The sequence below is a fragment of the Nomascus leucogenys genome, chromosome 12 (genome assembly GCF_006542625.1).
Source record: "Nomascus leucogenys isolate Asia chromosome 12, Asia_NLE_v1, whole genome shotgun sequence".
NCBI classification, from domain to species: Eukaryota; Metazoa; Chordata; class Mammalia; order Primates; family Hylobatidae; genus Nomascus; species Nomascus leucogenys.
In genome coordinates this window covers 1236728-1288387 of record NC_044392.1, presented here as the reverse complement: position 1 = coordinate 1288387, position 51660 = coordinate 1236728, and the positions used below count along the sequence as shown (strand labels likewise).

Here is a 51660-nt window from a genome sequence, read left to right as displayed (position 1 = left end):
CCATGAAGTCTGATAGTACAGACCATGAAGTCTTTTTCTAACCATAGGCAAATTTGTTATCCTCCTTGAGTCTCAGTTTTTCTCATTTTCCTGGTACATACTAAGAAATCCGTAAATTATTAGCTGTTATTTACAGTAATCAACAATGAAGACAGAAACAGGCTCAGAGATTAAACAGCTTGCCCAGTGTAAATCAACTGACTTTAAGGAACCCCTTTCCATGATACTTCTGTTCCTGCTAAGGATGAATCCAAGCTCACTAGAATGCCCCAGGCACAGTTAAAATGCAGATAAGCTCTATTATCTCCCTAAACTCAGTCCTTCCCCTTGTTCCTTTGTTAGGATAAATAACCAGAAGGCATTAGGGAAGAGTACACTATCAGAGGTCCCTAGCCTCTCAGGAAGCTGAGAATAAATCAACCTAGAAATAGGCCAGAGGAAACCAGAAGCCTATCAAAGGCTGACTTTCCAATCCTTCAAGAGAAAATGGCAGAACAAATAGCTGGCCTAGTATAGCTGGAAGGAAAGTGAGAGCTAGACAGGGGGGCTTTGGCTCTCTCCCAAAGCTGATAGAAGCTACCAGAGTGGGACCATTCATCACTTGACCAAACCTTTATTGAGCTCCTCAGGGGCAGATACTTGTTGGAGAGAAATATAGTACAGAAGTGGAACAGAAAAAGCCCTACCGTTTATGACCTTTTTGGACAAGGTAAGTAATAAACAATGAAGAGAAAGAACAGGTTCAGATGTTAAATAACTTGCCCAAATTAATTGAATCTTCTCACTTGGCTTTCCTCAGCCTTTTATGGAGGGGTGGTGATCACCCTCCCTTGGGAGCCCTCTGGAAGGCTTCAAGGACTCACAGCCTGACACCCGTAACACAGGTGTGGTAGTGGGGAAACAGAAAACGGTGGTAGGGTGTTTCAGCCAATTCTACGGGAGGCTAAAGGGAAGCACACAGACTGGGAATGGCACAGTAGGAGTTGCCAGTTCATTCCCATCTAGGAGGCCACGCTAGGGATACCCATTAGTCTCCTTCAACTCTTTAAAGTCTTGAACAGTTTAACTGTTAGCACCACAGTCCCCTGCAGCCCTGAGGACTCCATTCTGGGCCTAAAGACTCTTAAGGGATCCTGACTGGCTTTCTGTGGGTAAATCTGACAGATCAAGTAGAGGGAAAGAAAACTGCTGATCTCCTCTCCTGGGTTTCTCTGTGTTCAGCAAATGCCCTCAGGCCAGCCTTTATACAGCAGGTAGCTCTCCAGGTTTCAGGAGTCCTCTGATAGCTGCAAAGACACAAGGTAGAAAATTAAGAAAGCTCCCCTATTAGGGGGCTTCCCAGCCTCCCACCTGACCAGGCTGCTTCCCTCACAATTGCCCCATCCCACAGCACAACTCTACTTGTTTCATTCAGTACACAAGTTTCTTGGGTACACAGATGGGTAGAAAACAGAAGTCCACAGCCTATGAATTCTCTTTTTACTGCCTGTCAGGCAATGAAAATGAAGTCTCAACACTCAATATCTCCTGTCCTTGGCCATACCTCAGCTGAGTGATCCAGGGAAGAATCAACAAAACCTTTGGGGGGCCTATCCAAGCTTTGAAGCCTCTATAAACAAAGGGAAAAATGCTTTCTGCTGTCCTAGAAATGCGAAAAAGATGAACAAAAATCTTTAAAGTCTTTTGAAGAATGGAAATCAGAAAATAGGCATCTTATTATCACTGTTATTGGTAACTCAATGTTAGGCTCAAGGGGCGATGGATGTTATGAAGGATTCGATTCATCCCAGCACCAAATACTCAGGGTGGACTAGAGGAGACACATCTTAAATCAGCGGCACAGGGAAGGGGCTTGATCTCAGGCTAAAACCTATAGCAATGCTCCTTTTTCTTTTTCTTCTTTTTTTTTTTTTTTTAAAGAAAGGGTCTTGCTTTGTCACTCAGACTGGAGTACAGTGGCAACATCATGGCTCACTTCAGCCTTGATCTCCTGGGCTAAAGTGATCCTCCAACCTCAGCCTCCAAATACGATCACAGACACACGCCAACATCCCTGGCTAATTTTTACATTTTTGTCTCCGTATGTTGCTCAGACTGGTCTCAAACTCCTGGGATCCTCTTAATGGCTTGCCAAAGTGCTGGGATTATAGGTGTGAGCCACCATGCCTGGCCAGTGCTTCCCATCTTTTAAATGGCACTACCATCTCCCTAGTTGTTCCAGTCAGTAACCTGGAGCCTTAATATGTTCATTCTATCGCCTAAAAGTTTGTTTTTTGTTTGTTTTTTTTTTTGAGACAGAGTCTCACTCTGTCGCTCAGGCTGGAGTGCAGGGGCGCGATCTTAGCTCCAGTACTGCAGCCTCCGCCTTCTGGGTTCCAGTGATTCTCTTCCCTCAGGCTCCCAAGTAGCTGGGATTACAGGCACATGCCACCATGCCTAGCTAATTTTTGTATTTTTAGTAGAGACGGAGTTTCACCATGGTGGCTAGGCTGGTCTCAAACTCCCGACCTCAGGTGATCCGCCCACCTCGGTCTCCCAAAGTGCTAGGATTATTACAGGCATGAGCCACTGTGCCTGGCAAAAGTTCTTGAATTCATTGACTTCTCTCTGTTTGCAATATTACTCTACTATAGACCTTTTTTGTTGTTGTTGAGACAGTCTCACTCTGTCACTCAGGCTGCAGTGCAGTGGCATGATCTCAATTCACTGCAACCTCTGCTTCCTCTGCTTCCTGGGCTCAAGCGATCCTCCTGCCTCCACCTCCCGAGTAGCTGGGATTACAGGCACGTGCTACCATGCTCGGCTAGACCTTTCCTATTTCTTGCCTAGACTAGCAAGTTTCTTAACAGGTCCCCATAACCATTCTCCACTCATCAGCAAGTTTAAAAATCAGACACGGAATAATTTCATTTTCCACACCCCCCTCCTCCCATTCAAGTTGTCTTCAGTAGGATGTTAGGACTGCTATGTGTTAAGGGACTCTCCTCATATCCTATTCCTTTCACCTACCCTGTGAATTGGAAACCAAAACTCTATGATAAACTTTGCTTTTTTAAGGTCAGCCAGGTGCAGTGGCTCACACCTGTAATCGTAGCACTTTGGGATGCTGAGGTGGGAGGATTGCTTGAGGCCAGAAGTTCAAGACCAGCCTGGGCAACATAGTAATACCTTGTCTCTACAAAAAATTAAAAAATAAGCTGGGCGCAGTGGCCCATGCCTACAGTCCCAGCTACTCTGGAGGCTGAGGTGAGAGGATGGCTTGAGCCCAGGAGGTAGAAGCTGCAGTGAGCTATGATCACTGCAGTGAGATCCCATCTGTTGTTTCTTTTTTTTTTTTTTTGAGACAGTTTCACTCTTATTGCCTAGTCTGGAGTACAGTGGTGCGATCTCGGCTCACTGCTACCTCCGCCTCCCGGGTTCAAGCAATTCTCCTGCCTCAGCCTCCTAAGTAGCTGAGATTACAGGCGCCCGCCACCACACTCAGATAATTTTTTGTATTTTTAGTAGACGCGGGGTTTCACCATGTTGGCCAGGCTGGTCTTGAACCCCTGACCTCAGGTGATCCGCCCGCCTCGGCCTCCCAAAGTGCTGGGATTACAGGTGTGAGCCACCGCACCCGGCCCCTGAGACCCCATCTCTCTCTCTTTTTTTTTCTGAGACGGAGTCTCACTCTGTTGCCCAGGCTGGAGTGCAGTGGCGTGATCTCAGGTCACTGCAAGCTCCGCCTCCTGGGTTCACGCCATTCTCCTGCCTCAGGCTCCCGAGTAGCTGGGACTACAGGCGCCCACCACCACGCCCAGCTAATTTTTTGTATTTTTAGTAAAGACGGGGTTTCACTGTGTTAGCCAGGATGGTCTCGAACTCCTGACCTCGTGATCTGCCCGCCTCAGCCTCCCAAAGTGCTGGGATTACAGGCGTTAAGACACCATGCCCGGCCGACCTCATCTCTTAAAAAAAAAAAAAAAAAAAAAAAAAAGAATAAGGTCCAGCTAGGTGTGGTGGCTAACACCTGTAAATCCCAACACTTTGGGAGGTTAACACAAGAAGACCAATTTTGCCCAGGAGTTCGAAACCAGCCTGGGCAACAGATTGAGATCTTGTCTCTACAAAAAATAGAAAAAATTAGCCACCTGCCTATCTATAGTCCCAGTTACTTGGGAGGCTGAGGTGGAGGATCACTTGAGCCTGGAAAGTCGAGGGTGTAATGAGCCATCACACTGATATGTGCTCCAGCCTGGATGACAGAACAAGACTCTGTCTCAAAAATAAAAATAAAAAAGGTCCAGATTCTTACCTTGGCTTCAACTTGCTTCAGTCCTATCCTCTGCCTATAATGTGCTGCTCTATGCCCTTTCCCCAAGCCCTCTGCCTAGCTAAGTCTTCCTTTAGATGTTGGCTTAAACATCATTTCCTCAAGGAAAACCACAGTATTAGGTTGTATACCCTCACTGCACCCTGTTCTTTTCTTTGTAGAACTTTACACCATTGAAATTATTTATGTGATTTATGAGATTATCTGTTTAGTGTCTGTTTCCACAAATAGACTATAAGCTCCATGAAGCCAGGGATCATTTTATATTGTTCACCAGCCACTGGATCCCCAGTGTCTAGCACGTAGGTGTTCTAATGTATAATAGTGAATGTATTTTTAAAAAGAATGAAAGGAGACATTTGTACTGATTTCTAGAGAGAAGCTTAAAAAGAATCACATCAGAGCATAAGATATTTCTCTTTCTCAAAGGCAGATGCAGAATTTGTTTGCTACATTCCAACCCCAGAGAGCCTGAGACCTGAGGAGCAACCATCTTATACCTAAAGCTAGGCCATGAATAGGAACCATGAAAACTGCTGGAGTGAGAAGACCCCTGGGAATAATGAGCCCTGTATCTGAACCCAAACTCTTCTATCTCAAGTTTTCACACACATCACAGTGCCTAGAAGAAAAAGACTGGCTACCCTGAGGTGGGCACCAGAGGTTGACAAGGGAACAGCCAATTCAGGCATCTTAATGCAATATTAGAAAGATCAGAAATAGTACCCAAATTTCTGGCAAGGTGCCCTATTTAGCTGATTAATCTGGGCTGATTAGACTGGCTGTGCCTCACACTCTATCTGGAAACATCTCAACTAAGCTGTCTTTTTTAAGGAGTCCCTGGACAATACCGCCCCCCCCACCCCCAATTTGCCCTGAAAGTGACAAGGCCTCCTTGAAGCAAGAAGCTCCCCAAGGTCTAAGGATGGGGTTAGCTTGTGTACATGAGAACTCCTACCGGCCCATTCCCTGCCTGAGACGCAAAGACAATCACCACAGTACAGGCTAGGAATGAGAAGTACAGTCACTGGTGAGAGGCTAGTGAATCTGTGATCAAGGAATGCCAAGAAGCTAAACCTTAGCAGCATGGCTATGAAATTCACATCCCTTTCAGATACACGTCTCTCTCCTTTTAGAAGAGAGAGCTGTATACGAAAGCAGAAAGTACATTCAAAACAAACAAACAAACAAAAAAACAGAGAGCGCTGCAGTTTGCAGAACACTAGATGAGACTGCATCCTCAGCTTCAGAGCCAGAATACACAATAGGGTAGAAGACCTCCAGCCCTGGGACTGGAAAACGGACTCTAGAGGTCCGTGAACATTCTTCCCCATTACCTCGCAAAAAAGGTTGAGTCTCCTGCTTGAATGCAGCCTCCTTAGGAGCCAAGAGCAGCAATCAGGCTACAATAGGACTAGGGTGCAGTGCCCCCATAGGCTTGTGCTCCTAAGGGGCCCTGAAGAGCCAGACCTATTTTCTAGGCCAGGAAACAAAAGAACGGGTAGTTAAGGCAGTGTTGTGCACTTCCTCCCCTCCCCCTAAGCAGCTGCTGTCTCAGACAGCTGTTTCCAGCCTGTCTGCTCGATGCTATTAAATATTCATCAGATGCTTGCTAGCTTTAAACATGCAATGACTATTAATCTGGGGAGCAGGAGGTACATGTGGGTCTGAAGAGAAGAGGGGAGGGCTCGTAAGGGTCCAACTCTTCTTTCTTTGGAGACGGAGTCCTATTCTTGTCGCCCAGGCTGGAGTGCAATGGTGCGATCGTGGCTCACTGCAACCTCCACCTCTCAGGTTCAAGCAATTCCCCTGCCTCAGCCTCCCAAGTAGCTGGGATTACAGATGCACGCCACCACGTCCGGCTAATTTTTATATTTTTAGTAGAGGCGGGGTTTCACCATGTTGGCCAGGCTGGTCTCAAACTCCTGACCTCATGATCCGCCCGCCTTGGCTTCCCAAAGTGCTGGGATTACAGGCGTGAGCCACCGCACCCGGCCCAGGATCCAAGTTTTTAAACTTCAGGAATCTGCAAACCAAGCCAGGGGTACCAGTCCTATACATCAAAGCCAGGAACTGCTTCAGTGTAAGCTGATCATGTGGCCACCCTAGGTACAGAGGAGACCAGCAGGCAGCTAAGGAGGAGCATAAAGACTTCAGTCTAAACGCCATCTCTTAGACTCTGTGGTTATCCTAACTTTTAGACATACATTTCTCAGTCTGTATACCATGGATGATCATTGCTTCACAGGGTTGTGAGAATTTATTTTATTTTATTTTATTTATTTATTTATTTATTTATTTATTTATTTAGAGACGGAGTCTTTCTCTGTCCCCCAGGCTGGAGTGCAGTGGCGCGGTCTCGGCTCACTGCAAGCTCCGCCTCCCGGGTTCACGCCATTCTCCTGCCTCAGCCTCCCGAGTAGCTGGGACTACAGGCGCCCGGCCAACACGCCCGGCTAATTTTTGTTGTATTTTTAGTAGAGACGGGGTTTCACCGTGTTAGCCAGGATGGTCTCGATCTCCTGACCTCGAGATCCGCCCTCCTCGGCCTCCCAAAGTGCTGGGATTACAGGCTTGAGCCACGGCGCCCGGCTGTTTGTGAGAATTAAATGAGATACTGTATAATTCTAGGGTGTCCCATCTTTTGGCTTCCCTAGGCCACATTGGAATAACTGTCTTGGGGCACACATAACATACACGAACGACAGCCGATGAGCTTAAAAAAAAAAAACCACAGAAAAATCTCATAATCTTTTAAGAAAGTTTATGAATTTGTGTTAGGCCACATTCAAAGCCGTCCTGGGCCATAGGCTGGACAAGCTTGCTGTATATGATACTCTCAGCACAGAGTTAGAACATAATTAAGAGCTTAAAATGGAGGCAGGGACCTCATCCATTGAGGACTTCTAGTGGTGAGCAAAGCCTTGCTTAACAATCCGTTAAGAGCAAAGTTTCTATTAGTGGACACTCAGAGAGTTTTGGTTTCCATTTCGCAGGGTGGGTGAAAGGAATACGACATGAGGAGATTCCCATAACATAAGGCAGTCCAGACATCTCATCCTCAAACAACCCAAGTACCGGACAGGAGAGATGAGTCTCCTTTCTGAAAAAGGCAGGAATTAAAAGGCCTTCAGGCAGGAGGGAAGGTGGGAGGACAACAAGGGGAGAACATCCCCTTCACTTTCCCACAAAGGAGTAGCACCACTTTATAGAAGGCTTCCTTCCCTTCTTTTCTTTTTCTTTTTTTTTTTTTTTGAGACGGAGTCTCGCTCTGTCGCCCAGGCTGGAGTGCAGTGGCGCAATCTCGGCTCACTGCAAGCTCCGCCTCCCGGGTTCACGCCATTCTCCTGCCTCAGCCTCTCCGAGTAGCTGGGACTACAGGCGCCCGCCACCATGCCCGGCTAATTTTTTGTATTTTTTAGTAGAGACGGGGTTTCACCGTGGTCTCGATCTCCTGACCTTGTGATCCGCCCGCCTCGGCCTCCCAAAGTGCTGGGATTACAAGTGTGAGCCACCGCGCCCGGCCTCCTTCCCTTATTTTCCCTACCTTGCCGGTACACTGGTAAACAGATGTGATGTAAGTCACTCTCAGGCTTAAGGCATTAAATAGCTCAAACTTTAGAATAAAGTCCAAACCCCTTGACTAATATGTAGCTTCCAAAATCAGCACTAACGTATTCTTCCAATCTCTATTTATAGCTAATATTTTGAGTGCTTACTGTGTGTCATGTTAAATGTTTTCTTTGAGATGGAGTTTTGCTTTTGTTGTGTGCAATGGTGCGATCTTGGCTCACTGCAACCTCCGCCTCCTGGGTACAAGCGATTCTCCTGCCTCAGCCTCCCGAGTAGCTGGGATTACAGGCATGCGCCACCACGCCCGGCTAATTTTTTGTATTTTTAGTAGAGACGGAGTTTCTCCATGTTGGTCAGGCTGGTCTCGAACTCCTGACTTCAAGTGATCCGCCCACCTCAGCCTCCCAAAGTGCTAGGATTACATGTGTGAGCCACTGCGCCCAGCCTGTTGAATGTTTTATATGCGTTAGCTCACTCGATCTTCCCAACAGTGTCGCAAAGTAAATGATGTTATCCCCGTTTTACAAATGATGAAATTGAGACTTGAAACTGAGGCAGAATTTGAAAGTAGTCTGCTTACGCGGGGTATGGTGGCTCATACCTGTAATCCTTACCACTCTGGGAAGGTGCTTGAGGCCAGGAATTTGAGTCCAGCTTGGGCAACATAGAGACCTGTTTCTATAAAAAAAAGAAAAGTCAAGTGGGCATGGTGGCCCATGCCTGTAGCCCTAGCTACTTCGGAGGCTGAGGCAGGACAGCTTGAGCCCAGGAGTTCAAGGCTGCAGCGAGCTATGATCATACCACCGCACTCCAGCCTGGGTGGCAAAGCAAGACCCCACCTGTAATTAATTAATTAATTAAATTAGTCTGCTTAAAGCTATAATAAGTGTTATTATGCTAAGCTATCCATCTGTCCACCTGGCAAATTTTGGTTATCCTTTAAGATGTAACTTAAATGCTATCACCTTTCTCTGGCACTCCCTAAGCCTTTCTTAGGCAGCTCCTCCAGGCTCCCGGGTATTCAGTTCTGCAAGAGAACATGATGATACACTATTGCAACTATTTTTTAATTTATTATTTTATAGATATATTACTATTTTTTGAGACAAGAGTCTCACTGTCACCCAGGCTGGAGGATAGTGTCATGATCATGACTCACTGCAGCCTTGACCTCCTGGGCTCAAGAGATCTTCCTGACTCAGCCTTTCAAGTAGCTGGGACTACAGGCGTGCACCACCACATCTAGCTTTTTTTTTTTTTTTTTTTTTTTTTTTTGTAGAGATGGGAGTCTCACTATGTTGCCCAGGCTAGTCCCGAACTCCTGGACTCAAGTGATACTCCTGCCTTAGGGTTACGGGGTGAGCCACCAAGCCTGGCCTGTTTAAAATTTTCTGGTCTCAGTTTCATCATGTGTAAAAATGGGATAATAACATCTACCTCACTGGTGGAGAAAACTACATGGCACAGAGTAAATAGTCAATACATGTCTGAATTCACAAAACGCAGTAATAACATGACTTTTTTTTCAGGATGAATCTTGTATTTGACGTGAAAAGAAACCACTCGGCTGGGCGCGGTCGCTCACGCCTGTAATCCCAGCACTTTGGGAGGCCGAGGTGGGCGGATCACGAGGTCAGGAGATTGAGACCATCCTGGCTAACACAGTGAAACCCCATCTCTACTAAAAATACAAAAAATTAGCTGGACGTGGTGGCAGGCGCCTGTAGTCCCAGCTACTCCAGGAGGCTGAGGCAGGAGAATGGCGTGAACCCGAGAGGTGGAGCTTGCAGTGAGCTGAGATCGCCCCACTGCACTCCAGCCTGGGCAACGGAACGAGACTCTGTCTCAAAAAAAAAAAAAAGAAACCACTATGTCAGCAATTATTAATTGGCAGCTTTTTTTTTTTCCTCTTCTTTCTTTTCTTTTCTTTCTCTTTCTTTTTCTTTCTTTCTCTCTCTCTCTTCTCTTCTCTCTCTCCTCTCTCTCCCTCTCTTTCTTTTTCTTTCTTTCTTTCCAGCACTTAAAGACACAACTTACAATAAGCAGTCTCTTAGGGTCAATGAAATTTGGAATTACAGAAGCAGCAAGCTTTCAGCACAGAGAATGGACTTTGCTGTACAAAAATGTTGATATGCACCCTGTCCTAATGTGCTATGCAACCATGGTAAAATACCTCACCTCTTCCAGTATCAGTTGCCTAATCTATAAAAATAGGGACACACAGTAGGCATTCAAATTGAGCTCTTCTCCTTTAGCCAAGCAAAGCTGCCTATTTTCCCTATCTCACTTTCTTCTTTTAAATGTGGTCAAGATCAGTGCATGGCATACACTGAGAATGAAATGAGGGAAAAAAATGAACATGACTACTTACTAGTAGTACTGCCAGTAAAGAGCAGCCTCTGTAGGGTCATACAAAGTACAGGAAAGTATCAAGAAGACAGCGAGCCCATGTGTTGCCTAACACACTCTAATCCACATCTTTGGTGGCCATAAAGTCCTGGCAGGTGTTAATGCATCTCTAACTTCATTCTTAGCCTGGGACAGGAGGTGGGCTTTGGTGGAAGAGAGTATAAAGGTGGGACAAACCCTAAGCCTGTATCCGTAGGTAAGAAAAGGTCAGAATATTCCCCCAATAGTAACTGTCTCTGCCAAGTGTCCACCCTGCAGACTCTATGGAAACTGTGGTGGGGGAAGAGAGGGCTAGGAAGGGAGGAAGTTGATGGTGGGAGATGGGCATGCTGGAGCGCAGCCTCTGAACCTCTGGAAAACCACCTGTGACCAGGCATGGCAGCTAGACCAGCCTCATTTCCACTTTAGCAGCCTGCAGTATAATACAGACATAAAGGCATGCTTTGTAGTCACTCATACTTGGGATCAAATCCTAGCTCTATCACTTACAAACTCTCAGTGATGTAAAAATAATCTGATCAGCTATTATGTATTATTGAACAGCTACTGCCAGAAATTGTACTAATAACTTTAGGTAATAACTACTTCAAAAGGCAGTAGACCTACATACATCTGTGGTTAACTGATTTTTGATAAGGGCGACAAGACCATTCAATGAAGAAAGAATAGTCTTTTCAACAAATGGTGCCGGGACAATGGGATATCCACATGTAAAAGAATGAATTTGGGCTGAGCGCGGTGGCTCACGCCTGTAATCCCAGCACTTTGGGAGGCCGAGGTGGGCGGATCACCTGAGGTCAGGAGTTCTACACCAGCCTAGCCAACATGGCAAAACCCCGTCTCTACTAAAAATACAAAAATTAGCTGGGCATGGTGGTGGGTGCCTGTAATCCCAGCTACTTGGGAGGCTGAGGCAGGGAGAATTGCTTGAACCTGGGAGTCAGAGGTTGCAATGAGCCGAGATTGAGCCACTGCACTTCAGCCTGGGTGACAGAGTGAGACTCTGTCTCAAAAAAAAAAAAAAAAAAAATAATAATAATTTGAACCCCCACCCCAGACCACACACACAAAAGTTAACATAAAATGAATCATAGACTTAAATGCAAGAATTAAAGCTGGGTGTGGTGGCTCACACTTATAATCGTAGCACTTTGGGAGGCCGAGGTGGGTGGACTGCCTGAGCTCAGGGGTTCAAGACCAGCCTGGCCTGGCCAACATGGTGAAACCTTGCCTCTACTAAAAAATACAAAAAATTATCCAGGCATGGTGGCACGCACCTGTAGTACCAGCTACTTGGGAGGGTGAAGCATGAGAACTGCTTGACCCCGGGAACTGGAGGTTGCAGTGAACTGAGATCATACCACTGTACTCCAGCCTGGGGGACAGAGTCAGACTCTGTCTCCAAAAAACAAACAAACAAACAAACAAAAAGAACTAAAACTAAAAAACTGAGAAAGAAACAAACAGGTACAATCCTGACCTTGAATGAGACACTAGTTTATTACCTATGACAAAAAAGAAAAAAAAACAGATAAATTGGACTTCATCAAAATGTAAAATTTTGTTGATTTAAAGAAAGCAAAAAGACGGCCCACTGAATGGGAGAAAATATTTGCAAATCATACATCTGACAAGGGTTTGGCGTCCAGAATATATAAAGAACTTACAACTCACTAATAGAAAGACAAATTATCCCATTTAAAAGTGGGCAAAGTATTTACATAGACATTTTTCCACAGAAGATATATAACTGGCTAACAAGCACATGAAAATATGCTCAATGACATTAGTCATTAGGGAAATGCAAATCAAAACCACAGTGAGGTACCACTTCACACCCACTAATGACAGCTATAATAAAGGAAATGTTGGTGAGGATATGGAGCATTTGGAACCCTCATACATTGCTGTTAGGAATGGTACAGGCTCTGCAGAAAACAATTTGGCAGTTCCTAAAAAAATTCAACAGGCTCATGCCTGTAATCCTAGCACTTTGGGAGGCTGAGGCAGGTGGATCATGAGGTCAGGAGATCGAGACCATCCTGGCTAACACGGTGAAACCCCGTCTCTACTAAAAACACAAAAAATTAGCCGAGTGTGGTGGCACGTGCCTATATTCCCAGCTGCTTGGGAGGCTGAGGCAGGAGAATCACTTGAACCCGGGAGGCAGAGGTCGCAGTGAGCTGAGATCGCGCCACTGCACTCCAGCCTGGGCAACAGAGTGAGACTCTATCTCAAACAAACAAACAAACAAACAAACAAAAATTAGAGTCACCGTATGACCCAGAACCCAGAAATTTTTCTAGGTATATACCCAAGAAACTGAAAACATGTCCACACAAAATTTTATACACAAATGTTCAAAGCAGTATTATTCATAATAGCCAAAAAGTAGAAACAATCCAAATGCCTGTCAATGGATCAATGAATAAATGAAATGTAGTATATGCATATAGTGAAATCGCATTTAACAGTAAAAAAAAAAAGAACAAAGTACTGATACATGCTACAACATGGATGAACCTTGAAAACATCCTAAGTGAAAGGAGGCCAGTCGGCTGAGCGTGATGGCTCACGTCTGTAATCCCAAACATTGGGAGGCCAAGGTAGGCGGATCACCTGAAGTCACCAGTTCGAGACCAGCCTGGCCGACACGGCGAAACCCCACCTCTACCAAAAATACAAAAATTAGCCGGGCATGGAGGCGTGTACCTATAATCCCTACTCAGGAAGGCAGGAGAATCGCTTGAACCTGGGAGGCGGAGGTTGCAGTTGCAGTGAGCTGAGATCACACCACGGCACTCCAGCCTGAGAGACAGAGCAAGACTCTGTCTCAAAAAAAAAAGGAAGCCAGTCACGGAAGACCACTTTCTGTACAGTAAGTGGTCTTCCGTGACTGGCTAAACCCTTGGACTTAGCCTTCTGGAGGCTAAACTTTTGTCATCTTTAGTGCATGTCCACGATAGGCAAGTCTATAGAGACAGAAAGCAGAGTGGTAGCCTATGGCTGGAGGGGACAAATAGATTGGTGGAAGACAGATAAAAGGCATGGGGTTTCTTTTTGGGATGATAAAGACATTTCAAATCGGCCCTAGTGATGACTGAACAACTCTGTGTATATACTAAAAACCACTGAATTGTACACTTTAAGTGAGAGAACAGTATGGTATGTGAATTATATCTCAATAAAGTTGTTGTTTTAAAATTCTGCCAAAACTCTAGACTTCTTTGCCAGTTGTGTCTGTCCAAAAAGAATCACTTAAAAATGCTAACATGACCTTTAATTTATACTAACAGAAGCTAACCACAGGCTGCAAACTGGTAGGCTAAAGGCCACATCTGGCATGCAGCAAATGTATTTTATTGGGACCAATCGTATTTTAAAAACTTTCTACCCGGGCTGGAGTACAGTGTTGTGATCATAGCATACTGTAAGCTCGAACTCCTCGACTCAAGTGATCCTCCTGCCCCTGCCTCCTGAGTAGCTAGGATAAGAGATGCAAGCCATCATGCCCAGCTAATGCCCAGCTAACTTCTTGTAGAGACAGAGTCTGCTATGTTGTCCAGGCTCGTCTTGAACTCTTGGCCTCAAGTGATCGTCCCAACTCAGCCTCCCCAGGCATTGGGATTACAGGCATGAGCTGCTGTGCGCAGCCAAGAAAATTTTGAGAGATGGGAAAGGCACAGTAATGAAAATGATCTTCAAATACCTGAAAGGATATTGCTTCAGGGGTCCAAAGCAGATTCAGTTTAAATTACTGAGGTACAGGTCTCATTCAAAGTGAGAGAGAAAATACTTAGAGCCGTCTCTAATGAAATGGGCTGCTTTTCTAAGTAATGTTTCCTATGACTAGTATGAAGTACTATGTTACATGCTATAACCTGGATGAACCAAACACTATGTAAAGTCAAAGAAGCCAATTCCAAAAAGCATATATTATATGATTCCATTTATATGGAATGTTCAGAATAAGCAAACCCACAGAAAGAGTAGTGGCTGCCAACAGCTGGGGAGAGAGGGGAGTTGGGAGTGACTATTAGCAGATATAAGATTTCTTTTTAGAGTGATGGGAATATTCTGGAATTAAATAGTGGAAATGGTTGCACAGTATAAATATACTAAAAACTACTGCACTGTACACTTTAAAATTGTAAATCTTATGCTATGTGAATTTTTCCTCAAAACAGAAACAAAGGTAGAAAGAGACCAAATGAGATACTCATTACCTCTGTTAGGATACTATGATGCACAGTGATAAATGTCAGGTATTATCATCAACTTCATTTGATGATAAATGAGGCACTGAAAGGGTTTTGTTTCTGACTAAGGTGACAAAGGCTCACATGAAGCAGAGCCAGGACAGATACCCCCAATCTTGTCTGTCTCTAAAGCTTACAGAATGGTAATAAAAGTTCACAGGTTGGCCGGGCGCAGTGGCTCACGCCTGTGATCCTAGCACTTTTGGAGGCTGAGGTGGGCGGATCACTTGAAGTCAGGAGTTCAAGACTAGCCTGGCCAACATGGTGAAACCACATCTCTACTAAAAATACATAAATTATCCAGGCGTGGCAGTGTGCGCCTATAATCCCAGCTACTCGGGAGGCTGAGGCAGGGGAATCACTTGAACCCGGGAGGCGGAGGTTGCAGTGAGCTGAAATCACACCACTGCACTGCAGCCTGGGCAACAGAGTGAGACTCCACCTTAAAATAAATAAATAAAGTTCACAGGTAGTGAGTGATAGAATTTTTTTTTTTTTTTTTTCTGGCTAACTATGTCAGATTTTTTTTTTTAATTAATTTTTTTTTGCACACAAAACAATAAACATTTTCTAAAAATACATACAAACAAAAAGATGCGTATCAAACATATTAGGAAGGTTACACATGGGAAGTCGGGGAATAGAAATGGGGGGTGGGAGTTAAAATAAATGAGAGAGGGACTTTATATGGATCAGTGATAATAACTCAATCCTCTATTTGACAAAGAAGAGGGAGTAGGAAGAGGAAGAAAAAGAAAGTGGGATAAAGGATCAGAAAGGGAGGAAAATAGAAAAAATTAGAGTATGACTCCAGGGTAGACCTGTTTTGTTGTCACTGAGTTGGTTGGTTGGTTTGTCTGTTGTATTTTTCATGTTTCGCGAAGTTGGCCAGACTGGTCTCGAACTCCTAGCCCAAAGTGATCAACCCGCCTCGTCCCCCAGAGTGCCGGGACCACAGGCGTGAGCCACCATGTCCAGCCCCCACATTGCTTCTGGCCTCCGTGGTAGACCTCCCAGACGGAGTGGCCAGGCAGAGGAGCTCCTCACTTCTTCCCAGACACGGGGCGGCCGGGCAGAGGCGCTCCTCACTTCCCAGACGGGGCGGCCAGGCAGAGACGCTCCTCACTTCTTCCCAGACGATAAGTGGTCGGGCAGAGGCGCCCCTCACTTCCCAGACGATGGGTGGCCGGGCAGAGGCGCTCCTCACTTCCCAGACGATGGGAGGCCGGGCAGAGGCGCTCCTCACTTCCCAGACGGGGCGGCCGGGCAGAGGCGCTCCTCACTTCCCAGACGGGGCGGCCGGGCAGAGGCGCTCCTCACTTCCCAGATGGTGGGTGGCCGGGCAGAGGCGCTCCTCACTTCCCAGACGGGGCGGCTGGGCAGAGACGCTCCTCACTTCCCAGACGGTGGGTGGCCGGGCAGAGGCGCTCCTCACTTCCCAGACGGGGCGGCCGGGCAGAGGCGCTCCTCACTTCGCAGACGGTGGGTGGCCGGGCAGAGGCGCTCCTCACTTCGCAGACGGTGGGTGGCCGGGCAGAGGCGCTCCTCACTTCGCAGATGGTGGGTGGCCGGGCAGAGGTGCTCCTCACTTCCCAGACGGGGCGGCCGGGCAGAGGCGCTCCTCACTTCCCAGATGGGGCGGCCGGGCAGAGGCGCTCCTCACTTCCTAGATGGTGGGTGGCCGGGCAGAGGCGCTCCTCACTTCCCAGACGGGGCGCCCGGGCAGAGGCGCTCCTCACTTCCCAGACGATGGGTGGCCGGCAGAGGCGCTCCTCACTTCCCAGACGGGGCGGCCGGACAGAGGGGCTCCTCACTTCTTCCCGGACAGGGCGGCAGGGCAGAGGCGCTCCTCACTTCTTCCCGGATGGGGCGGCCGGGCAGAGGCGCTCCTCACTTCTTCCCAGACGGGGCGGCCGGGCAGAGGCGCTCCTCACTTCCCAGACGGGGTGGCCGGGCAGAGGCGCTCCTCACTTCCCAGACGATGGGTGGCCGGGCAGAAGCGCTCCTCACCTCCCAGACGATGGGTGGCCAGGCAGAGGCGCTCCTCACCTCCCAGACGATGGGCGGCCGGGCAGAGACGCTCCCCACCTCCCAGACGGGGCAGTGGCCGGGCAGGGGCTGCAATCCCAGCACCCTGGTAGGCCAAGGCAGGCGGCTGGGAGGCGGAGGCTGCCGCGAGCCCAGACCACGCCACGCCGGGCAGAGGCGCTCCTCACTTCCTCCCGGACGGGGCGGCTGGGCAGAGGCGCTCCTCACTTCCCAGACGATGGGTGGCCGGGCAGAGGCGCTCCTCACTTCCCAGACGGGGCGGCCGGGCAGAGGCGCTCCTCACTTCCCAGACGGTGGGTGGCCGGGCAGAGGCGCTCCTCACACCCCAGACAGGGCGGCCGGGCAGAGGCGCTCCTCACTTCCTCCCGGACGGGGCGGCTGGGCAGAGGCGCTCCTCACTTCCCAGACGGTGGGTGGCCGGGCAGAGACGCTCCTCACACCCCAGACAGGGCGGCCGGGCAGAGGCGCTCCTCACTTCCCAGACAGGGCGGCCGGGCAGAGGTGCTCCTCACTTCCCAGACGGTGGGTGGCCGGGGAGAGGCTCTCCTCATTTCCCAGACGGGGCGGCCGGGCAGAGGTGCTCCTCACTTCCCAGACGGGCAACACCGAGCACCGGGTGAGCAAGACTCCGTCTGCAGTCCCAGTACCTCGGGAGGCTGAGGCGGGCAGAGCACTCGGCGTCAGGAGCTGGCGACCAGCGTGGGCAACATGGCGGACGCGCGCCTGCAGGCAAAGGAGAAAAAGCCGGCAGCGGTGGCGCGCGGCGGCAGTCCCAGGTAGTCCGTGGCGCGGGCAGCAGTGAGCCGAGTAGATTGCAGCCTGGGCCACAGAGGGGAAAAAGAAGAAGAAGAGAAGAAGAAAGAAGAAAAAGAAGAAAGAAGAAGAAGAAGGAGAAGGAGAAGGGGAAGGGGAAGGGGAAGAGGAAGAGGAAGAGGAAGAAGAAGAGGAGGAAGAGGAGGAGGAGGAGGAGGAGGAGGAAGAGTGTGAGTGATAGAATTTTACAGAAAATACTTGGATCAATGGGCGAAGCTACATGTCCAGAACAGGCAGAACACCAGCAGGCCTGGGTCCACAAACAGAACCTGCCTTTCCAGGCACAGTTCACAGTCCAAATGAAAGGTATCCCCAAACTTGTAATCCATTTTTCTTCTTCAGACTACCCTAGGAAGAGTTGAGACTAAATTCTCTGTGTTCAGGGATTCCCCCCGCTCAATTTCCTAGCCATTCATGTGACCAACAGCAAACTTAGGTCTTGCCAGGTGCTCAGGATCTTGTTCAGTACATATGCCCTTCCTTAAAGCTTCCAGATCTCTCAGAGACTGAGAGGCAGGCTTAGAAGAAAAAGAAATTCCAAGAAGCCAAATTTCACTGTGAAAGGATCTATGTGCCTCGGGCTTACCTAGTTAGGCCTTTCTCCTCAACGTCATCCTAATCCTGACGCCTCAGAGCAGAGAAAAAATCAGCCAGTTAGTTGCTTCATGGCTTCAATTAACAGGAAAGCTCACTGTTGTCACAGCCCCCAACTACACAAACCAGGGAGTCAAACTCCACGTCCTTTCTTCTATACCACAATTATCCCTATGAAGGATCTCCTAAGTATGAGAAATACCCTTTCCCTAGATGAAGGACAGTATAATATAGGGTTAGGATGACAGGTTTTGGCAACACAAATCTTGAGCTTGAGTACTAGCCATACTAATTATGGAACCCTGGGAAGTTACTTAACTTCATTAGGTCTAAGTTACTTCTGTAAAATATGGATATTACTGGACAATTGTTTCCGGGCTGCCCAGCATCCATTTCCCTTTCCTAATAACTCCCCAACAGCCTTTTGAGGAGTTGGTTGTTTCTTACACATGTGACTCAGCTAATCCAGTCTCGTATTCCCTCTCTAAAACCTGAATCTTGAGTAGAGGCAGAAAGAGACCCGATAGTTTGAGTTGTGCCCAAGGAGCCAGTCCTTGTTTCAAGATAGTTCCTGTGGTCTACCACTGTTGTCCCAGTTCCCTGCAGCCACTACAGTTCCCACACCAGATTTTTTAGCCTTCACACTGAACGTCGAGCCCCTAACACCTTTCTAATAAAGTCTTTTTTATTTACATTAGCCACTTTGTTGCTTGCAACCAATGAACTCCAAGTGGACCACCACCTCATCAGGTTATTAACAGGATAAACAGAGTGGGATTCGACAGATCTCAGTTGATATTGTCTGGCCTTATCAACCATTAGATGTAATTCAGTATGGACATGTAAGTGTGGTCATGTCACAAATAAGGTACAAATGACCACAAAAAAGATTAACCCATTGACCACCTTATAGGCCACCTCCTAGCATAACTGTTTTACAGTTATGATAAAAGGCCCCTGTTCCTAATAGAAAGCCACCTTAACATACCTGATATGGGTCTTCACTACCCATTCTAGTCCAGGAAATGCCTCAGGAGTTTTCAGTCACCTGAAAATGGAGAAATAACAGATCAGTCTTTTGAAGAGGAAGTTTTAAAGACATACAAAATAAAAGATAAAGAGATCCTGCATGCAGTTTACACATTACAGGAGAAACATGCAACTTTTAAGAAATTTTAAGTAAAGTTTCATTGTGAATATCAATATGGGGACCTACAGGGACTCATCCTTACACAGTTTTAAACAGCTGAGCAGAAAGCTTTTGGGGTGCAGCAGGAGGTCTAATCTACAGTCATTGAAATTTTACAACGTGTCATTTAAGATGTCAGACTTTGTGCCCAGGTTACGTTACAGTTCACTTGTGATGGGCAGGATTATTAAGAGTTATGGCTAATTTATGCGGCAACATATGGTTTTTCTTTTTACAGCTATTTTTATTAAACAAGTTTTGCAAAGTTTTAACATTAAAATTAACAGCTAAAGAATTGTTTATGCAAGTTGCTGTCACAGTTTATGTAAAAGAGAAATATGTGCTATTAAAATCAGACATTTAGGTTACCTTTGGTTTTTTGCGATGCATGTTAGCTTTACACATCCTGATTCTCTTGCGATAATTTTCCTTTAAAAAGGGGGGTATAGAGTGATCTCTTTTCATCAAAACAAGACATAATGCCCTGAAAGCTGACTTCAAACCATGGTTGAAAATTCAGTTATTTACATTTTATCACAATCTACAAATACATTTTTTTGTTGGTGTGTTTTAAAAAGAAAAAAAAAAAATGTCCATCATGCACTGCCGCAGGCAGCTTGGCGCTTCAATACAGAGGATTTTTCACCCCCGAGCAGTTCAGGTGGCTCTTAGGGAAGCCATGAGAACCCTGAGAATCAGCACGGAGTAGAAATGGGACCAACCAATTCCATCACTTCCTCTCTTGGTCTCTTAGGAAGGGATTCAGAGCCGGCCTATCACGCCAAATCCTGCCCCAGCCCAGCTGAGTTATCAGCATTTCTGGGATTGAAAGAGAAACCCTCAAGGGCACCCAGAGTTGGCTGAACTGTCATGCCTAAAGGCAGATGCTGTCCCCTTCTGAGCTCACGGAAATTATTTGGTGTCACACTTTAGAGCCACCTAGGGGTTCTACAGAAGGTGCAAACCAGGCTGGCTTGCACTTTTAAATACTGAGACCTATGTATGGAAACCAATCCAAGTTTCAGCTCAGTTGAGTTGAAAACTCTCCATAAATTAGAATTTTTGATGGGATTGGATACAACAGCTTCCAACAACTTCCAGGGGGTGAAAAAGCTTTGGTTATTTTTAAACTAAAACTTAACAACTCCATCAACTTTTTTTTGGTAAACTTAAAATAAAATCCCCCCCACCACTTTTAAGAATGTTTCCAACTTTTAACAAGCCCATTAACTTTAGAGTTAATTTAAGTTTATTTGAAAGAGAAAACTATTTTATGGTCCACCCAAAAAAATGACAATTCATCACATTTACTTTGATTAAAAAAGGACTAAACTTTATTGACAAACTGCTGCAGACATTTTGACATAAGTTTAAGCTACCTATTTAGGCAGACTTACACATGTAGCATTTAATCTTCCGAGAACAAAATGGGAGGACGGTACAAATCCAATTAGGACTTTAACTTATGTACAAAGTGGATTTTGATTCCTTTTTCATTCAGCTGCAGTGTCCCTTTTTATATCATGCTAGTGTTGAGACATACTTGACTAACTTGGGAACAGTCGATATATTGACAATCGTCAACTTAAGAAAATCATCAGCTTTTGGCCCCAGCGTCCAAGTGAGCTTTTCATGGAGTGCAGAATCTCAAATGGACAAAATACTTTGTCTTTTTAAATACTGAAAAACTTAATTATTAGTACTATGACTGAAAGATTCTTCATGGCTAAAAAGCTCTGCATCAAACTCAATTCAGGAGGCCTTCCCCCCCACCCCCCACCACCATCAACCTCTTCAAAACCTACTCCCTCCCCCCTAAGTATCTCTCAACACAGTATGTCTGGGGCTAGATTTCAAAACCCACGTAATGAAAAAGTCAGTTTTACAAGCCTAATTTTGTTGTTGTTGTTGTTGTTTTATATCAATTAACGTTAAAAATTGCATCAACTATTTAATTCATGAGGATCTTTCATATTAAAATTTAACCTTAAGATTCAACCGCCATGTGCTTTTATAAAGGAAACATTTTTTAGAGACGTCTGAGCTCACTTTTACATGGTGGTGCCTACTGCCGTTAATGTTTGTGATTTTAAATCTTAAACAGCCCTGAATTTTGAAATGTAGCCTAGTTTGGGATTCTGCAACTACAACTTTACGGGATGCCTCAAATCAAAACTAAGAGAAACTTAACAAGCCTTTACTTCAGAACCTTTAAGCAAGCAATGTCATTTTTGAAACTAACAGGTTTGTGTGTTTTTTTTTTTACTCAACTTCTTTTTTTTATTATAAAAGGTACACTTCTGTTTATATTTAAACAACAAAGAAAAAAGCATCTACACACTTAAAAAATTAATTCCATATTCCTAAATCTATTTTAACTCATTTTAAAATACTACATACAGAAGCCAGAATGCAGAGTTAAGAATGGAATAAGGTGGGGAGAAGAAGGGGACCACGAAGAAAAACACTTAGACAATTACTTGTCTGTTGTGGGTAAAGCAACAGGAATCCTGGGAGATACAAGAAATCAGTAACAACTTTGCTCATAACTGATATTTTCCCCTCATGTTTGTTTTAATAACGTCCATATGGGTGCTCTCTGTATGCTCCCTTCACTGGCCTAGCAGGAGGGGCCTTCAGCGACGGCCTGGTCCCATTCCAGTCGTCCTGGCCTGTGGGGAAAACAAAGACAGTTTATAAACCATGTGGCCACGGCACTTAGGGATAAGCAGGGATAGGTCACATAGTAAAGATCACCAAAAACACTGCGTTTCTTCTAATGCCTTGACACTTCCCCTGGTGTTCCTTGCTCTCTACTTGGCTTGGCCCTCTTGGGCAGCCTGGGCAGTTTTTCAGTTTTGAGTGGAAAGACAGAAGGGAACAAATCCAAAAAAGCTGCCATTGACTCTGGAGTAATCTCCCACGACGAGGTTCTTCATAGACAAATGTGATCTGTACTGCAGTCCCCAAACCTGGAGATACCCAACACCTTGCTTGAGATAGTGAGGAAGTCATTAATCTTAGCGAGTCTGCAATGGCCTTTCCTGTTCCCGAAACAATTTGGCAGGTAGCCTCAGGTAAGGTGGGAAGACTTCTGGAAGTCTTTGATTGGAAGCAGGCAGCCAGCCCCACTTCCATGCAACAGCAAGTCATGTTTCCTTATGGAGAAGTGTCCTCTAGCTCTCTGGGAAAAGCAAGCAAGGGCCACTTTCCATGGGGCCCTCCACCAGCAGAGCTGATACTGCTCTCTCTGATAGAGGGATGTGCAATCAAATGTTGCACTGACAGCACTGTTTAAGATAATTCCAAGGCTGGGTGCGGTGGCTCACGCCTGTAATCCCAGCACTTTGGGAGGCCAAGGCGGGCAGATCACAAGGTCAGGAGTTCGAGACCAGCCTGACCAACAGGGTGAAACCCCATCTCTACTAAAAATACAAAAATTAGCCAGGCGTGGTGGCGCCTGCCTGTAATCCCAGCTACTTGGGAGGCTGAGGCAGGAGAATTGCTTGAACCTGGGAGGCAGAGGTTGCAGTGAGCTGAGATTGCGCCACTGCACTCCAACCTGGACAACAGAGCCAGACTCCATCTCAAAAAAAAAAAGACAATTCCTTATCTCCTTTCTTAAGTCGACAGGTGAGAGAAGCCAGACAATGTGGTTCGCATCCTCAAATGGTTCTCCTTTGTGACAGGGAAAAGCCTGAGGAATATGATCACATATTTCTAGAGGTGACCTCTTATGAAAATAAATTGCGTTTAAGCTTATTCTTCCCACACTTTACACACACTAGTTCATCCCTGAAGTATTTTTCCAGCTGCCTGTATTCACAAGTATCTGCCTCCATCTCTATGGAGACTCAAACTCCTATACAGATCGAAAGTCACACAGAACCCTAATTATACCCCCAGTATAACACACGTGTCCATCACTTTCCAAGTGGCTTCTGGGTATCAACAAGACAGTTTCTTTTTCTTTTTTTCCTGATGTATACAGATCATCCTGGACAGTTTATTTTTCTAATTCTGTTAATCAAAGCAGAGATCAGAGCAGATTAACTGTGGCAACACCATATCAGGAGCACAAAGAGAAGCCTGCTTCTTTCAGTTTGGTCTTTTCTCCAGCAAAACAGAAATGCAATTTAGTCAAACACATACAGAGGCCCCAGTGTACTGCCTCACTGATGGAGGGAAATTCTTGGGTGCAATCACACGGCCCTTCTAAATAGTGGTATATGAGCAGAGCAAAGCAGTGTTAGTGACTGGCAACTGTCCAGTGCTATTTCGCTAAAATTGGTAAGAACAGTTTCCTTGGGCAAGCAGCTGATTGGCTACTTCATACTGTGCTGAGTTGGGCTCAGCTTGTCTGTCTCTGGGATGCCCTAAGGGGCTCCTCTTTTTCAGCTAGGGATAAGGGGAGACTGTCAACCAGTATCTTAGCATGAATTGTCAATTGCTGAGCCCCTGCCAAGGACTCTCTGCAAATCCCTCAGGTATGCTGAAAATACCTTATACTGAAAAGGTAGCTCTAGCTGCATCCACTGCCACATGGTATTCCCACTGAGGCCTATTAACACGGGGCCATAACTGGCTCTTGAGGACACACTTGAGCGATGTGTTTTTAACCAAACCTCAGGGAAGGCAGCCTTGTCCTGCTGCTGTTGCAGCCTCCATAGCTCTCTTGGGATCAAGGACTGTGTTGATGTCTTCAGGCCAACAAGGAGCCTGGTGCCAGTACTGTCCTGAATTATCAGCTCTAGCCCCTACAGCCTCTAATCTGATTCTAATAGGCACTATCTTTTTTTTTTTTTGAGACGGAGTTTTGTTCTTGTTGCCCAGGTTGGACTGCAATGGCATGGTCTCAGCTCACTGCAACCTCCACCTCCCAGGTTCAAGTGATTCTCATGCCTCAGCCTCCCAAGTAGCTGAGATTAAAGGCGCCCACCACCATGCCCGGCTAGTTTTTTGTATTTTTAGTAGAGATGGGGTTTCACCATGTTGGCCAGGCTGGTCTCAAACTCCTGACCACAGGTGATCCGCCTGCCTTGGCCTCCCACAGTGCTGGGATTACAGGCGTGAGCCACCACGCCCGGCCCTAATAGACACTGTTCTTGCCCCCAACCTGGTCTGGCTGCTTGCCATCTAGGGCCCTTTCAGCTGACATCTCCTTTACAATGACATTCTTTTCAATGAGATCTAAATTTATTTTTTTCATGAAATGGGGTAGATGAGTACAGTTGTGTATGATTAAGTTCTTGTTATCTACCAAAGTGGCCTAGATATCGGCAGCAAAGGCCCAGAAATACAACCCAGGTCTAGCTATTTCCTTGCCTAAAGTAGAAAAAAATCAACATTAGCTTATAAGTCTGCTGCTCCACAGGGCCAAGCTGGTCTTGAGCCCTTGTTTAAGACACACACTACCCTTCCAAGAGTAGCAATACCCCACCTCACTCTAGCAGACCCTCTTTCTACCATGTACTGCAAAATTTAAGTAAGAGCAGAACTCTCACTGTCACATCTAGCAAAATCTTGGCCTTCTAAAGGTTTATCCGTAGGTATGTTTGTCTGACTCTCAATACTTTAGTCACCAGCATCCTCCCGGGCACTTACTTGTACATTCTGCCCCACCACAGAGATAAAGACATACCATAAGCTTCATAAGAATCTTGAACCTCCCCATGTCCATAGTCATAATATTCTGAGTCCCTGAAAGCCAAAGGCAGAGTGTTAGGAAGCTACAGAGTAACTATGTTTTAGTTTCACCTTTCTCTCAAATACTTCCATATGTCAGTCATTTTACTATGTGTATTAATACAGGAAAATACTCATTCTGCCCCATCCCTAAACTGTAAAGTATTTCCAAAATATGTATAGACTATGTACTTATAATTACAACTATTGCAAAGAAAAATGGATACCCCAGAATATAAAGTGAAAAAGCACAATCCTAAATTGACCCTCTTAATACAGCATACATATACATGTATTCATAGGGCTCACCAGAAGGGAAAAAGAACTGTTTTATCACTGCTGTAGAATTCTGGGACTCTTTTTCAATCAATTCACAGGTAAGCTATATATATGGACACACAAGGAAATGGTCTTAAAGAGAAATGCAGAAAAGAACCTAAGTTATGGTAGTGCAATTCAAGTTTCTTGTAAAATTTTATGCAGCTTTAATGTGGTTTTGATATTTTAAAATAATAAATCAAAATAACATAAAGGCATTTCTCCTTGTTTCCATGTAGTCACAGCTTGGAAATTTTTCATTTGTTACTCTCAGGTTCTAAATTATAATTTAAGGCTCACAGTTATCCAAATTTACAAATCCAAGTGTGCGCTTCACAGATGTCAAACACGAGGAAAGCACTGCATGGTGGCACGCACCTGTAACCCCAGCTACTAGAGAGGGCTGAAGTGGGAGGACTGCTTGAGCTTAAGAGTTCAAGACCAGTCAGTACTGCGGGGTGCAGAGGAGACGCACTCCAAAGGCGAGCATTCTGCTTCTTAGGGTTGTGCTGTCTGAATCTCTCTGTTCCTCCAACTCCCTCCATCCATCCTCAGGACAAACAACAGTGCTTACACTGCCTGACTCACCCTTGACTCTGGCTGTAATAGCCTTCGTAGCCTTCGTAACTTTGTTCTGCATATGTATCATCATATCCCTAGAACAACAACAACAAAAAAATGAAATAAAAGATCAAAATCAGAGAGAGTAGGAAAGGTAATTACATCCCACGGGAGTAGGTAGGCTTCTGAATTAAAAGGACATGACATTTCCCTCTAAAATGTTAATGCCTACTGTAGAATCGTCACAAGAGAAAGGGTTACTAAACAAAGAAAACCCAAACAAATATGATATGCCACAGAACAAGTGTGAGCAGGAAGTAAAGTACAAAATCGAGCTTTAGTATTATCAGTACTAGTAAGACATTCATTATAAAACACTACATTAAAGTACATTTTATTTGTTGTTTAATCTACAGGTGCATAGTAAAACCCTGCCTCAAATGGAAAAATCTTCTAATAGTTCAACATTCACTGCAAGAGAAGAGGGCAGACTGCAAATCTTACAGGCAGCCCATGACACCTACATAAAGGACCGAGGCCCTGTCATTCAACTTCCTTTAGCAGCCTTCTAGGTATTGGGAAACGGCACATTGTTCAAATTTCTTACATATTCTTCGTATGTTTCTGGTGCAGGAGGTGGAGGCAAAGGTATCCTCTGGATGCCTGCTGTCCGTGCTCTTGGTGCTGGAGCGCCCCTCACAGTAGGTGGGGGTGGCACGCCTCGAGTCACAGTGGCACCTCTGGTGATGGCTCCCCTTACTGGTGTACCACGTACCAAAGCCCCCCGAGGTGGTCCAACACCACGGCCCCTACAAAATGAAAGTTTATCTTAAATGGAGCTTTTTATAAACAGTCCACTTTTATGTTCTGATCTGTTTACAAATTCTGGAATTAGGCAGATTTTATGAAGCCTTAACTAGGCTACTATTAAAGCACAGAGGAATGTACAGGGTAAAGGACCCACATTGCAAGATCCCCGAGGTCCTATAGAGGACCAATTCATCACTGCACTGCCTTGGGTAGGTCTGGAGAGTCTGCATACTCTATAAAGGTCAGTCACAAAAGGTAGAATTTTAAAGTCAGACCATTAACAAATGCTAAGACTGTCCATAATTAGAAGGCCAAAAGTTTCAGCTAGACTGCAGCACTTGGCTATGGTCAAAGTGCCCAAGATCTAGAACTCTATTTTGTTTTTTTTTTGAAATGGAGTCTTGCTCTATCACCCAGGCTGAAGTGGTGGCATGATCTCGGCTCACTGCAACCTCCGTCTCCTGGGTTCAAGCAGTTCTCTTGCCCCAGCCTCCTGAGTAGTGTGGTGCCCGCCACCACACCTGGCTAATTTTTGTATTTTTAGTAGAGACGGGGTTTCACCACGTTGGCCAGGCTGGTCTCAAACTCCTAACGTCAGTTGATCTGCCTGCCTTAGCCTCCCAAAGTACTGGGATTACAGGTGTGAGCCTATGGTTGTAGAATTCTATTCTTGATGCAACATACAAATCCTGAGACCCTTCCTAAGCCAGACATAAGAGCACCACTAAAAGGGAGGACACTGGTAGTCACAATTACATCCTATTTCTGGGCGTCTCCATTATTTTTACCTGGGAACAGGTGGTGGGGGAGGTGCGGCTCCCCGGCCTCTCACTGGCACCCCACGTCCACGAGAGGGTTCAGGTACTCCATTCAAGTAGGACAGCTCTAGAAACTGCTCCTGGCAGATATCATCCATCATATCCTGGGAACGAAAGATACAAGGAGTATTGTGTGACATCTACACTTTCTGCTGAGAAACCATCCGGCCCACAGGAGCCTTGAATTCTAAGAGCTCTGAGAGCCCAGGTGAGGTCTCAGGTCATTCCTTCTCTGAAGTCAAATGGCACCCTATCTGTCACCTCTCTGAGAAAGTCTTAATGGCAGACCCCTCACTATTCATAATGTGGTCCCTGCCTAGCTCTCCGGATCACTTCCATTCTCTCGCTACATAACCTCCTCACAAGCCAGACTGAATGACTTGCAGTTCAGAGCCTGGCATACTCTTACACATCCATTCTTTGCAAATAGTTTCCTTTTCCTGGAATAATAAAAGCCACTACCATTAATGGAGCTGTATGCACTTGGCTCTATATAATAAGCTTTATATAGATTTTTCAGTTTAATCTTCAAAATGACGGCCGGGTGCGGTGGCTCACGCCTGTAATCCCAGCACTTTGGGAGGCCGAGGCGGGCGAATCACGAGGTCAGGAGACCGAGACCACTGTGGCTAACACAGTGAAACCCCGTCTCTACTAAAAATACAAAAAAATTAGCCGGGCGCGGTGGCAGGCGCCTGTAGTCCCAGCTGCTGGGGAGGCTGAGGCAGGAGAATGGTATGAACCCGGGAGGCAGAGCTTGCAGTGAGCCAAGATAGCGCCACTGCAGTCCCGCCTGGGCGAAAGAGCGAGACTCCGTCTCAAAAAAAAAAAAATCTTCAAAATGACCCTGAAATAAGTAGGCAGATCTCCACGTTTTACAGTTAAGAAAACAGACTCAAGGAGTATACATCAACCAGCTTAAGAACATAGAGCTAATAAATGGCAGACTCTAGATGTGAATTCAGAATTACCTGTCTCAAAATCTAGGTGTTGGATCAACAGGCTTTTTTGTCCTTATACTGTCTTTTTTGTCCACCTGAGGGATTCTTAACTCATCCTTACAAGACTTGTCTAAATTAAAGTGTCTCTTGAAAAACTTTCTCTTGATGCCACCCCTTCAACTCCTCTTTTCTCAAAGTACCACATAATTCCCTACACCCAAGCACTCACCACATCATCTTAGAATTGTCTGTCACTAAACTGTAAGCTCTCCAGGAGCCATTTTTGTAACTTTACACCCAAGCATAGCATCAGACATCTGACAGATACTTAAGAAATGTTTGGGATGAACAAGAAACCTGAAGCTCAGAAAAGTGAAATGATAACCTGTCCAGGAAGACACAGATAGACAGACATACATAGTCCAGTGCTCTTCCTACTGCACCGTTGAAGCATTGCTGGTATAGTTAATTGTTCTAAGGGGAAAACGGAGGGCTGAGGTCACAGATGCAAAAATAGCCTCACTTTTTTTTCCTCCACAAGAGGGAAAAATCAAATGCCATTTGCAAATCTTTTCACGCTTCCTGTTGAGAGCCATTCAGTCTTAATACTTCATGCATTTTTATATATTCCAGATTTTATGCATTTTTATATATCCCAGGCATACACAGCTTCAATAGATGATGCTAGTCTTTGATGCCTCCCTCAACTCTCCAGCTCCTCCTACCTTACACATTACTGCTGCTTGAGACTCACACCTTGGAGAATCAAGTAACCAATGCCAGACCATTGCTCAGACTCCTCCAACTGCCACATCAACACTGAGGAAACCCACATCTCCCCGGCAAGCATCTTTTTCAAAAGATTCACTTAACGCCGGGCACAGTGGCTCACGCCTGTAATCCCAGCACTTTGGGAGGCCAAGGCGGGCGGATCACGAGGTCAGGAGATCGAGACCATCCTGGCTAACACGGTGAAACCCCATCTCTACTAAAAATACAAAAAATTAGCCGGGCGAGGTGGCGGGCACCTGTAGTCCCAGCTACTCGGGAGGCTGAGGCAGGAAAATGGCGTGAACCCTGGGGGGCGGAGCCTGCAGTGCCGAGATCGCACCACTGCACTCCAGCCTGGGTGACAGCGAGACTCCGTCTCAAAAAAAAAAAAAAAAGATTCACTTACCAGCAAGCTTCATAAACCTAACCCTTCTGAGGAACATGAGGGAGACTAACGATGAAGAGAGGAGATAGGCATTCCCTCTGCAGTCCTTTGGAAACTGAATGGCTTGGGTGATGAACAGAACACCCCAAAAAAAGTAAAAAGAATTCCCTTGAGTAAGATTAACCAGCTGTGTTTTTCTCTAGGATATGCTAAATGGTCTGTTTCATGTTGAACATTCTTTTTTTTTTTTTGAGACAGAGTCTCACTCTGTCGCCCAGGCTGGAGTGCAGTGGCGCAATCTCGGCTCACTGCAAGCTCTGCCTCCCGGGTTCACGCCATTCTCCTGCCTCAGCCTCCACACCCGGCTTTAGCTGGGACTACAGGCGCCTGCCACCACACCCGGCTAATTTTTTTTTTGAATTTTTAGTAGAGATGGGGTTTCACCATGTTAGCCAGGATGGCCTCAATCTCCAGACCTCGTGATCTGCCCGCCTCAGCCTCCCAAAGTGCTGGGATTACAGGTGTGAGCCACCGCACCTGGCCTCATGTTGAACATTCTAATGAAGATGAGATACTTGAAAGCAAAGCAGCTGCTAAGACATTTGAGACTGTTGGAATCCTTGGAGTTCAGCATTATGGGTACACAATGCCTAAAAACTTTTTTTTTTTTTTTGGAGATGGAATTTCACTCTTGTTGCCCAGGCTGGAGTCCAATGGCGCAATCTTGGCTTACCACAACCTCTGCCTCCTGGGTTCAAGTGATTCTCCCACCTCAGCCTCCCTAGTAGCTGGGATTACAGGCATGTGCCACCACGCCTGGCTAATTTTGTATTTTTAGTAGACAGGGTTTCTCCATGTTGGTCAGGCTGGTCTCGAACTCCCGACCTCAGGTGATCTGCCCGCCTCAGCCTCCCAAATTGCTGGGATTATAGGCGTGAGCCACTGTGCCTGGCCCACACTGCCTATAAATTTTTGCCCTATCAATTTTCACATCATCTGACACCACATTTAGTTCTAACTCCCTCATTTAACATTCAAGAAAACCAAGGACTGTATCTTACCTCCTCTTGGTTTTCTGATGAACACATGACACCTAGTCAATTCTAGTTGAATAATATTCCAAATCGTTCCTAAGTCTCCAGATTCATCCTTGTTATTAAATATTCAACAGTACTATGTTAACTCTGACAACCACCAGGCCTTGCTAAAAGGCAAAAATAGTACCATTTCCTATTTATTCAAAGTAATATTCCAACCAAGTATTCAAAGGTGGTAACAAGCAAGATAGACAAACTGGCCTGTCCCATCTCTATCTAGTCCTCAGTAATAGTCTGAAAAAAGCTGCTCACCAATCTGTTAAACATCAATAGTCACCCTCTTCCAAACTAAACTCATCCTCAGCAAACTCCTCCAGGAAAGAAATCCCTGAGTGTGCTCAGGTCAGAATTTAACCCAATAACACTAGATGCTATAAGCTGCTTGCTGCTAGCCTCTACTCTCTACAGCATGAACTTCTTGAGTGCAGAGACCCACCTTAGTCACTTTACTAACACAATCTCCTTGTTCCACTACTACCAAAATACTCAGCTAGGTGAAGACTCTGTTAAACCTTAGTTAACTGAATATCAGTAATGCAGGCACACTGTGGACCCGAGATACTGACAAGATACCGGTACACAATGAAAACCACATTAGACAAGGAGGGATAGAGTGGCCTTGGAGCATAATGCTTTGAGAATTAGGTGCAAGTAACAACTACCTAAGGAAAATGCACATAATGCAGAATTTGGTATACATACAGGTTATGCAGAGACCTTAGTTAAGAACCCCTACCTTCACAACAGCATAAGATCCCAGTTCTCTTTTGCTCAGAAGACACAGGACATGCATTTCCTTACCGGTACTAGAAATTTCTTGACTTCCTCCATGGCATGGGCCATAAGAGCATAAGCCTCACATGGGGGTCCAAAGACTTCAATGAAGACATGCAGATCCATATTCAAGTGGGCATATTTGGGGTCTCCACCTTTGCGCAGCTCTTCCTCCTATGGAAAAATGCAGAGAAACATCACACCACATGGACTAGGGAGAAAACACCACCTTTACCTCTAAGCCAAAGGAACAGCAAGAAATACCCCTAATGTCTATGAAAAACAGTAAAGTTAATTGGTATGAGCTGAGAAGAATTAAACAACAACAACAACAAAAAAACAGTAAAGTTTAATAAAGTAAAACAAGCAGCCAGGCGCGATGGCTCACGCTATAATCCCAGGACTTTGGGAGACTGAGGCGGGAGGATCACAAGGTCAGGAGTTTGAGACCAGTCTGACCAATGTGATGAAGCCCCGTCTCTACTAAAAATACAAAAATTAGCCGGGCATGGTGGCGCATGCCTGTAATCCCAGCTACTCAGGAGGCTGAGGCAGAAGAATTGCTTGAACCCGTGAGGTGGAGGTTGCAGTGAGCCACTGCACTCTAGCCTGGGCAACAGAGCAAGGCTCCATCTTAAGAAAAAAAAAAAAAAAAGTAAAACAAACTCTGAAGAACAGTAATTTGCACAGCCTGCTAAACTTCCACATGGTCTGCTGCTAACAGTTAATTGTTGTCTTAAATCCCTGAGATATCCACTGGAGCTCTTACTAAAAGCATAAAGAAGAAAAACTTAATTCTAGTCTCTATTCAGATAATAGCTGTTTGCCAAGCATTAGTTTTTAAATCACAGGTAGAGCTGTTAATCACCAGGAGCTCTGCTTATCTGCTTATATGGTCTAGGGAGTGCTAGGGGAAGAAAGAAGTCAGGACAGAGAGAAGAAAAAGCTCACGTAAATCTCATTAGTTAGAATAACACACTTCAGCCCTAACTATATGCATCTAGTAAGAAATGACCTGAGAAAACAAACACGTGTCCATTAGGCTACATAAAAGGAGGGTTGAAAGAATTGGTTTTTGGACTGTAGCAGGAATATCTCATCAAATAAGGTGACCCCAGAAGGCTAAGGCTATTCTGTTTTGGTGAGAAGTTTCTTGTCACAGAGTACACAGCGTATGCGGCTATGGCATGGGGAAAAAAAAGACGCATTAGATTCTGTAGTCAGGATTACTCATGGTTCCTTTTGGAATACATTCTTTTAGTGAGCCTCACATTCCAAACTGGCTGTAAAACAAACCGACTAATCCTCAAACTCATCTGCTCTCACAACACTATTGTTCTCACTTTTCCAGGTTACAAAAAGGGGGGTGTGCTGTTTGCATTTTGGTGTCTTTTGTTTGCTTTAGACTAAGTTTTAGTATATCCAGCTTCCCTTTCAAGTGTTCACAGACAATCCTACCAATGCGCAACATGCTACTGCTGTTTCCATCGCTATGCAGTCAAAAAGTCCAGGAGAAAACTATCCCAGGGCACACCTAGGCGCTTCCAGGGTTGCCAAGCAAGTAAATTAACTTGGTGTATAATCTCTTGTATCCAGTGCAAACTTAAAGGAGCCACATTCTGTACACATACAAAATTCTTGCCTCTATAAGACATCCATACTGCATTCTGGCCAAGTAGAAGGCATTAGGATGTCCTCTTGCCTCACTAATGTGAGCTTACCTTGGCTTTGTCTCTCATCGAGCCCTTTCCCAACACAGAGATCTTTGCACCAGTCTCTTCCTGCAGTCTTTTGATTGTATTCCCTTGTGGTCCAAGAATCTTCCCCACAAAATTGAACTGACAGAAAATAAAGGATTTCTAAATATACATGCTACTATATAAAAACATTTCCATATAAATTACCTCACTTGATTTTAAACAACCCTGCAAAGGTAGAGTATTACCATTCCCATTTTACTGAAGGACACTGAAGCCATATTAATCAAGTGATTAACTTAAGGTTATGAAACTAGAAAGTGGCAGTTCCTGGACCTGAATTTGGCTTTTCTAATGTATTCTGGTGCTCTTCCAAAATACATTAAGACCTTTACTATTTTATTTTTTACTTTATTTTGAGACAGGCTCTCACTGTTGCCCAGGCCAAAGTGTAGTGACATGATCATGGCTCACCGCAGCCTCAACTTTCTGGACTCAAGTGATCCTCCTGCCCCAGCCTCTGGAGTAGCTGGGTACAGGTGCACACCACAACACCAGGCTAATTTTTGTATTTTTTTGTAGAGATGGGGTTTCGCTATGTTGCTCAGGCTGGTCTTGAACTCCTGGGCTCAAGCAATCTGCCTGCATTGGCCTCCCAAAGTGCTGGCATTACAGGCGTGAGCCACTGTGCCTGGCCTAGCACTTAACATACATACACATTTTTAAGGCAGTGACCTCAGAACAGAACAGCCTATATAGCACCCTTTGATAGCTGGATAAACTAAATGTAACTAAAGCTTTCCTGAAGAAAAAAAAGCATTTACTTAAAAGTAAACTTTCAGTAAGAAAATAAAATTAACTTCATCCAACTGAGGATTCATATTATATTTCCTTTTATTTAGATTTCAGGTTAGTCTTTCGACAAAGAGCAACTCTTCAGGTTTTAATTTTTTTTTCTTTGAACCTGTAGCCTGAGCAATCATTTGAGAAAGAAACTTTCTGATAATAAAAAGATGATTATATTTCCTTCCTGGCTATAGCTATGTTATTAGTTAAGAACTTAGATATTTCAATTGCCAGAAACAGGTACTGCAAGCATGAAAGAGAAGCTTCACAGGCTTCAGTTTCTAAAGCATCACAACCCCCAGGAGTCTTTATTATAGCCCATGACTCTCTCATAACTAGAAAGATAACTCAAAGATGCAAGGCACTTTTTGCCTTACCTTGGGATACTGCTTGACAGGTATCAGCACTCGCTCTTTCAGTTTCATGTTCTTATGAGAAAATAAATCCAAGTAATTCTCCTCATCTTCCTTTTTTGAGTCTCCTTTCTGAATCTTCTCAATTTCTGAATAGGAAAAACAATTTATTTTTGCCCTGGTAAACAAATGCAAATTTTGAAGTGTGCTTAAAGCAATAACATGGAATACCATATAGTGAAACCAAATAGTTCACACGAATGTGCCAATTTCAGAAAGAAACTAGCTGAAAGCACTAAAGCTATATGAAGTTGACTAGAAAGCCCAAAGCCTGCCTCTAATAAAAGAAGTGTACTCTTCCACCCTCACCTGAAGCCATGACAACAGAGACATTTAAATGTTTCTTAAATCAATTTAACAAAATTAATTGGGTGAGACGGGGGAAAGGAGAATAAAGAAACTAACAAAAAATCAAAATCTGCATCAAGACAAAGCATAATCTTACCTTGAAAAAAACAAAAGTAAATAATCTAAATATACAATGGATAGTTCCATTAAAGTTCCACGGTGACATCAGTACTCTAGATACTAGTCCTTAAGAGTCTGAAAGACCTTGTTCTTACTCTGCTACTCACTAGTTGTGTGACCGAAGACAAGTTAATAAACTATGCAGATATGCCTAATTAAGGCCAATTTTTCATAAAGTACTTAATATATCGTCACCATTACCTAGCCCAAATTCAGCCAATGCCTAAATGATAAATGATACAAAATGCACCAGGTACTTTTTTTTTTTTTTTTGAGACGGAGTTTCGCTCTTTTTGTCTAGACTGGAGTGCAATGGCGTGATCTCGGCTCACTGCAACCTCTGCCTCCTGGGTTCACGCGATTCTCCTGCCTCAGCCTCCCAAGTAGCTGGGATTACAGGCATGCACCACCATGCCCAGCTAATTTTGTATTTTTAGTAGAGAAGGGTTTTCTCCGTGTTGGTCAGGCTGGTCTCGAACTCCCGACCTCAGGTGATCCACCTGCCTCAGCCTCCCAAAGTGCTGGGATTACAGGCGTGAGCCACTGCGCCCAGCCACCAGGTACTTTTAAAAAAAAATTTTATTGAAGTATAACTGATATTTAAAAAGTTATACCATAATTACTGTATACAATGATGAGTTTGGAGATAAGTATTCACCCATGAAACCATCACCACCATCATGGGCACAGACATATCCATCATCACCTAAAAGTACTTCCAATTCGTGGGTTAAGACAGTTTCATTAGATAGAAACCTGGCATACAAAAAGATTTCCTACTATTAAGGAACTTCATTCATTGAGTGACTGCAATTGTTTGAGTGCTTCCTATGGTATGGAGAGGCAGATGACGGGAGACCTATAATAGGTACAATCATTAACCACTATGCGGGACTTAATAAGAGCCAGGCATCTGTCTTGCAAAGCACAGGAGATACAACAGTGCGAGTCAGACTGGTCTCTGTCTTCACTGTTAATATACTGGAGCTCCCAGACTACAGAGGTGGCAATGAAGTGTAGTTAAGTGCTATAACAGGAGTTCTAATAGAGATGAGGGCAGAGTGCCCAAGGATGAGCAGCAACTGAAAGCTTATATGATCCACTGAGAATAGTCAAAAAAAAAAAAAAAAAAAAAAAAAAAAAAATAGGCCAAGTGTGGTGGCTCACGCTTGTAATCCCAGCACTTTGGGAGGCCGAGGCGGGAGGATCACAAGGTCTGGAGATCAAGACCATCCTGGCTAACACGGTGAAACCTCATCTCTAATAAAAATACAAAAAAAAAATTAGCCGGGTGTGGTGGTGGACACCTGTAGTCCCAGCTACTCGGGAGGCTGGGGCAGGAGAATGGCGTGAACCCAGGAGGCGGAGCTTGCAGTGAGCCGAGATCGCGTCACTGCACTCCAGCCTGGGTGACACAGCAAGACTCTCTCTCAAAAAAAAAAAAAAAAATATATAGATATATATAGATACGTGTGTGTATATATACGTGTGTGTATATATACGTGTGTATATATACGTGTGTGTATATATATACGTGTGTGTATATATATAGTGTGTGTATATACGTGTGTGTGTATATATATACGTGTGTATATATGTGTGTGTGTATATATATATACGTGTGTGTGTGTATATATATATACGTGTGTGTATATATATATATATATATATACACTCCCTAAAATCAGTGGAACATTCTAAATATCAGAGAATATTCTGTAATAGAATATTACATAATATGCCCATCTTCTATAATTTTAAGGCTGGGGTTCTCAAACTTCTTCATGCATCAGAATCACCTAGAAGAGGGCTTATTAAACTAGATTGCTGGGCCTCAAACCCAGTCTGAGATTTGTGTTAGGAATCTGCATTTCCAACAAGTTCCCAGGCAATTCTGATATTGCTGGTCCAGGGACCATACTTTGAAAACCATTGGCTTAAAGTATAAAGACACCCTACCTCAAACACGTTCCACAAATCTATATCCTTAACAGTTTTTATTTATTAATTATTAATTTTTGAGACACAGTCTCGCTCTGTCACCCAGGTTGGAGTGCAGTGGTGCAATCTCTGCTCACTGGAACTTCTGCTTCCCGGGTTCAAGCGATTCTCCTGCCTCAGCCTTCCGAGTAGCTGGAACTACATGCATGCGCCACTATGCCCGGCTAATTTTTTTCCCTATTTTTAGAAGAGATGGGGTTTCACCATGTTGGCTGGGCTGGTCTCTAACTCCTGACTTCAGGTGATCCACCTGCCTCGGCCTCCCAAAGTGCTGGGATTACAGATGTGAACCACTGTACTGGCCTAATAGTTTTTAAAATAAATGTTTAGAGAGGTGCAGCTGTGAAATATATAGACGAAGTAAAGTAACTTTGACTCTGACATGCCTTAGAGAATTTAGAATTTCAGACTGAATGCTTGTTTGCTAAAAAGCCCAATTTCAGGTGCTATACTATACCATGAACTAATAGACACATACTTCCTGGTTTTCTGACAATTAAAATTGCTGACGAATTGTAAATATCCTTAATTAAAACCTTTACTCCTATGAGAAGAACTGGAAATGACAGTGCTCCTCACAATCTTATGTTTCACTGCTTGGAATAGAAAACAAATCTGACCTTACAGTTAACAGAGTAACGCTTCATTCAACAGCCTACTTGTGAGGGTAATCCTAACCCTAACTCTAACCCTTACTGTTTGGTGGCAGATCCTGACCTCTACTTCTTTTCCCCTACTGCTAATATTAACTTTTTCTGATCGATCTTTTTGAGCCTACTGTACCTGATGACACCACTTTCTGAGTTCTCAGACTAGAAAACTTAGGTATTCAATCCTCAAAGTCCTAGAAGAACAAAGATGCCACAATTCTGATCTGAGAACATCACAAAGGAGCTTTTAATAATGTGCAACAGGCCAGGAATGGTGGCTCATGCCTGTAATCCCAGCACTTTGGGAGGCCATGGTGGGCAAATCACCTGTGGTCAGGAGTTCGAGACCAGCCTGGCCAACATGGTGAAACCCCATCTCTACTAAAAATATATATATATAGGCCGGGTGGGGTGGCTCACGCCTGTAATCCCAGCACTTTGGGAGGCTGAGGTGGGCGGATCACCTGAGGCCAAAAATGTGAGACCAGCTTGGCCAACATGGTGAAACCCCGTCTCTACTAAAAATACAAAAATTAGCCAGGCGTGGTGGTGTGCACCTGTAATCCCAGCTACCCAGGAGGCTGAGGGAGGAGAACCGCTGGAACCCGGGAGGCAGAGGCTGCAGTGAGCTCAGATTGCACCACTGCACTCCAGCTTGGGCGATAGGGCAAGACTCCATCACGACAACAACAAAAAAGAATGTGGAACAAATTAGATACTTCATTTTCTCTATGTCGCTTTGTGCTTCCGAGGGCTACCATTGAGTTAGACCTTTCAGCTGTATTTTATACCCCTTTCCAGAAACCTTGGTCGGTGCAAGACGACTCAAAGTCTGTTAATCTATTACACTCCTACAAGAAGGTGTGTTTATATGCAATGTAATGCACTCTGTGAATTTAAGGCCTTTCATTTTTTCATTTCTTAAAGACCAGTGTGATAGTATAAGACCTTTCTATGACATGGATTCTTCTATTTTTGAACTAGTCAGATCTTAGAATCCTTCTGTCCAATTATTTCACAACTTTCTAAAGAATAGCAGTGGCCAGGCATGGTGGCTCACACCTGTAATCTCAGCATTTGGGGAAGCTGAGGCAGAAGGATCACTGGAGCCCAGGAGTTTGGGACCAGAGCGGGCAACATAGTGAGACCCCTTCTCTACAAAAAATAACAAATTAGTCAGGCATGGTGGTATGCGCCTGTGGTTCCAGCTATTTGGGAGGCTGAGGCAGGAGGATAAGGAGTTGGAGGCTGTAGTGAGCCAAAATCATGCCACTGCACTCCAGCCTGGGTGACAGCGTAAGGCCCTGTCTCAAAAAAAGCAAAGGAAAGCATTTTTAGAGGATTCAGAGAAGGATCACTTAAATAAAAGAGGTTGAAAACAGAATCAGAATTTTAACCTACAAAGCAAAAGACTGGTTGGGCACAGTGGCACATGCGCTTGTAATCCCAGTGCTTTGGGAAGCTGAAGCAGGATGACTGCTTTGGGCCCAGGAGCTTGAGACCAGCCTGGGCAACACAGCGAGACCCTGTCTCTACCAAAAATAAATAAATAAATAAATAAACAAACAAACAAACAAACAAACATTTTAATTAGCTGGGTGTTGTGGTACATGCCTATTATCCCAGCTACTCAGGAGGCTGTGGTGGGAAGATCACTTAAGCCCAAGAGTTCAAGGCTGCAGTGAACTATGATGACTGTGCAACTGCACTCCAGCTTGGGTAACGAAGAGAGACAGGAGGGGAGAAGGGAAGGAGAGAGGAGAGGAGAGGGGAGAAAGGGAGAAAGGGAGGAAGGAAGGAGGGAAGGAAGAGAGGGAAGAAGGGAGGGGGCAGGAAGGGAGGCAGGGAGGGGATGAAGGGAGAGGGAGAGGGAAGAAAAGGATGCAAGCGGAAGACTAAGAAGCTACTTGAGCTTTCAAGAAGGGTGGAGGCGGCCAGGCGCTGTGGCTCATGCCTGTAATTCCAGCACTTTGGGAGGCTGAGACGGGTGGATCACCTGAGGTCAGGAGTTCGAGACCAGCCTGACCAATACAGTGAAACCCCATTTCTACTAAAAGTACAAAAATGAGCTGGGCGTGGTGGCGTGCGCCTGTAGTCCCAACTGCTTGGGAGGCTGAGACAGAAGAAGTGCTTGAACCCGGGAGGCAGAGGTCACAGTGAGCCGAGATCATGCCATTGCACTCTAGCCTGGGTGACAGAGCAAGACTCCGTCTCAAAAAAAAAAAAAAAAAAAAAAAAAAAGGTGGAGAAGCTGAATTGTTTTGTTTTTTTTTTGAGATAGGGTCTCACTCTGTCACCCAGGCTGGAGTGAGTGGATGAGTGGCGCAATAATGGCTCACTGTAGCCTCAACTTCCTGGGTTCAGGTGATCCTCCCACCTCAGCACCCCCAGTAGCTGCAACCATAGGCGTGTGCCATCATGCCTGGCTAATTTTTTTTTATTTGTAGAGATGGGGTCTCTTTATTTTGCCCAGGCTGGTCTTGAACTCCTGGGCTCTAATGATCCTTCCACTTTGGCCTCCCAAAGTGCTGGGATTATAGGCGTGACCTACTATGCCCCCGCCCCCACCTTTTTTTGTTTGTTTGTTTTAAAGAGATGGGTTCTCTACTGCCCAGGCTGAAGTACAGTGACACCATCATAGTTCACTGCAGCCTCGAACTCCTGAGCTTAAGCGATCCTCCCGCCTCAGCCTCCCCAGTAGCTAGGACTAAAGGTGCATGCCACCTTACCCAGGTGGGGCTGAATATTTATTTGATGCCTACTATATATCAAATACCATAGAGCTACTACCTCATTAATCCTCAAAAATAACTCAGTGAACTGAGTTACCTGCATCTGAGGAAACAAAAACTCAGGTTAAATAACTATCTCTAGGTCATAAAATTGTTAAAGTAACAGAATAAGAATTAAAAACCCAGGCCTGGCTGGGCACAGGGGCTCACATCTATAATCCCAGAACCTTGGGAGGCCGAGGTGGGAGGATTGCTTGAGCCCAGGAACTTGAGATCTGCCTGGGCAACAGAGTGAGACCCCATCTTCACTAAAATTAAAACAAAAAACTAAATTAAATTAGCTCGGTGTGGTGGCGTACAACTGTTGTCCCAGTTACTAGAGAGGCTGAGGCAGGATGGTCACTTGAGCCAGGAGTTGGAGGCTGCGGTGAACCATAATGGCACCACTGCATTCCAGCTTGGGTGACAGAGCAAGACCCTGTCTCTAAAAAAAATTTAATAAAAAACTTTAGAAAACCCCCAAAACTCGGGCCTTTAGGCCTTTTCTTTTTTTTTTTTTTTTTTGAAACGAAGTCTCACTCTGTCGCCCAGGCTGGAGTGCAGTGGCACAATCTCAGCTCACTGCAACCTCCGCCTCGCAGGTTCAAGCAATTCTCCCTACCTCAGCCTCCTGAATAGCTGGGATTACAGGCATCTGCCACTATGCCCAGCTAAATTTTGTATTTTTAGTAGAAACAAAGTTTCACCATGTTGGCCAGGCTGGTCTTCAACTCCTGATCTCAGGTGATCCACCCACCTTGGCCTCCCAAAGTGCTGGAATTACAGGCGTGAGCCACCGTGCCAGGCCTCTAACTTCTAATTTCATGCTTTTCCTATTGTCTCTTGATGAGTATGTGTTTGTGGGGGGTCACACTTTATTTAAGCAAGGAAGAGCTGACTTTTATAAAATTTTGGGAAGTACAATTTATACCCTCAGACACTGGCATGTGGACTAAAGGTAATGAAAGGGCTTTATGGGTGTCTCAGATGTTCAGTTGTCTGATGGTCTTTCTTTTTTCTTTTTTAACTCTGTATGTCTTTCTTTGTCCTTGCTTTCCCTGGAGAGCTAGAGTAGACTGAAACGGGAAGAAAAAAAAATCAAGGAGCTTCCTAAAAATGGTTTAACCTCAGGCAAAAGTACTTTCTAGACAACCCTTTCGGAACTGACTCCTTTAAGCAATCTTTGCTTGGGTCTCTGGAGATCTTGGGTGTCCCAAGGGCCAAAGAAAACAAAGCTGGGGTGTAAACAACACAACAGGTGACCCATTTGTTTCCTGGCCACTCAGAATAATCATATCTTATCCAGTGCCTTCTATGTGTCAGGAACTTTGTACTTATTATTTTACTTTGTCTTTGTAACCAGTATTATGTTCATTTGACAGATGAAGAAACCCGGGCTCAGAAAAGTTATATAACTTGTCCAAGATCTCAAAACTAATTAATGACATAGCAGATACTTAAACCCAAGTCACTTCTTATACCAAAGAGAGTACATTCAATTAACCTTTCAAAATTTCCTTCATCTTGTACTATAACTTAACCTTTCCCACCCCCCACTTTTTTTTTTTTTTTTTGTAGATTTTATCCCAACCAGACTGTAAGCTTCCATGTTGCTTAATATGTCTCGGAGGAAAGAACAAGGGTTTTGAAGCTAGACAAAATGGGTTTGATTCCCAGCTCTCCTACATGCTTGGTCTATGACTTTAAAAGAGAATGTTAATAAGAAAAATAGTAAGAAAAAAAGAGGGCGAGAAAGAGATGTAATGCACACAAAAAAAGTTAATATTGGACAAGTTTGGGAAAATTATACACCGACTTTATCAACTGGGCTGGCTTAACTAAAAACAAATCACTACAAATACATCATTAACTGAACTTTTTTTTTTTTTTTTTGAGACAGGGTCTTGCTCTGTCACCCATGCTGAAGTGCAGTGGCGCAATTTTGGCTCACTGCAACCTCTGCCTCCCGGGTTCAAGCAATTCTCCTGTCTCAGCCTCCCGAGTAGCTGATGACTATAGGTGCCCGCCACCACACCTGGCTAATTTTTCTATTTGTAGCAGAGACAGGGTTTCACCGTGTTAGCTAGGATGGTCTCGATCTCCTGACCTTGTGATCCACCCGCCTCGGCCTCCCAAAGTGTTGAGATTACAAGCGTGAGCCACCGTGCCCGGCCAGCTGAACGTTTGATATGGCCTGCATAAGGAACAAGACAATGGTCAAGATTTTCTAAGTATCCAGAGCGAGTATTTCTAGGAGAGCAAGATTCTCGGCAGAACTGCTCTAAAAGGTCAGGGTTCATTTCATACCCTCCTCTAGACTCCCAATATACTTGGTTCTACGCTTCTAAACACAGCACTCCTCATTTGCCTGTTGTTAACAATCTCTGGACTCCTTCCATTGCAGAGTATCTGTAATTCTTAGTACAGTACAATGCTTGATACACAACAGGCATCTATAATCATTAACCGAATTAAAGAAATGTACCGGCTAGGGCGCGGTGGCTCACACCTATAATCCCAGCACTTTGGGAGGCCAAGGTGGGCAGGAGATCGAGACTATCCTGGCCAACATGGTGAAACCCTGTCTCTACTAAAGATTTAAAGATTGACTCTAGCCAAATCTAAAAATTGGCTGGGCGTGGTGGCGTGTGCCTGTAGTCCCAGCTACTCAGGAGGCTGAGAGGAGAATCGCTTGAACCCGGGAGGTGGAGGTTGCAGTGAGCCGAGATCATGCCACTGCACTCCAGACTCCAGCCTGAGTGACAGAGTGAGAACCTGTTTCAAAAAAAACAAAAACAAAAAAGTACAGTCAACACCCTCAACTTCCCTTAAACAACTCACATGACTTTATCATCCCCAAATTTATAATTCTCACCTTTTCTGTGGGTATCATCTTTTGGAATCAGAAGTCCTGTGAGCTTACTATTGCAAAACAACTTCACTCGTTTTCTTTATCAAATTACTCACTGTTTCAAGCAAGAGCACAAAGTCAATAGGTTCTTTGTCTTTTTTGTAATCATGGGTCCCTCTGGGAATTTGATGGAAGCTACTGATCAGCAACCCAGAAAAAAATACAAACTCACAATATATTACATACAATATTGGCTATGGGTATAGAAAGGCTGGGTATTGGTTTAAAAAAAAAATCCCCCAAAGGCCTGTTACTAGCCCTTTCATAGGGGCTCAATTTTTACATTCCAAGACAGTAGAAAACTCTGTCATATTGACTATGGTCTCCCAAATCTTTTCCTTAGCACACAATTCAGAGCTCTGCATCTTTGAAAAAATTTTTTTTTAATTTTAAGGCAATTGTAGATTTATATGCAGTTTTAAGAAATAACAGAGATCCTGTATAGAAAATTAACATTAAAATAAGAAAATTTGTTGTACAGGTTTCATAAAAAAATTAACAATTCATTGACTTTATTAGGATTTCACCACCTTTACATGTACTTGTTTGCTTAGTTCTATGCAATTTAATCAGATTCATGTGGACACCACCTCAGTCAGGATACAGCACAGTTCCATCATGAGGATCCTCACCCTTCGATAGCCCGTCACCGTCTTCCCTCGTCTCTCACCACTGGCAACCACTAATACAGTCTGCATCTCCACTATTTCGTTTCTTCAAGAATGTTATATTAATGAAATCATACAGTATAGAACCTTTTGAGATTGGCTTTCTTCACTCAGCTTAATTCTCTTGTGATCAAGGAAGTTGCTGCATTTATTAACAGTTCCTTTTTTTTTTTTTTTTTACTGCAGAGTACTGTTCCATGGTATGGGTATGCCACTTTATTGGAGGCATTTGGTTTGTTTCCAGTTTTTGGCTACTATGAATAAAGCTGCTGTGAACATTCATGTACAGGTTTTGTGTTGAGTTTTAATTTCCCTGAAATAAATATCCAAGAATGCAACCGTTGAAAGATATAGTAAGCACATTTATTTATTTATTTATTTTTTGGAGACAGGGTCTCACTGTTGCCCAAGCTGGAGTGCAGTGGCACGATCTCAGCTCAAGGCAGCCTCGACCTCCTGGGTTCAAGCGATTCTTCCACCTCAGCCTAAGACCAATCTCCTGGGTTCAAGTGATCCTTCTGCTTCAGGCTCCCGAGTAGCTGGGACTACAGGTGTGTGCCGCCATTCTCAGCTAATTTTTAAATTTTCTGTAGAGACAAGCTCTCACTAGGGCTCAAGCAATCCTCTCACCTTGGCCTCCCAAAGTCCTCGGATTACAGGCATGAGCCACCACGCCCAGCCAATAAGCACATTTAATTTTGTTAAAAAACGAAAAACAAACAAACAAAACCTGCATTGGGCTGGACGTGGTGGCTCACACCTGTAACACAGGCACTTTGGGAGGCCGAAGAGGGAGGTTCACGAGGTCAGGAATTCGAGACCAGCCTGGCCAACATGGTGAAACCTCATCTCTACTAAAAATACAAAAATCAGCCAGGCATGGTGGCAGGCGCCTGTAATCCCAGCTATTCGGGAGGCTGAGGCAGGAGAATTGCTTGAAACCCAAAGGCGGAGGTTGCAGTGAGCCGAGATCGCGCCATTGCACTCCAGCCAGAGCGACAGAGCAAGACTCAATCTCAAAACAAACAAAAAACAAAACCTGCAATATCACAGATAAATGTATACTTAATGATATTCTGCTTTATCTTACTAGGCTTTGTTTTATAGAAATAGTATTATACTGTATGTAGTCTTATGGGACGTACTTTCTTCATATAACATTAGATTTTGGAGATTTCTCCATGTTGTCGCCTGTAGCTATACTTCATCCATTTTCACTGCTGTACAAATATTTTCTTTTCTTTTCTCTCTTTTTTTTTGAGATTGAGTTTCACTTGTTGGCTAGATCTCAGCTCACTGTAACCTCTGCCTCCCGGGTTTCAGTGATTCTCCTGCCTCAGCCTTCCAAGTAGCCGGGATTACAGGCACCTGCCACCACGCCCAACTAATTTTTGTATTTTTAGTAAAGACAGGGTTTCACCATGTTGGTCAGGCTGGTCTCGAACTCCTGACCTCAGGTAATCCACCCGCCTCGGCCTCCCAAAATGCTGGGATTACAGGCGCGAGAAACTGTGCTCAGCCAAATATTTTCTGTTGTAAATCTATCACATTATCCAATGAATGGTGAAACAAGTTGCAACATTTTGTGAACAAGGTACACCATTTTATGAATCAAGTACTCATGTATAAGTTTCTTTGGGCACATTCCTAGAAAAGGTGTTGCTGTTTTTTTTTTTTTTTTTTAAGAAAGAGTCTTGCTCTGTCACCCAAGCTGGAGTGCAGTAGCGCAATCTCGGCTCACTGCAACCTCCACCTCCCGGGTTCAAGTGATTCTCCTGCCTCAGCCTCCCAAGTAGGTGGGATTACAGGCTCCCGAGTAGCTAGGATTACAGGCACGTGCCACTACGCCCAACTATCTTTTGTATTTTTAGTAGACAGGGTTTCACCATGTTGGTCAGACTGGTCTCGAACTCCTGACCTCAAGTGATCCGACTGCCTCGGCATCCCAAAGTGCTGAGATTGCAGGCATGGGCCACCGCACCTGGCCTTACTCTACAGTTTTTTTTTTTTTTTTTTTTTTTTTGCGATGGAGTCTCACTCTGTCCCCCAGGCTGGAGTGCAGTGGCACGATCTCGGCTCACTTCAAACTCCGCCTCCCGGGTTCCCGCCATTCTCCTGCCTCAGCCTCCGGAGTAGCTGGGACTACAGGCGCCCGCCACCGCGCCCGGCTAACTTTTTTGTATTTTTTAGTAGAGACAGGGTTTCACTGTGTTAGCCAGGATGGTCTCGATCTCCTGACCTCGTGATCCACCCACCTCGGCCTCCCGAAGTGCTGGGATTACAGGCGTGAGCCACTGCACCGGGCCTGTTTGTTTGTTTTTTTGAGACGGAGTCTCCCACTGTCGCCCAGGCTGGAGTGCAGTGGTATAATCTTGGCTCACTGCAACCTCCGCCTCCTGAGTTCAAATGATTCTCCTGCCTTAGCCTCCCGAGTAGCTGGGATTACAGGCGCCCGCCACCACACCAGGGGTAATTTTTTGTATTTTTTGTAAAGACAGGGTTTCACCACGTTGGCCAGGCTCGTCTCGAACTCCTGACCTTGTGCTTTGCCCGCCTCGGCCTCCCAAAGTGCTGGGATTACAGGCATGAGCCACCAGGCCCAGCCCTTATTTTCCAGTTTTAATAGCAGGTTTTGCTAGCCCTGTAGAATGAACTGGGAAGGTCTTAATGTATTTCTAGAGAATATTGTAAATAAAGGAATTAACTATTTTGAAGTTTCAACAGACTTTGTAAAATGTTTTCCACTGTATGCTTTTGAAGGATGGATTTTTGAGTATCCCTCCAAGATCTTTTGCAGATTGCTAATCTATTCAAAATGTTTATTCTTGAGTCACTTATACTAACTTATATTTTCCTAATTGTAGAAAGTAGAAAAATAGGCTGGGCACAGTGGCTCATGCCTGTAATCCCAGCACTTTGGGAGGCCAAGGCGGGCGATCACCAGAGGTCGTTAGTTCGAGACCAGCCTGACCAACATGGAGAAACCCCGTTCTGTACTAAAAATACAAAATTAGCCGGGCGTGGTGGCACATGCCTGTAATCCCAGCTACTAGGGAAGCTGAGGCAGGAGAATTGCTTGAACCTGGGAGGCGGAGGTTGCGGTGAGCCGAGATCGCGCCATTGCACTCCAGCCTGGGCAATGAGTGAAACTCCGTCTCAAAAAAAAAAAAAAAAAAAGTAGAAAAAGAACACTGATATATATATAACAGCATTTTACTTAGTATATAAATATATTAACACAATAAGGTAAATTATTTCTCTTCCATTCCAGAAAACAAAGATGGATGATTGAATCCTTATGTCTGCAGATACATTCGACAGTCATTACAGCTGAATATCAATGTGGCTAACATGGAAGTCTACATTCAAAATCTACATCCCTCAAAAAATTTTTTTTTTTTTTTTTTGAGATGGAGTCTTGCTTCTTCGCTCAGGCTGGAGTGCAATGGTGCAATCTGGGCTCACCGCAACCTGCACCTCCCGGTTTCAAGTGATTCTCCTGCCTCAGCCTCCAAAGTAGCTGGGATTACAGGCATGTGCCACCACGCCTGGCTAATTTTTGTATTTTTGGTAGAGACGGGGTTTCACCATGTTGGCCAGGCTGGTCTCAAACTCCTGACCTCAAGTGATCCGTCCGCCTCGGCCTCCCAAAGTGTTGGGATTATAGGTGTGAGCCACCGTGCCCGGCTGTCATCATTTTTCATCAGTCCCATCTTCAATGAAGGTGAGTATGTATTATTTCATGAAATATTTAGTAAGAGGCCACTCTGTGCAGCACTCTTCAAGGCACAGGAGATACAACGGTGAACAAAGCAGACAAAAGATTCCTGCGCTCTGGTGGAGCTGACATTCTAGCCATGGAGAATGGGTAATCAACAAACAAATACTGTACATAATGACAACATAGTGCAACAGATGCTGATAGTGAAAAATAAAGTAAACCCAGGAAAGGAAGAAGGGAGCTGTGTAGGTGGTATAGGAAAAGTGCTCAGGGTCTCATGGTACCTTATGGGGAATGCTCAAAGGTGCCTGGAGGAATCACAGTCCCAGGCAGTAGACTCTGCTCTCTGGTTTCCTTTTTATATCTTAGCCTTATCATCTTCACTGCCCTGTTAACACTGTAATACTTTCAAATAGACTTTTTTTTTTGGTCACCTATCATCCCAGATAGATTTTAATATTTTGTCCAACTATGGCTTACTTTTAAAGTACAATTTGCAGCAGGCACTATAGTGAGGGAACGGGGAAGGTGTGTAGACTGACCAAAAATCCTGGTTACGCTGCTTACTAATTTTGTTACCTTAGGCAAATTATTAATCTCTGGGTGTCTTGGTTTCTTCATCTGTAAAAGTGAGGATAATAAAACTTCTCATTTCATTTTATAGGTTAAATATTTAATGTAAAGTGCTCAGATCTCAAACATTGTTAGCTGTATTTTTCTTCCGTGTGTTCTTTTTTTTTTTTTTTTTCCCTTTTTTGAGATGGTGTTTAGCTCTTGTTGCCCACGCTGGAGTGTAATGGCGCAATCTGGGCTCCCTGCAACCTCCGCTTCCCAGGTTCAAGTGATTTTCCTGCCTCAGCTTCCAAAGTAGCTGGGATCACAGGCGTGCGCCACCACGCCAGGCTAATTTTGTATTTTTAGTAGAGACGGGGTTTCACCATGTTGATCAGGCTGGTCTCCAACTCCTGACCTCGCGATCGGCCTCCCAAAGTGCTGAGATTACAGGTGTGAGCCACCGCGCCCGCCCCTTCCATGTGATCTTACCAGAGCTTAAATACTACTACCCTATCTTTCAAAGTCTCACTTCCTCACAATGGGTTGTTACTTCACTGCAATCCCCTTGCAAGATAATTCAGAAACACCTTAAAAGCCAGGCTCAACATATATTAACACTTATCCATGCTAGAAAGAATTCATACATCCCAAACCAACTTCTCCAATTTCAGTTGAGTTTTAAAAAAATACATCCAGAAAGCCCAAGTTAAAAATAAAGAGCACTCTCTTAGTGAAGCAGTGAGGGGAGACTGAAAATTAAAAGTAACTTTTAAGGATCAACGGTTTTTGACAGTTATCTTAAGAAAGCATAAAAGACGAACACCACACTGGTAAAGATCCCTTACCTTACAGTGTTGGGAGACAGAGAACAAAGGGAGGGAGATAATATTTTCATAATGAACTGTCCATTATATTAACCTTGCCAAAGAGTCCAACTACTCATTCAGTGTTGAAGGATGTGAATTTTTACTTGCTTACTAAAATTTAGGTATTATAAGAAATATTTATTAAAATAATGTTTTAACTAGAAGCGAAAGTCAGACAGCTTCAGGGAAAAATCAGAGCGACTAGGTGATTGGCCAGTGCTGATCAGGAAAAGAGCGCTAATCTACGGAACAAAGACTCTCATTTCTAATCTATTTCACTACTGAATCAAAAATGTAAAAAAAAACAGCAACAAAAAGGCTAAGCCTTTCAGTACAAGCATCATGCAACTTCTCTCAATTTCTGTCCATCTCGTTGGGAAACGTCATGTGAACTACGCGGGAGTCCCTATCGTCCCATTTCACTGTCTCTAGGGTTATTTCACTCCTTCTTCAACGATAGTGAACACACGGTGTAAAATGAAAGAGAACAACCTTCAGGCTCAGTAGCAATTCTTATTTTATCAGCCTTAGTCGGAAATCTGATTCGGAAACCTCAAGCTCCGATCCACATAAATCGCTCCTTCCTCCCAGCAACTTAAGCTGCGGTTACCGCTAAGTCCGGCTCGGCCCCAGCGACAGCAAGGCGCTGGACAGGGCATTCCAGCCTCACCCCACCTCACCTCGGCCCTCCCTCCCACGGTCCCTCCCCGCTCTGGCTGTCTTCACCTCCTACACCTCGGTCGAGGCGCTCATCGCCACCCGCGATCAAAGAGGGTTTCCCTTCGGGGAAAGGGGGGAAATAAAGGTTCATTTCTGGAAGAATCTGCGCGCCCGGCAGCCGCAAGAGGAGGGAGGAGGGAAGAGTCGGGAAAGGGGCGGGGAGCTCAGCACTATCCATCAAGACGTTAGCGCTAGGAGATCGCAAAGTCGCCTTCGGGCCTCCACTGCAGCCTAGAAATTCTCCCACGCACTCCCGGCTGAGGTGGGAATGTGGAATCCAGGCTCCCAAAAATGAGGATGAGACCGGAGCTCCCGACTGCCTCGGTCCCGAGGGGGGCGGGAAGCGACAGGAACAAAGCCAGGGCCAATCATGCCCCGGGATGGCCGGGCGACCCAGAGGGACACGGGGGGCCTCCTTACCTGCCGTCAGCAGTTGCATGGCGTGAGTGAAGGACGGGTCAAGCGAGTCCTTCTCGGCCATGAGTTCGGGCAGGTACTTGTTCTCCGGCTCCATCTTGACCGAGGCTGTGGCCGAGGGGGGCAGCAGCGGGGTCGGCGCTGGCCCGCCCACTGTCGCGTCGGGACCCGTGGCCGAGGGCGGCAGCAGCGGTGGCGGCTGCGTGGCGGGCGAGGCCCGGGCGCCCCCGCGGGATCCCCCTCCGCCTCCCCGGGACCGGTGAGGCAGCGGCGGCTGCCGAGACGGCGTCTGACGCACCGAGGGGTGGGCACCGGAGGGGTCCATGGAGCCGCTACGGCCCGAGGACCGGCTCATGCGCGCGGCGGGGTCGTCCCGGCGCTGCATCTGGGAGGATGTGCGATCCGAGGAGCGAGAAAGCGACGCGGCAGCGACGGAGGCCCGAGCGGCGGTTGGCGGGGGTGGCAGAGCGGCAGCGGCAGCGACCGAAGCCGACCCGAGCGACCCAGCGAGAGAGAGCACCGGAAATGAGGCGGCGCGCGTGCGCAGCCAGCCACCGGCACCGCCCTTGGGTTTCTCCGCGGAGAACAAAGTCCCCAGTCCGGCCACGGCGCCTGCGCACCGCCGCGGCGTCCGAACAAGTCGCCTCCCGACTCGGGCTTTCCCTCCGCGCCCGCCAGGCCAGAGCGTGATGCGCATGCGCGGGAGGCGGCCGGCTCCGTTCGTTTCCTTTTCCACGTGACTCGGCGCTAGCGGGACACGTGTCTCCTCCCCCTTCTGGCCCAGTGCGTGGAGGGGGCGGGAGCTGTGGAATGTCTTTGTCTGCGCGCGGGCCCGCGGAGTGTGGGGCGGGAGACCTGTTACTCGCGGGGCCACGCCCTCTCCAACGGCTGAGCAGTGGAGGGAGGCGGTGGGGAGTGGGGCGGTCACCGAAGTAAGGAAATAAAAGGGGACTGCCGTGAGGGACACGGAAAGGGGAGGGAGAGAGAATTGAGACCGCCTGGGGAGGAAGAGAGGAGTGAGACAGAGACTGCACAGGGAGAAGGGAAGGCTAAGGGAGAGTCTGATGCAGGGGGGAAGTTGGGGAAGGGAAACCTGGAGGGAGAAGTTGAGGAAGGACGGCTTGGTAGAAACACTGAAGGCTATTGGAGGACTTGAACTAAGAGGGATGGTTCAGATAAGAGATCTGAAGTCTAGCAAAGAAAAGGGTCCCAGACATCAGGGAACACAAGAAGTTGTTTCCAGTATATGTATTTCCAGTGTTACATATATTCCAGTCGGTTCTAAAACGGTTGACATTGTTGGTCAGGGAACTCTTAAGCAGCATTTTAGCTCTTTTTACATATTTTACTGCTTTCTCTGAATTGTGTTTGTTTTGTTTCGCCGTCATTATTGCCAATTAAGTGTTTCTTCCGCCAGAAAGTGAGGTAGAGACCAAATCCTTAATCCACGTTGGTTGTATCATTAGGATGGCTCCTTCTACCACCACTCCAGACTTGCTCAGAGACCCTTGCCGCTACTCTCAAAGGCAAGGTACATAGTGGACAGTCGCCCACGGCGTTCTCCACATCCTGGAGTGCTATATGCAAGTGGAGCCTTA

General features: G+C 45.4%; 1 protein-coding gene and 1 long non-coding RNA gene across 3 annotated transcripts; both read right to left on the bottom strand.

Annotated features, from left to right (window-relative positions):
* Positions 1 to 593: 593 nt before the first annotated feature.
* Positions 594 to 20204, bottom strand: LOC115837531. Of its 2 annotated transcripts, none has more exons than XR_004032544.1 (2): positions 18998 to 20204; positions 594 to 1286 (listed from the first exon to the last, which is right to left on the bottom strand). It is a non-coding gene; the product is annotated as an uncharacterized LOC115837531 (long non-coding RNA). The 2 variants fall into 2 exon arrangements; XR_004032545.1 differs by lacking the exon at positions 18998 to 20204 and adding an exon at positions 5650 to 5774.
* Positions 20205 to 20509: 305 nt separating this feature from the next.
* On the bottom strand, positions 20510 to 50714 carry KHDRBS1 (KH RNA binding domain containing, signal transduction associated 1). Its single transcript, XM_030823301.1, has 9 exons — positions 50066 to 50714; positions 34279 to 34403; positions 33080 to 33196; positions 31386 to 31532; positions 27361 to 27494; positions 26370 to 26571; positions 25790 to 25857; positions 24840 to 24898; positions 20510 to 21870 (listed from the first exon to the last, which is right to left on the bottom strand). Exons 1-9 carry the CDS (start codon positions 50445 to 50447, stop codon positions 21773 to 21775), a joined length of 1332 nt encoding a protein of 443 aa, XP_030679161.1. The 5' UTR covers positions 50448 to 50714; the 3' UTR covers positions 20510 to 21772.
* Between the last annotated feature and the right edge of the window lie 946 nt (positions 50715 to 51660).

What these genes read in the sequence shown, in the direction of transcription:
- KHDRBS1 (XM_030823301.1), bottom strand. Translation starts at nt 50,447, where the DNA reads ATGCAGCGCCGGGACGACCCCGCCGCGCGCATGAGCCGGTCCTCGGGC. An exon ending in CGATGAGAGACAAAGCCAAG is followed by an intron (nt 31,533 to 33,079) that starts GTAAGCTCACAT and finishes ATTTTTCCATAG; the next exon opens with GAGGAAGAGCTGCGCAAAGG. An exon ending in TATTACAGCCAGAGTCAAGG is followed by an intron (nt 24,899 to 25,789) that starts GTGAGTCAGGCA and finishes TTTGGCTTTCAG; the next exon opens with GGACTCAGAATATTATGACT.